Source organism: Pseudorasbora parva, chromosome 3, assembly GCF_024679245.1.
Source record: "Pseudorasbora parva isolate DD20220531a chromosome 3, ASM2467924v1, whole genome shotgun sequence".
NCBI lineage: Eukaryota > Metazoa > Chordata > Actinopteri > Cypriniformes > Gobionidae > Pseudorasbora > Pseudorasbora parva.
Genome location: NC_090174.1, coordinates 37,329,430 through 37,399,158, shown reverse-complemented (window position 1 = coordinate 37,399,158; position 69,729 = coordinate 37,329,430). Strand labels below are relative to the sequence as shown.

General features: G+C 38.8%; 6 protein-coding genes across 7 annotated transcripts; 1 reads left to right on the top strand and 5 right to left on the bottom strand.

The window, feature by feature from the left end:
* Positions 1-731: 731 nt before the first annotated feature.
* LOC137071047 (myosin heavy chain, fast skeletal muscle-like) lies at positions 732-10,592 on the bottom strand. The gene is made up of 39 exons (XM_067438707.1): positions 10,371-10,592; positions 10,137-10,280; positions 9,899-10,055; positions 9,772-9,799; positions 9,552-9,666; positions 9,305-9,397; positions 9,118-9,181; positions 8,926-9,024; positions 8,740-8,843; positions 8,519-8,657; positions 8,255-8,373; positions 8,022-8,171; positions 7,754-7,924; positions 7,358-7,658; positions 7,177-7,247; positions 6,951-7,038; positions 6,723-6,840; positions 6,505-6,628; positions 6,266-6,402; positions 5,814-6,069; positions 5,481-5,723; positions 5,208-5,384; positions 4,855-5,000; positions 4,680-4,770; positions 4,205-4,594; positions 3,990-4,116; positions 3,781-3,899; positions 3,501-3,697; positions 3,234-3,417; positions 2,955-3,120; positions 2,720-2,844; positions 2,306-2,614; positions 1,982-2,185; positions 1,755-1,880; positions 1,500-1,670; positions 1,250-1,354; positions 1,076-1,171; positions 867-998; positions 732-767 (listed from the first exon to the last, which is right to left on the bottom strand). The coding sequence occupies exons 1-39, from the start codon at positions 10,575-10,577 to the stop codon at positions 747-749; spliced, it is 5,814 nt and encodes a 1,937-aa protein (XP_067294808.1). The 5' UTR covers positions 10,578-10,592; the 3' UTR covers positions 732-746.
* Positions 10,593-21,442: 10,850 nt separating this feature from the next.
* On the bottom strand, positions 21,443-31,526 carry LOC137071045 (myosin heavy chain, fast skeletal muscle-like). Its single transcript, XM_067438705.1, has 39 exons — positions 31,305-31,526; positions 31,066-31,209; positions 30,828-30,984; positions 30,701-30,728; positions 30,482-30,596; positions 30,237-30,329; positions 30,025-30,088; positions 29,833-29,931; positions 29,646-29,749; positions 29,425-29,563; positions 29,160-29,278; positions 28,912-29,061; positions 28,649-28,819; positions 28,253-28,553; positions 28,063-28,133; positions 27,837-27,924; positions 27,608-27,725; positions 27,409-27,532; positions 27,170-27,306; positions 26,689-26,944; positions 26,356-26,598; positions 26,072-26,248; positions 25,809-25,954; positions 25,635-25,725; positions 25,144-25,533; positions 24,933-25,059; positions 24,481-24,599; positions 24,205-24,401; positions 23,938-24,121; positions 23,659-23,824; positions 23,439-23,563; positions 23,025-23,333; positions 22,701-22,904; positions 22,490-22,615; positions 22,235-22,405; positions 21,965-22,069; positions 21,791-21,886; positions 21,582-21,713; positions 21,443-21,494 (listed from the first exon to the last, which is right to left on the bottom strand). Exons 1-39 carry the CDS (start codon positions 31,509-31,511, stop codon positions 21,474-21,476), a joined length of 5,814 nt encoding a protein of 1,937 aa, XP_067294806.1. The 5' UTR covers positions 31,512-31,526; the 3' UTR covers positions 21,443-21,473.
* A 1,589-nt stretch (positions 31,527-33,115) lies between these two features.
* Positions 33,116-36,851, bottom strand: hspb15 (heat shock protein, alpha-crystallin-related, b15). The gene is made up of 3 exons (XM_067438706.1): positions 36,228-36,851; positions 36,021-36,084; positions 33,116-35,772 (listed from the first exon to the last, which is right to left on the bottom strand). Exons 1-3 carry the CDS (start codon positions 36,592-36,594, stop codon positions 35,616-35,618), a joined length of 588 nt encoding a protein of 195 aa, XP_067294807.1. The 5' UTR covers positions 36,595-36,851; the 3' UTR covers positions 33,116-35,615.
* Positions 36,852-37,178: 327 nt separating this feature from the next.
* On the bottom strand, positions 37,179-47,083 carry dab2 (DAB adaptor protein 2). 2 transcript variants are annotated; one of them, XM_067438703.1, is made up of 15 exons: positions 46,883-47,083; positions 43,831-44,109; positions 43,504-43,643; positions 42,655-42,753; positions 42,413-42,544; positions 42,059-42,142; positions 41,674-41,700; positions 41,542-41,592; positions 41,345-41,407; positions 40,247-40,888; positions 39,295-39,421; positions 38,296-38,934; positions 37,990-38,201; positions 37,751-37,843; positions 37,179-37,619 (listed from the first exon to the last, which is right to left on the bottom strand). In XM_067438703.1, exons 2-14 carry the CDS (start codon positions 43,961-43,963, stop codon positions 37,769-37,771), a joined length of 2,424 nt encoding a protein of 807 aa, XP_067294804.1. In that variant the 5' UTR covers positions 43,964-44,109; positions 46,883-47,083; the 3' UTR covers positions 37,179-37,619; positions 37,751-37,768. The 2 variants fall into 2 exon arrangements, with proteins under 2 accessions (XP_067294804.1, XP_067294805.1); XM_067438704.1 differs by lacking the exon at positions 40,247-40,888 and having other exon boundaries at positions 46,883-47,082.
* A 6,145-nt stretch (positions 47,084-53,228) lies between these two features.
* Positions 53,229-59,401, top strand: c9 (complement component 9). Its single transcript, XM_067438701.1, has 11 exons — positions 53,229-53,371; positions 53,539-53,647; positions 53,754-53,904; positions 54,006-54,156; positions 56,725-56,863; positions 57,049-57,492; positions 57,746-57,986; positions 58,231-58,362; positions 58,602-58,777; positions 58,864-59,095; positions 59,188-59,401. The coding sequence occupies exons 1-11, from the start codon at positions 53,298-53,300 to the stop codon at positions 59,337-59,339; spliced, it is 2,001 nt and encodes a 666-aa protein (XP_067294802.1). The 5' UTR covers positions 53,229-53,297; the 3' UTR covers positions 59,340-59,401.
* A 3,939-nt stretch (positions 59,402-63,340) lies between these two features.
* gas1b (growth arrest-specific 1b) lies at positions 63,341-65,385 on the bottom strand. The gene has a single exon (XM_067440151.1). The coding sequence runs from the start codon at positions 64,899-64,901 to the stop codon at positions 64,092-64,094; it is 810 nt and encodes a 269-aa protein (XP_067296252.1). The 5' UTR covers positions 64,902-65,385; the 3' UTR covers positions 63,341-64,091.
* Between the last annotated feature and the right edge of the window lie 4,344 nt (positions 65,386-69,729).

Sequence of the window (69,729 nt, the reverse complement as noted above, 5' to 3'; positions counted from 1 at the left end):
ATCAATGTGGGCCAACATTACTAAAGAATGCTTTCAGCACCTTATTGAATCAATGCCATGTAGAATTAAGGCAGTTCTGAAGGTGAAAGGGGGTCAAGCACTGTACTAGTATGGTGTTCCTAATAATCCTTTAGGTGAGTATATATATATATACACACACTGTACTGTACAAAGCTTAAGCAAACTTAACCAAATGGACTGTCTAGTTTTAATTATATTTTACCTATATATATATATATATATATATATATATATATATATATATATATATATATATATATATATATATATATATATATATATATATATATATATGTTTTAATATACGTATAGTTTTTATTTTAGCTCATTAATCTCTAATTTCCATGTTCTAGTGCCTCTGAAATCTGTATAGCAGACTGATATGGTAAAATTCCCAATAATAAGTTCAGGAGAATTCTGTTCAAAATAGATACCAAATTTGAGCTACAAGTTGAAGTTTTGTTTTTGATAAAAAGTTTGACAAGTGTTCAATGTTAATGTAGCTAGAAAGAAAAATATAAAGCACAAATTAAGTTCATAAACTATTTGTTAAGCCACTTACATATCTATCAAGTGTTATAAACTATTCATAAAGCATATTTTGGTAACAGCACAACATAAACAATAGTGAGTTAGTGAAAAAATGACCACAAAGGACAGCTGCTGAGTTTCAAGGTTTATTAATTTCACAGTTTCTGAGATTTGTACATGGTATTCTAGGTTTTTCATTCAGCTGCCTCTTTGCCCTTTAAAAAAGAGAATAAGCAAATACATGATTAGAATAAAAGAGAATACATGATAAACATGTTAAGTTTGAAAAAACATACATCAAAAAAATTAACTACCTTTCCAGCATCACGGCTCTTGGCTCTGAGCTTGTTGACCTGAGACTCAGCAATGTCAGCACGCTCCTCAGCCTCTTCAAACTCATGCTGCACCTTCCTCAACTTGGACAGGTGAGTGTTGGCTTGTTCCTCCTGCAAAGTTACATACAATTATATCAGGAACTTAATATGTTCACAAGCTGTTTATAGTTCTTATATTAGGTACTTACAGATTCTTCAGCCTGTCTCTTGTAAGCCTTGACCTTCAGCTGAAGCTTGTCAACCAGATCCTGCAGTCTGTTGAGGTTCTTCTTATCCTCCTCAGTCTGCAGATAGTGAAAATTAATCAGACTAGAACATAATAAAATTAATATGACCTGAATTTTACTATACATTTTTTCTACCTGGTAGGTAAGTTCCTTGACTCTCCTCTCATATTTGCGGACACCTTTAACAGCATCAGCTCCACGTCTCTGCTCTGCTTCAACTTCAGCCTCAAGCTCACGGACCTATAGTTAGTGGGAGATATTATTTAAATATTTCAGTAAATAGGATTATGTTTAGACTATCCAAAACATACCAGAGTATTAAAGGATTACACTATTTTAACCTTTCAGAGCATAACTATTAACTTCAGAATAAAAGAAATCTCACCCTGGACTCCAGTTTCTGGAGCTGCTTCTTTCCTCCCTTCATGGCCAGATTCTCAGCCTCATCCAGACGGTGCTGAAGGTCCTTCACTGTGACCTCCAGATTCTTCTTCATCCTCTCAAGGTGAGCACTGGTGTCCTGCTCCTTCTTCAGCTCTTCTGCCATCATTGCAGCCTTTTGCAATAATACAGAAAGTCATTAGACAATGTTTAAGTACTTAAGCATCTTTTATAACATTTGCCAGCTACTGTTACTCACATCAGTGATGGCCTTCTTTGCTTTCTCCTCTGCATTTCTGGCTTCCTGTACAGTGTCATCAACTTCACTCTGGATTTGTACAAGGTCAGCCTCAAGCTTCTTCTTGGTGTTCAGGAGACTTGTGTTCTACAAAATGGAAAGCAACAGTTTGGACATTTTAAATGATGCTCACAATTTCCTTAATTTCATTGTAAAAAAAATAAATAAATAAATAAAAAAGACCTTACCTGAGAGTGCAGCAGCCCAACACGCTCACTGATATCCACCAGCTCTTGTTCAGCCACTTTGCGGCTTCTCTCTGTCTGCTCCAGAGCAGCTCTCAGCTCCTCAATCTCAGACTGCATCAGAGTGTTTCTACGCTCCACCATGGCCACCTGCTCCTTCATGTCTTCCTGTCCTCTCTGGGCATCATCAAGGTGCAGTTGGGCATCCTGAACATAACAATAGCTTTAGAAAAGGCTTTCAATCTGCTTTCTGATGACCTTAACCTAACAAAAGTTAGATTATACAAACATATGAATAGATCCCAAAGTCAAAGAGATGTTACATACCTTTAGTTGTCCCTGAACATTCCTGAGCTGTTTCTGGGCCTCAGCAGCCTGGCGATTGGCATGGCTCAGCTGAATCTCCATCTCATTAAGGTCTCCCTCCATCTTCTTCTTGATTCTCAGGGAATCATTCCTGCTCCTGACTTCAGAGTCCAGAGTGCCCTGCATTGATTCAATGACTCTCTGGCTGTTCCTCTTGATCTGCTCTATCTCCTCATCCTTCTCTGCAAGCTTCCTGTCAATCTCTCCTTTGACTTGGTTTAGCTCAAGCTGGACACGAAGAATCTTGGACTCCTCATGCTCCAACGTGCCCTATGAAATATTAAAAAAATAAATAAATATCAGAATGAAAGTATGCATTAACAACACATTATGATGGCTCTATCAAGAATTCCATATTGATCTCCAGATACTCACTTCAGCCTCCTCCAGGGCGGTCTGAATCTCTGACTTCTCAGTCTCCACTGCCTTCTTGGCCTTTTCCAGCTCATGGATGCTCTTACCAGTCTCACCTAACTGCTCTGTCAGATCTGAAATCTCCTCTGTAGTAAGAAAAAAATGTTATCTGTAAACATTATCATGTTTGCTTTTTAATTCTCATTTGGAATTAAAACACTGAAGTCTTTTTTTAATTTAACAGTTTCATTCTTACGCTGCAGATTCTTGTTCTCTCTCTTGAGGGTCTCCAGCTGATCCAGACTCTCCTCATAGGAGTTCTTCATCTTGAACAGTTCAGTGCTGAGTGAACGAGCCTCTTTCTGGGCACCTTCCAGCTCTGCCTGACCTTCCTCATATTTCTGCTTCCATTCTGCCAAGACCTTTAGTAGAGATGTTTTAGGATCGGTTTGTTTATAGCATGTTTAACAAAGCCCATTCCAGCAATACTTTACAAAAGAAAATATCATATAATGACTCAAAACAATTTGTTTACCTTGTCAAAGTTCCTCTGCTTCTTGTCAAGGTTAGCAGCCAAGCCATTGGCTCTCTCCACATCAATCATGAGGTCCTCCACCTCACCCTGGAGTCTCTGTTTGGTCTTCTCCAGAGATGCACATTTGGAGTTCACTGCCTCAATTTGTTCCTCTGCCTCTTGCAGACGCTGAGCCAGCTTCTTCCTGTAAAGTAATACACATTATTTTGAATTCTAATCTATAAAACAGCTGTGACAATTAGGACTATTATACACTAATATACATACTTAGACTCTTCAAGCTCCTCAGTGCGCTGGATGGCATCAGTTTCATATTTGGTTCTCCACTGAGCAACCTCACTGTTGGCCTTTGACATTCCCCGCTGCAGCTCAGCCTTTGCCTCCTGCTCTTCCTCAAACTGCTCACGGAGCAGGTCACAGTCATGACGGGCTGATTGCACAGCATGGGCCAGTGCGTTCTTAGCCTAGGGGACAAAGTAACATCATATTAGCTTGTCTCAACAGTAAAATAAGTGAAAATGTGTACGTATTGATTATGCTGTATTACCTTAACCTCCTCTTCAATATGCCTCTTAAGCTCCTCAATTTGCTGAGTGAAAGCTTGTTTGCCTCTGGTGAGCTGAGAAACCAGAGCCTCCTTCTCCTCCAGTTGACGGCCAAACTCACCTTTTGGGATTTACATTTACAAAAACATTTGTTAGTGGAGGAAATAAAACATATACTTATATTTTTTCGAGATATTGTACCACTTGTTACCATTTTCAGTTTGAAGTCTTGCTCTCTGAGCACTGAGGTCATTTATCTGGCGAAGGTTCTCGTCATTCTTGGACTTAATTTCACTAAGTTGGTCCTCAAGTGTGCGGCACATCTTCTCAAGATTAGCCTGTAAAAACATTTGATTAATTTTTTTAAGAATCTTAACCATTTGTTAGGTTTCCGTAATTTTTTTTTAGAATCAGTTCTAAAAAAACCTTTGCTTTGGCAACAGCCTCCATGTTACTGGAAAGATCATCAATCTCCATTTTGTATTCACTCTTCTCTTTCTCAAGCTTCTGCTTGACACGCTGCAGGTTGTCGATTTGCTCTCCCAGCTCAGCCACACTGTCTGCCTGCTTCTTGCGGAGGGCAGCAGCAGTAGCTTCATGCTGGAGGGTGGACTCTTCAAGATCACGACGCAGCTTCTGGAATTCAGCTTCTCTCTTCTTATTCATCTCGATCTGAGCAGCAGTGGCTCCTCCAGCCTCCTCAAGCCTCTCACTGATCTCCTCAAGTTCCCTGGAGAGATCAGCTCTTTGCTTCTCAACCTTGGCACGAGCAGCGCGCTCAGCCTCAATCTCTTCCTCCAGTTCTTCAATGCGAGCCTATTGAAGAAAGTAGTTAATACAATGATTAGTATTTGATCTGTGTTTGATCATAAGGATCATAGTGTTTGAAATCAGAAAATACCTGGAGCTCCTTAATCTTCTTCTGGAGTTGAGCACCCAGAGATTGTTCATCTTCTATTTTGCTGAGCAGCTGACTCGTTTCAAAGTCTTTTCTGTGTGTAAATGGGGAAAACCATGAATGGTATGAAATGAATGAAAAACATAATTTTTTATAAGAATTTGCAAAGAATTCTTACTTCTTCAGCTTCTCATCAGATTGCTGCTTGTCATTCTCCAGGTCCATGATGGACTCCTGGGCTAATTTTAGGTCTCCTTCAAGCTTTCTCTTGGCTCTCTCAAGATCCATGCGGAGCTTCTTCTCTTGTTCAAGGGAACCCTCAAGCTACAGGACAATGATATATATATACAATATGTTCTTTATTATAAATATAAATTTTATTTTCACAGTGATAAATAACATAAAAACAGTTAATTAACCATTTTATCTCTGCTCCCCACCCGTGGTTCCAATATTGCATCCTTCATAATTATTTGAAATATGCTGCAGAGCTGAAGTGGTTTTAATAACATGTTTACATAATCAACTCACATCATCAACTTGCTGCTCAAGTTTTGTCTTGGATTTGGTCAGGGTGTTGACTTTGTCCTCCTCGGCCTGAAGATCATCCAGTGTCTGCTGATGTGCCTCTTGGAGGGCTTTCTTCTCCTTTGTAAGCTTGGCAATGCTCTCATCCTGAGCTGCCATTTCCTCAGTCAAGTTCTTGACCTGTGGGATTTTTTTGGTTTCAAATAAGCTAATATTTTACAATTTATATTCTATATCAACATACAAGTCCAATCTTAAACCAACATAATCTCCAACCTTATTCTCAGTGGCATGTTTCTCCTTCTCCACTTTAGCCAAGGTGAGCTCCAGGTCATCAATGTCTTTCTTCAGCTCAGAGCACTCATCCTCCAGTTTCCTCTTCTTAGCTGTCAGTTCAGCATTGATTTCTTCCTCATCCTCCAGTCTCTCAGTTGTCTCTTTGAGTTTAGCTTCAAGCTGAATTTTGCTTTTGATCAGACCCTCACACCTCTCCTCTGCATCTGAGAGATTCTCAGATTCCTGTTAAACATAGGTTGCTATATCATTAGAAACAGCATTACACAGGCGAATGGAGGCTAAATTTAATTAATTCAGTTCAAGAATACTCACAGATGCTACTTGCAGCTGCAGATCATTTTTCTCTTGCAGCAGTGATACCATCTTCTCTTCAAGCTCCTTCTTTTTGGCTTCAGCCTTGGCAAGATCTTCCTTGCATTTTGTAAAGTCCTCTTTCATGGTTGCCAGCTCCTTCTCAGTCTCAGCACTCTTCAGCAGAGGCTTAATCTTGTAATAAACCTTCATCCATGGCCAGTGTTTGACATTCATGAATGAGCGGATGTTGTATTGGAGGGTGTAAATTGCATCCCTGAAGAAACAATTGGGATGATCAAATGCAGAATTTTTTTAAAAATATTTCCTTCACTTTATGGATCAAATATATTTGTATAAAATATTTTTAAATACCCTTAAAATATTTGTATTAATAACCCATAAACACTTAAAATTAATATGGCTTATGAATCATTGTATTATACTTTTTTTCCTTTCATGAAATTCCTTACCTCCTTGCCGTCATCTTCACGAACTCCCTCCTCATCAGGTAGCCACGGCACAAAGCCTGAGTCATTGTGACCAGAGTTGCAAGTTTCTCATCACGCATCTCCTCAAGAGTACCCAGAAGACCAGCTTTGAAGAACACCTGAATTTATATAAAACAGTAAATAAAAATATATGGGTTTATCTGTATAGGCTAAATGACCATGATCAGTGAATCTTGAAAGTTGTAAAGCTGAAAATTAACCTTTGTGTGTCCAAATCTGTACTCATCATGATTAACGTCGATGGATCCCAGGAGTTTCTCACTGGCCTTCTTGTTATCCATAAACTGTCCCTCTGGGATAACACCGGCATTCAACACCTTGTATCTATGTAAGATTGGAAGATTTATCAAAATGTTTCATATCTCCAAAATAAAGAGTGCCCTACAGTAAAATGGTGTTTTCATGTAGTCCCATTTACCTCTGCTTGAAGTCAGCATAGAGGATTCTGCTGGGGAAACCCTTTCTGCAGATTCTGATACCTTCAAGTACACCGTTACACCTCAGCTGGTGGATAACCAGGAAGTTCTCCATGAGACCTATAATGAACAGTTTATATCATGAGCTTGATAAATTAACATTATCATTATTATATACAAGAAATAATGTAATAATAATATGAATATCTGTGAGCTCTTTTTTACTTTACCTGGAGTCTTGGACTCATTGGGAATCAGGCAACGCACAAAGTGAGGATGAGTGCTCCTCAAGTTGGTCATGAGCTTGCCCAAGTTCTCCTGTTTAATCATGAAAAGAGTCAGCATTCAGTTGTTGATTTCTCTGATATAAACTCAAGCAAGGTGATGTACAGTCAATGCATCTTAAGTCCTTTTAATTGCATCATTATTCACATTTGGTCTCTAACAAAGACATACTCTGAACTGAGAAGACACAGTCTGCATGGAGCCACCCTTCTTCTTGCCTCCCTTCTTTCCGCCACCAGTCTCTATTCAGATAAAGAGACAAAAGAAAACATTTAAAGTAATAACAAGAGAACAGTGCAAAACTGATTCAAAGTTTGGTGATGTACATAATCATGTTCACACAGTTTATTACCCTCAACAACAGGTGGGTAGAGAGTAGCCAGCAGTTTAACAGAAGACTTCTGGTACAGCTGCAAAACAGACTCGTTCAGTGGATCCTTGTTCTTGTCCAACCAGCCAGTGATGTTGTAGTCCACGGTTCCAGCGTAGTGAACCAGGGAGAAGTGGGCTTCAGCCTTGCCTTTGGCAGGCTTTGGTTTCTCAAAAGCTTTGTTCTTGCCAAGATGCTGATCATACAGCTTGTTCTTGAAGGAAGTGTCTGTAGCTTTGGGGAACATGCACTCCTCTTCAAGGATGGAGAAGATACCCATGGGCTGTTTAGAAAAAATGTTGTTTAATTAGTAAAAATGTAAGATTTTGAGAATGGAACATAAATGGAAATTAATAAGTTCAAAAACGGGTAAAAAACCTTCTCAATGAGCTCAATGCAAGCAGCCAAGTCCATGCCGAAGTCAATGAACTCCCAAATAATGCCCTCCTTCTTGTACTCCTCTTGTTCCAGCACAAACATGGTGTGGTTGAAAAACTGTTGCAGTTTCTCATTGGTGAAGTTGATGCACAGCTGCTCCATGCTGTTGTACTAATGGGAAGAAGAAAAAAAAAACAGAAACATTTACTGACTGAATACTGAATATGATTCCATTTGACATAAAAAGAGATCAAAGAATTATTCTTACGTCAAAGATCTCAAAGCCAGCAATATCCAGCACACCAATGTAGAAATTTCTTTGTTGTTTTGTGTCCAACATCTGGTTGATACGAATGACCATCCACAAGAACATCCTCTCATAGATAGATTTTGCCAATGCACTAACAGAGTTATACACCTGTAGAATAGATTGGATATTATATTAAATACTTATACTTTTGTTGCTTTTGCATTAAGTCAGATTGAACAAATTCTACATACCTGTGGCACGGTCTGGCCTTTGGTCACAAACTCATTTCCGACCTTGACTCTGGGGTAGCACAAAGCCTTCAGCATATCAGCAGAGTTCAAACCCAGAAGGTAGGCAACTTTGTCAGCCTCTGCAATTAAAAAGTTACAAAATCCATTTATTTTCTTGCCTTGAAAACTAAAACCAATAAAACCATTTATTTGTAAAAATATAAATACATATTTCTTAATTCAAAGCTCTGAATGTTGACACACATTAGTACTGTTTAGTCTCACCCTCTGTGCCATCAGGCTCAGCCTGCTCCTCACGCTGCTTCTGCTTGAACTTCATGTTGCCATGATGAAGCACAGCTCCAGTGAACTTGTAGATGCCCATTTTCTCCTCATTACTAAAGCCCAGAATGTCAATAGCACTCTGAAAATTACAGAGAAGAATGAGCTCTAGGATCTGCCATATTTAAACAGAATATGCCACTATTCAAACAGCAATGACTCACATCAGTAGCATCCAGCTCCACTGTATCATCAATGCTGGCCACTGTGATCTGACCCTGACTGCACATGGGGAAGTCATAGGGGTTGGTGGTGATGAGTGTCATTTCTGTAAAATACACAGCATTTATGAAAGAGTATCTTACAATATTATCTGGAATTTAAACATGGAATGAAACATTTGTGCTTACCAATCAGCTCAGGCTTATGGTTGGTCATCATCTGGTAGAAGATGTGGTAGCCTCTCTCATCTGGAAGCTGGAATGACACTCTAGACTTCTCCAGCAGATCTGTTGAGAGAATGTACTTGAGTCACAATCATCTGAAGAGTGACAGACAAAGACAAATGTGCAGGATGGATCAATAAAATCATGTCCACCTACATGTCTCAATGTCAGCACTAGCCAGTTTTCCAGATGTACCGAAGTGAATTCTGATGAATTTACCCTGTTTAAAACAAAATAGTGTTATAAATAAATAATAATATTAAAAATCACTTTATAGAAATCTGTATAGAAAAAGCAAACAGAACTGACCAACTTTAACTGTAACTGAAAGTGGTGAACTTACAAAACGAGAGGAGTTGTCATTTCTCACAGTCTTGGCATTACCATAAGCCTCAAGCAGAGGGTTGGCAGCAATGATCTGGTCCTCAAGAGAGCCCTGTGTTGTTTGAATGGTTTTTATTTATTTTCTATTTCATGAATTAATTCTGTTTATAGACATTTCACAAATTCCCATATCATATAGTTTGTGAGGTGTATGTAAATCACAATCTTTCAAAATAATATACATGACATATTTATATATCTCATACCTGCATTTTGCCTGGAGTCTGGTCTTTCTTCTTCTCACCACCTGCCACTGCAATTGTGGCAAAGTACTGGATGACACGTTTGGTGTTCACAGTCTTTCCAGCACCAGATTCCCCACTGGTTTATGAGAGATTAGAAGACAGAAGATGATAAGACACGAGGAAGTTCCACAAGAGAAAAATATAAATGATCAAAATTTCTAGTTGAAGACTTGATACATACGTAATCAGGACAGACTGGTTCTCTCTGTCTGTTAATTCAAAGGTAATAATGTTTAAGCAATTGTTTTATAAAACTATAAATGTGAATTTCAACTTATACAATTCAAATCTCATAAATCAGATCTTACCACACAGCATGAATTGATAGGCGTTGTCAGAGACAGAGAAGATGTGGGGTGGGGCCTCCATACGCTTTTTGCCTCTGTAGGCAGACACAACTTCAGCATCATACACTGGGAGCCACTTGTAGGGGTTCACAGTTGCACAGAAGAGTCCAGAGTAGGTCTGAAATGAACAGAGGTGTCGTCAGATTGCAGCAGCACAAAATTAATTTAGATTAATTTTTTATGTTGTTTGAGAACTTACGTAGATCATCCATGCAGCATAACGCTCTTTGAGGTTATACAGCACAGAGGCTTCATTGAGATGGGTCATCATGGCCATGTCCTCAATCTTGTCAAACTTGGGAGGATTCATTGGGTGGACATCATCCTCCTTAGCAACTCTCTCCTATAAATATTATCCAGTCAATCTTAGTTTTATCAAGACGATGATTTATTTAGATTGAGCATCTAGTTTAAATTAAATGTGTAAATGTACCTCCTTAGTGTCAAGCAAAATAACCGTGACTTTGCCACCATCTTTGCTCTTGATCGTTCCCTTGAGGTACAACTCTTTCTCATCAGCCACATAGCAGGCAGTCTTGGCATCAAATGGTTTGCTCTGAGCCTCGATTCTCTCCTTCTCAGGCTTACGGAGGTAAATGGCAGCCTTGCCATAAATGGCCATCTCCGCGTCCGTACTCATGGTGGCGGCTTACTTCTGGAATTTAAAGATTGTCGCAACCATAGGTAAACTGTGTAAATTGACAGGCATTTGATCACTAATTGTCTACAGTAAGTAAAATCAAGGATCTTGCATGTCAAATCCAGCCCTGAAAGGCCACTGCCCTTCAGAGTTTTAATCAGTTAATCAAAGACATCTGAGCAAGCTAATCGAGGTATTCAGAGATACTGGAAAATTACAGGTAGATCTGATCACGGTTTGAACTAAACAGGGCAGATTTGAGGAACCCTCTAGTCAAACATGGATGTTAAATAAAATGTGTGTGTATTTCTACACAAGGCCAGAACACTAATACATTTTTCAGTATTAATTTTCCCATAAAATATATTAAGTTAACTTACCACACTGCCACAAGTTTGATGAATTTCTGAAACACTATAATACACACAGGAAGATATTATGCATTAAAAAAGGTTTTTTTTTTTTTAAATCTAAATTATAACAAATTAGCAATTTGTGTCTTTAAAAGTGCACAAACTTCTAAAATAGTTGATACAAGTTATCAAAAAGATGGCATCTTTTTTTCATGAATCTTCAAAAAGAAATTAAAGTTTTGTCTCACCACAAGCAAACTTGACTGGTCTTGTGAACGCAAAGGTCTCTGGTTCTATCCATGCTCTTTATACTGCACTTGCTTTGCAAGCAATGCAGAAGTTAAATGTGGCTAACACCAAATATGGCTAAAACCTTAGTCAGGAAATTGATCAGATGGACCATTTGGTGCTAACCATAGTTGAGAATAGAATAACTGGAAGTAAGTAACAATTTATGATATTGTTGAAAAGATGTCAGTAATTTGCTTAAATTGCTTTAATACAAAATTAATTAAATTAATTAAAATTCATCAAATTAAAGGGTTGAACAGATTTAAGATTAGTTTAACGTGATGTGAAACAGAGGCAACATTTGGAATCATTTGGAATTCCTCCTCATGTATCTCAATAAATTGTTGGGCAAGACCTGTCCACATAAGATAAGATTCCTTATAGTAAAAAAAAACAATAATTAACAAAAAATAATGTAAAATGCTAGTCATATAGACATATAGATTACTGCTAACCAACCTCAATGATTTCAGCTAATGGGTTATAGCAGGTAAGGGAATAAACTGATTTTTGTAATATTGGTAGTTTAACTAGTATTAACTATTAACAAATCAGTGTCTGGAATTATATATTTATCATATATTTTCTATTAACTTCTTATTCAGTTTCATGCTGTAATCTGAATAATTCAGCATTTACTTACATATATTTATTTTACTGCTTTCCTTGATGAGTTTGCATTCCATGGACAGGCATTCTCAAGTATCATATTTCTTACTGTGTCTTATAAAAAAGAAAGAAAAAAAGACATTTATGTAGGACTGCAATGTTAAAACTATGACTGTTCTTGGCTCCAGTACACTTGCATGACTTTCTTTTTGATGCTTTTGGTTTCAATTCAAACAAATAATTTACATATAACTTTATAAGACTGTCAGATAAGAAGGTCAAACAATTAAAAGAATGATGAAGTCTAATATGCACTTGTCCTGAGAGTGACAGATGTGTTTAATGCTTGCAAATCTCTTCGGATTTCAAAAATGTTTGGTAGTGACATTGCAGTGACAGTATTCTTTTCTCTTGGTCTTAACACTTTTTTGACCTTAGCTTTACTTATGGACAGGATGTACAGTGTGCTGCTAATTTAGGCCTGTTTGGCATTTGGATGCTGATTCGATCAACCAAAACATGATTGCATTTTTACAGTAACCCAGTTTTATTAAACTCAGTCTTCACGGCATATACCAAATGCTAATGCTGCATCAACAAATACGAGTACTGGATAGTGTTACAGGGCTGTACATAAACTTTTTTTTGCACATATTAAACATAATAATTACATAATATATTTTTCTTGTTTTCTGGGGCTCAGAAAGAAACACGTTTATTTTCTTACCCCATTGGCAGATCATTTTGCATTTTTTAACCAAAAACTCACTTCATTTTGAATTTATTTTCCAGAAAACAAGAAACATTTGTTTTACTTGTCTAGTAAATGCATCTTGATGTAGGAATTTTTATATTATTTAGACTGAAAACGAGACAAAAATAGGCTGCTAAATAAGAAAAGCCTTTTTGCAGTGTAGTCAATGTCAAAGTGTCTACAGTCCTTGCTATTTGAAGAATCCAAACACATGTCTATATCTGTCCTTAACAGAACTGAACTGTTGGTCAGCCTATATTTGTTTCACATTGATATTGTCCAGTTTGTCCTGACACACAGCAATACTGTTAAGTCTTACATTGTTATTCTATAACCTACCATGTGTTCAGTCTACTGCTGCATTGCAAGCAATTTTTTGAGGCCACAATTTCTACATTTCTAGCGCAAAAGGTACTTCCCAGTGCATAAGGCAAGCTGTTATACCTTTTATTTTACGTTATTCATATATGGAAACTCTTTTGGTATTTATTCTTGCACTCAGTGAACTGAAAACTAGCCAACGCTAGAAAAGCAGCTGATAATTCATAATATTTCCAGATAAATAGGCTTACATTAGAACAATAGTTATTTTAATAAAATATTTAGTTTTTTAATGAGTTTAATACCCCGCGGCATCTTTAACGGGGGCTGCCATATAGCCTATGTAAGGGCGTGTAATAGCATCAATCTAGCCTAGAGCACGCACGGGTTGAAAGGGGGTTGAATGCCGTTCCAGTGCACTTTTACGAGTAGGTTGGAAAAACACGGGGCACGGGTTACTGAGCGCGGCATAAGAACACTAAAGTTCTTTCAGACTCAGCTAAGGTTTCACTTTAACAGGGTGTTTTCGTGTTTTACCCTACCATTACTCAAAGCTTTCTGCATTTTCAAAAAACATCGCTTAGTGTGATTTACAGCTGCTTTTCTTATGGGGACAAAGTCCCGTAAAGGATTCGGATGGCATCTCTCTCTCTCTCTCTCTCTCTCTCTCTCTCTCTCTCTCTCTCTCTCTCTCTCTCTCTCTCTCTCTCTCTCTCTCTCTCTCTCTCTCACACACACACACACACACACACACACAATAGTGAAAAAATACACAATACTGTCCCTGAATCAATATAGCCCCTTTCACACTGCGATTCAGGCAAATACATGGATAATGTGACCCGGCATTTGTTCCCAGGCCACGATGTGATGTGATTACCACATCTGTTTCGAGCAGCTTTGTTTGCTTTGCTGCTAAACGGCTTCTCGCAAGATAGAAAGAAAAGCCAATCGGGTTAGCAATGTGGGTTTAGGAGGCGGGACTAGACCTATTAACCGTTTGTGTACCAGGGATTGTTCGTTTTCCACAGAATAACGCTCGCTTTTTAATTTGAGATTTTTAAATATTTCATCAAGATGTTTCCTGGGTTAAATAAAATAATACATCAAAACCACAAGATGCAACTGACAACATGGTTATTTTTATCGCAAATATTGCTAGGACAATCATGCAGTGTCACGGGATTGCCTACTAAATGCCATGCCCCTGAAAGGGATACTTCACCGCTTTTTCATATTAAACTGTTATTTCATTAACTAAGACGAGTTGACACATCCCCCTCTCGTCTCAGTGCGTGCACTTAATCGCTCTGACGCGCGGTGACATTCTGATAGCATTTAGCTTAGCCCACCAAGCCCACTCACTATGGTACCAAACAGAGATCAAGTTAGAAGCGACCAAACACCTCCACATTTTCCCTATTTAAATACAGTTACACAAATAGTTGAACGATCAAGTATGGTGACACAAAATAAAACGTGCCGCTTTTCTAAGCAGAATAGCACTTCTGAGAGTACTTTGATTTGGCGCAGTAAAAAGTCCTGGCTGAAAAATCCATCCTCCCTCACATATCTCCCCCTCTCTCTCTCATGTCTGTCAATAGGGGGGAGGGGGAGATGTGAGAGAGGATTTTTCAACCGGGACTTTTGACTGCGCCGAGTCGAAGTACTCAGAAGTGCTATTCCGCCATACATTATAGTTCTCCTTTTTAATCAGCTTAGAAAAGCGCCACATTTTATTTTGTCACCATACTTGATCGTTCAACTAGTCATGCAACTGTATACACGCCATTGCACAGAATCGTCAACCATAGGGTCGTCAACAAAGCAGTCAGCGGCAAACAATCTGACGTCAAACACAGCGGATAACGGCGCACACTCTGACGTCGCAAGACAAAAACGCCGGTTTTAATGTCCACACGACAACGCTGCAACCGGCGTTTCTGAAAATCCTCACCCTGGCAAGGGTTTTCAAAAATGTTCAGTTTCAGTGACCTGATACTGCGTTTCCATGTGGACGAACGGCTGAACCGTGTAAAAAAAGTCACTGTTATAAAAATACCCGTGTTCATGTGGACAAGGCCTAAGAGACCACTGCAAAATTATAATTTCCCTTTTGAGAGGTCTCTCGTATTGCGTATGGGAAAAGCTCCTTTTCTTGAGAATATGAAGCAAAAACTTTATTCAATAAAGTTTCTATTTAAAACGCAGTGCAGCTGCACAGCAGATGCGACAGAGTGAGCTACGCACTGATTGGCTGTGCTGCGGCAACTGCAGGAAACTATGGCGAGGCGGCTGAGAGAGCGAGCCAATAAGGGTCACTGAAAAAGCGAGCCAGAAGAGATCGCCTGAATTATCATATTGAGGCTATAGGAGATTTGCTGATCTTCGGAATTTTGAAGCCACCATCGAAACGCATTCAGCGGAACTTCTCTGCAGCCCAAGGCCAGCGCCGTGGACAGAGGGCGCCGGAGCAATCTCGCGTGCACATGCCGGTCATCTTCCCACGTTTCTTGCCATCACCTGTCCTGTCTACTAACGCTTCCTCTCACTCCCATCGCGCTTACGTCATAGCACGCACTCTCTGTCTGGAGCATAACGGTCTCGTAAAATGGCGGCCAAGCCCTGTGCCTTTTTCCCTTTCTGTCACTTCTCCCAGTCCCCTCTTCAGGCGGCTGGAGAGGTTTAACATTGCAGAAACGAGCCTGTTATGAAGCATGCACACGCCTGCATACAAAACACAGTATTATTAATAATAAACAATTATGAGTGTTTTCCTCTGTTATGACTGTAGGCAGTGTGTCCACTGCACAGTGTGCACCCCTGCATTTTAGCACTGGTAATTCAGTGCCTCAAAATCACTCATGACCCGTGGCCGGATTACTACCATGGACTTCTTTACATTCTCCCTGTTCCCTTGGTTCAGGCGGCTGGGGATAAACATTGCAGTCAACTAGCCTGTTGTCAAACACACTTATCTGTACACCAACGCTGTTTTACAACAACCCTGCACATAAGCCGCCTAGAGGGGCGTGCCCACTACAAAGTGTTCGATCGGGCCCCTATTACAAGCGGCCCGTGTCTAAGCTGAGGTCGTGGAGGCCAGTATATGGCCTCCATCAGTATATCATAATGGCCATCACCTGTATTGGCCACCAAGAGGCCATCACCAGTATATCATAATGGATGTTGAACATAGTAATTGGGTTAGCCCCACTTTACTCGCTCACCGCGCACTCTAAATGTAAGCTCGCGCCCACTACACAGTGTGCGCCACTACACCTTATTCACAATAACAATAACAAAGGAGCTTTTCTAAGGTGCCCACTTTACAGTCTGCACCCAAGCATTTTTCACATGGCACACCCATGCCACGAGTGAGAGATGTACACCCACTGCACAGTGCATGCCGCCAAACATAAACAGAAGGTGGTCAGGTTCCGCTTTGGCTGGATCCCCACCACTCTTGGTCTGCAATCAGGTGACCGATGACTTTGTTTCCGCAGCCAACGAGCAGTTGTCAAATGTGCTCGCCTGCACACAAACACTGTTTTCATGACAACCCAAATAAATCTTTAAATCCTTTCTCTGTAGGCACAGTGCCCACCCCACAGTATGCACGCCTACACTCAAATACTTCCCACACAGCACAATAGCTGTCCCGTGCCACAAATGTAATGCGCGCTCCCACTACACAGTGCACGCTGCCAAACAAACACTAACCCCACAGTGTTACAAGCACAATCAACCAAACTACTGGGTCCCAACTACTAAGCGACCTGCCCCCGATTCTAATTCAACCACTGGTTTCACAAGCCCAGGCCTGGCAGGCCATTCCCAAAATATCAAATTGGATGTTGAACATTATAAAACGAGGTTACTCGCTACATCTCCGCGCTTTTGTGCCATGGTCGAGACCTTAGTGAGAAGCAGCATAAGTCACGTGTTTCACTCAGACCCATCCTGAATCTTAGACATCTGAACAAAACGTTTATGATGCGCTCGTTCAAGATGCTGACAGTGAAACAAAACCACGTGCAAATTCGCCTGGCAGATTGGTTTCTCACAGTCAATCTGAAGGATGCCTACTTTCACATTCAGATAGACCCCCCATTACAGACCATTCTTGAGATTCGCCTTTAAGGGTCAGGCTTATCAGTACACAGTCCTGCCATTCAGGTTATCCCTGGCACCTTGCACTTTTACGAAGTGCATGGACGCAGCTCTAGCCACGCTAAGGCTAAGAGGGATGCAAAATACCTCAACGACTGGCTTGTTTCAGCCCAGTCAGAGAACCCACAGATAAGCCAAGAGCTCAATGTCTCCCACCTAGAGTATCTCTTTCCTAGGGACAGTCATAGACTCAATTCACATGAGTACGCGGCTTATGTCACAGCACGCCCTCTCTGTTCAGAGCATGGCGAAGTCATTCAAACCTGGTGCTTGCATTCCTCTCAAATGTTTTCAGAGGATGCTAGGTCTTATGGCCTCAGCATCGGCATTACTCAAACTGGGTCTATTGCACATGTGCCCCTTTCAACGCTGGCTGAACTCCTGCATTCCAGCTCATGCATGGCGATCAGGCCACTTTCGCATCAAAGTGAAATTCGGAGCACCTTCGGGAAAGCGAAAGTAGATATTTTCGCCTCAGAAGGCAACGCTCACTGCCCAATATTTTTCTCCACACACAGGGATGCGCTGGCCCATCCCTGGCCCAGACACCCGCTGTATGCTTTTCCTCCTATCGTGATGTTGCCACAGGCCACCAGAAAGATCAAGAAAACCAAATCCACAGTGCTATTAATAGCAGCGAAGTGGAAAAACAGAATATGGTTCTCTGAGCTGACTCAGATGTTAGACTCAGCCCCATGGTCAATTCTGCTGAGGAGAGATCTCCTCACACAGACAAAAGGGAAAATCTGGTATCCCTGCCCCATTCTATGGGCCCTTCATGTATGGCCCATCAACGGATACCTGTGAATCTCTCTGAGAGAGTTTTTGAATACTATTTCTGAAGCTAGAGCTCCGGCAACCAGGCGGCTCTATGCGCTTAAGTGGTCGGCGTTCGTTAACTGGTGCATAGCACGAAACCTCAATCCACACTCGATCGCCTTCCTTCAAGAGCTAATGGACACAGGTCGTTCCCCCTCCCCGCTCAAGGTGTATGTTGCCGCAATAGCAGCACATCACGCAAAGGACTCAGGACAATCACTGGGGAAAATAAAGCTTATAGTACGCTTTCTTAAAGGGGCCAGGAGACTGAACCCTCCTCGCCCCTCCCTCAGTTCCTATATGGGACCTTTCCACAGTATTAGAAGCTATGAAGGGCTCCCCCTTCGAACCGCTTCAGTCTGTGAGCATAAAGCACCCCTCACTTAAAACCGCTTTCCTGCTGGCTATGGCCTCAGTCAAGGTAGTGGGTGATTTACATGCACTCTCCGCTAGTGCGTCTTGTCTCGAGTTTGCACCTAACGACTCCAGGGTCATCCTCAAACCAAGACATGGTCATTTTCCTAAAGTGCTTTCCACTCTAGAGGCATGGCCTCGTCATGGGCATGGTCATGTGGCATACCTTTGGAAGATATCTGTGCTGTGGCAGGCTGGGACTCTCCGTCCACATTTATCAGGTTTTATAACTTGGAAGTCCCCGCTTTAACATCCTGTCCATTTAATGGGTATTGTCATTCTTTCTCAGGCCTGATTTACTTCCGGCCTTATCCCACTTGACACTTACAAACCTATGTTCACAAGCATGTGTTTTTATACTGCATATTATAAAGCCCGACTATGTCTGGTCATAGTTTTATAATTCATATGGCCAGATTCCTCCGGCCTAAATGTAGTATGCCCTCATACAAGGCCCAATATCGTTGGCCTCCTTGGGGCTCACTGTTACCCATCCTATGTGCCTCAGGTTTTTTCCTCAGACCACAGTTTGGGGCAGGTAAGCACGCACAGTGGTTTGAAAGGGGTTCCCATTGGCAATATGAGAGACCTCTCGAAAGGAAATGTACTCGGTTACTCACGTAACCTCGGTTACCTGAGAGAGGGAACGAGTATTGCATAACGTGCCGTGCTTCTCAGGATATCGCTTCAGTCGATATTAATTATTAATTTTTAACCTGAAATCCTATGACTGAACACAGTCTTTTATAGCCTCATATGCTTATTCAGGCGACCTCTTCTGGTGGGCTTTTTCAGCAACCCTTATTGGCTTACTCTCTCAGCTGCCTTGCCATAGTTTCCTGCAGTTGCCGCAGCACAGCTAATCAGTGCGTAGCTCGCTCAGTCGCATCTGCTATGCAGCCACGTTGCGTTTTAAATAGATACTTTATAGAATAAAGTTTTTGCTTCATATTCTCGAGAAAAGGAGCTTTTCCCATAAGCAATACTCGTTCCCTCTCTCAGGGAACTGAGGTTACATGAGTTACAGAGTACGCTTCTCTGGGTTTAACCCTGATTTTGAATCACAGCTTTCATGCTTCTTGGCATGCTCTCCACCAATCTTTCACATTGATGTTGGGTGACTTTATGCCACTCCTGGTGCAAAAATTCACGCAGCTCGGATTTGTTTAATGGCTTGTGACCATCCATCTTCCTCTTGATCACATTCCTTAGGTTTTCAATGGGGTTCAGGTCTGGAGATTGGGCTGGCCATTACAGGGTCTTGATCTGGTGGTCCTCCATCCACACCTTGATTGACCTGGCTGTGTGGCATGAAGCATTGTCCTGCTGGATAAAACCAGTCCTCAGAGTTAAGGAACATTGTCAGAGCAGAAAGAAGCAAGTTTTCTTCCAGGGCAACCTTGTACGTAGTTTGATTCTTGCGTCCTTCACAAAGACAAATCTGACAGATTCCAGCCTTGCTGAAGCACCCCCAGATCATCACCGATCCTCCACCAAATTTCACAGCAGGTGCGAGAAACTGTGGCTTGTAGGCCTCCCCAGGCCTCCGTCTAACCATTAGACAAAGCTGATAAGCCTAACCCTTACTCCAGACCTCTACAATCCAATCCTTATGGTCTCTTGCAAACCTCAGCCTGGCTCTTCTTTGCTTCTCATTGATGAAGGGCTTTTTTCTAGCTTTGCACGACTTCAGCCCTTCCCCTAGGAGCCTGTTTCAAACCGTCCTCGCCGTGCACTTTACCCCAGCTGGCTTTTGCCATTCTTTTTGTAGGTCACTTGACGTCATTCTGCGGTTGTTGAGTGACATTCGACACTGAGTTGGCGGTCATTCTGGTCAGTGGAGAGTAGTTTTTGCCCTCTGCCGGACTATAGCTTTGTTGTCTCCAATACTGCTGCTTGATCTTGTTCTTATGAACCACTGTGTTTTAAATTTTAAGGATGGAAGCAACACAACGCTCACTGTATCCCTCTACCAGTAAAGCCAGAATTGAAGCCATCTTTTCCTCACTCAAAACTTTCATTTTCAACTTTTTTGGCATGGTCAACAGTTATTAACAATTACTTTTGAGGTACTACTAGCACTGTTTTTGCCATCCAGCTGGTCCTACTGCATGAGGATAGTGATGACCACAAAAGTGTTTTCTTTATTAAATAAGATTTGGTTCAGGTGATCACCTAATCAGCACCTCATTCAGTAGAACGAGGTGTGCCTGTGTTGGAATTCAACAGACATTGGAATGGAATGGCTTCCATACTTGTAGAGATGCTGATTTAAGAACAATTTGCAGTGGTCTCTTAATTTTTTCCAGAGCTGTATATTTATTGAAAATTGAAGCTTTTGCAATTTCATAAATTCACTAAACCAAATTGTGATGTTGATTTTATTTCAGTCATTCGTGCAGCCCTAGATAACCTCACACAAGCTCTGTCTCGCAAACTGTATCGCACGCATGTAGGTGCTACTGTGTAGCCCTATTAATCGCACTGACCGAATTTTTGAAGCACGTGCGATATGTCATAGCCTACAGCCCTATTTGCTTATATGTATTTCATGACTAGGCATAGTTTGTTGAATCCTTGTGACCAACAAGTAACATATTTCTGCAGAGTTTGAAAAAATGAAACAAAAATATATAACACTGTACTGTACACTGTAACACTGAACTTAACCAAGTGAATTGTCTAAATTAGTTTAGTTTTTATATAAATAATATGATATATAGCTTTTAAAATATAGTTTTTATGTTAGATTTCTAATCTCTAGTTAACATATTCCAGTGCCTCTGGAATCAGTATAGAAAGCAGACTTATATGGTGAAATTCACAATAATAAGTTCAGGAGAATTCTGTTCAAAATAGTACCAAATTTGAGCTACAAGTTGAAGTTTTGGTTTTTACTTAAATAGGCTGACAAGTGTTCAATGTTAATGTAGCTAGAAATAAAAATATGAAGCACAAATTAAGTTCATTAAGTTCATAAACGATTTGTTAAGCCACATACATATCTATCAAGTGTTATAAATTATCATGAAGCATACTTCGGTAACAGCACAACATAAACAATAGTGAGTGAGTGAAAAATGACCACAAAAGAAAGCTGCTGAGTTTCAAGGTTTATTAATTTCACAGCTTTGGCGATGTGTACATGGTATTCTAAGTTTTTCACTCAGCTGCCTCTTTGCCCTTTAAAAAAAGAGAGTGAGCAAATACATGATTAGAATAAAAGAGAATACATGTTAAGTTTGAACATGCATCAGAAAAATAAATTACCTTTCCAGCATCACGGCTCTTGGCTCTAAGCTTGTTGACCTGAGACTCAGCAATGTCAGCACGCTCCTCAGCCTCTTCAAACTCATGCTGCACCTTCCTCAACTTGGACAGGTGAGTGTTGGCTTGTTCCTCCTGCAAAGTTACATACAATTATATCAGGAACTTAATATGTTCACAAGGTGTTTATAGTTCTTTTATTTGGTACTTACAGATTCTTCAGCCTGTCTCTTGTAAGCCTTGACCTTCAGCTGAAGCTTGTCAACCAGATCCTGCAGTCTGTTGAGGTTCTTCTTATCCTCCTCAGTCTGCAGATAGTGAACATGGATCAGACTAGAACATAATCAAATTAAAATGATCTGAATTTTACTATAATTGTTCTCTACCTGGTAGGTGAGCTCCTTGACTCTCCTCTCATATTTGCGGACACCTTTAACAGCATCAGCTCCACGTCTCTGCTCTGCTTCAACTTCAGCCTCAAGCTCACGGACCTATAGTTGGAGGGAGATATTATTTATTTTTTTCAGTCAATGGAAATATGTTTAGACTATCCCCCTCCTCCCGCCCCCCTCCCCCAACAGAGTAAACAGAATGTTTAAGCATTACACAGACCTTTCAGATTATAACTACTAACTTCAGAATAAAGGTAATCTTACTCTGGACTCCAGTTTCTGGAGCTGTTTCTTTCCTCCCTTCATGGCCAGATTCTCAGCCTCATCCAGACGGTGCTGAAGGTCCTTCACTGTGACCTCCAGATTCTTCTTCATCCTCTCAAGATGAGCACTGGTGTCCTGCTCCTTCTTCAGCTCTTCTGCCATCATTGCAGCCTTTTGCAATAATAAAGAATGTCATTGGACATTTTTTAAGTATGTAATCATCTTTTGTAACATTTGGCAGCTACTGTTACTCACATCAGTGATGGCCTTCTTTGCTTTCTCCTCTGCATTTCTGGCTTCCTGTACAGTGTCATCAACTTCACTCTGGATTTGAACAAGGTCAGCCTCAAGCTTCTTCTTGGTGTTCAGGAGACTTGTGTTCTACAAAATGGAAAGAAAACAATTGGACATTTCAAATAATGCTCTCAATTTCCTTAATTTCATTGTAAAAATATAATGCCGTTACCTGAGAGTGCAGCAGCCCAACACGCTCACTGGCGTCCACCAGCTCTTGTTCAGCCACTTTGCGGCCTCTCTCTGTCTGCTCCAGAGCAGCTCTCAGCTCCTCAATCTCAGACTGCATCAGAGTATTTCTGCGCTCCACCATGGCCACCTGCTCCTTCATGTCTTCCTGTCCTCTCTGGGCATCATCAAGGTGCAGTTGGGCATCCTGAACAAAACAATAGCTTTAGAAAAGGCTTTCAATCGGCTTTCTGATGACCTTAACCTATGAAAAGTTAGATTGTACTTACATATGAATACATCCCAAAGTCAAACAGAATTCATATACCTTGAGTTGTCCCTGAACATTCCTGAGTTGTTTCTGGGCCTCAGCAGCCTGGCGATTGGCATGGCTCAGCTGAATCTCCATCTCATTAAGGTCTCCCTCCATCTTCTTCTTGATTCTCAGGGCATCATTCCTGCTCCTGACTTCAGAGTCCAGAGTGCCCTGCATGGATTCAATGACTCTCTGGCTGTTCCTCTTGATCTGCTCCATCTCCTCATCCTTCTCTGCAAGCTTCCTGTCAATTTCTCCTTTGACTTGGTTTAGCTCAAGCTGGACACGAAGAATCTTGGACTCCTCATGCTCCAGGGTGCCCTATGAAAAATAAAAACTGTATTTAAATATCAGAATAAAAGTATGCATTAACAACCCATTGTGATGGTTCTATCATGAATTCCATATAAATCTCCAGATACTGACTTCAGCCTCCTCCAGGGCGGTCTGAATCTCTGCCTTCTCAGTCTCCACTGTCTTCTTGGCCTTTTCCAGCTCATGGATGCTCTTACCAGTCTCACCTAACTGCTCTGTCAGATCTGAAATCTCCTCTGTAGTAAGAAAAAAATATTATCTGTAATCATAATCATGTTTGCTTTTTAATTCTCATTTAGAATTAAAACACTGAAGTCTTTTCCATTCTTACGCTGCAGATTCTTGTTCTCTCTCTTGAGGGTCTCCAGCTGATCCAGACTCTCCTCATAGGAGTTCTTCATCTTGAACAGTTCAGTGCTGAGTGAACGGGCCTCTTTCTGGGCACCTTCCAGCTCTGCCTGACCTTCCTCATATTTCTGCTTCCATTCTGCCAAGACCTTTAGTAGAGATGTTTTAGGATCGGTTTGTTTATAGCATGTTTAACAAAGCCCATTCCAGCAATACTTTACAAAAGAAAATATCTTATATTAACTCAAAACAATTTGTTTACCTTGTCAAAGTTCCTCTGCTTCTTGTCAAGGTTAGCAGCCAAGCCATTGGCTCTCTCCACATCAATCATGAGGTCCTCCACCTCACCCTGGAGTCTCTGTTTGGTCTTCTCCAGAGATGCACATTTGGAGTTCACTGCCTCAATTTGTTCCTCTGCCTCTTGCAGACGCTGAGCCAGCTTCTTCCTGTAAAGTAATACACATTATTTTGAATTCTAATCTATAAAACAGCTGTGACAATTAGGACTATTATACACTAATATACATACTTGGACTCTTCAAGCTCCTCGGTGCGCTGGATGGCATCTGTTTCATATTTGGTTCTCCACTGAGCAACCTCACTGTTGGCCTTTGACATTCCCCGCTGCAGCTCAGCCTTTGCCTCCTGCTCTTCCTCAAACTGCTCACGGAGCAGGTCACAGTCATGACGGGCTGATTGCACAGCATGAGCCAGTGCGTTCTTAGCCTAGGAGACAAAGTCACATCAAATTAGTCTCAACAGTAAAATAATTGCCAATGTGCTTGTATTGATTATGCTGTATTACCTTAACCTCCTCTTCAATCTGCCTCTTCAGCTCCTCAATTTGCTGAGTGAAAGCTTGTTTGCCTCTGGTGAGTTGAGAAACCAGAGCCTCCTTCTCCTCCAGCTGACGCCCAAACTCACCTTTTGAGATTTACATTTACAAAAACATTTATAAGGCACAGTGATGGTGAGGGAAATGGTTTATATTAATATTAATTGAGAGGGAAGAAATATTGTTTTTTATGATAGTAGTAGCAATTATTTATTGTTGATAAACTACTTGGAGAGGGTTTTAGTGCTCTGCTTTCAGTCTAGTTTCCACAACATGCTTAAAATCCTGCCAGAAAGCTGGCATATCCAACATTATCTCTTCAATGTGTGCACCTGCAAGTGTTTAAACAATTTTGCCACTATATGTTTGTGATCATGTGAGTCATTTTATAGTGGAGGAAATAAAACATATATATTTATTACCATTTTCAGTTTGAAGTCTTGCTCTTTGAGCACCAATGTCATTTATCTGGCGAAGGTTCTCGTCATTCTTGGACTTAATTTCACTAAGTTGGTCCTCAAGTGTGCGGCACATCTTTTCAAGATTAGCCTGTAAACACCAATATCATTGGATGTTTAAGAATCTTAACCACGTGTTATATTTGCTTGAGTTTTTTATAAACCATTCTCCAACCTTTGCTTTGGCAACAGCTTCCATGTTGCTGGAAAGATCATCAATCTCCATTTTGAATTCGCTCTTCTCTTTCTCAAGCTTCTGCTTGACACGCTGCAGGTTGTCAATTTGCTCTCCCAGCTCAGCCACACTGTCTGCCTGCTTCTTGCGGAGGGCAGCAGCAGTAGCTTCATGCTGGAGGGTGGACTCTTCAAGATCACGACGCAGCTTCTGGAATTCAGCTTCTCTCTTCTTATTCATCTCGATCTGAGCAGCAGTGGCTCCTCCAGCCTCCTCAAGCCTCTCACTGATCTCCTCAAGTTCCCTGGAGAGATCAGCTCTTTGCTTCTCAACCTTGGCACGAGCAGCGCGCTCAGCCTCAATCTCTTCCTCCAGTTCCTCAATGCGAGCCTATGGTGAAAAGTAATTAATTTGATTATATGTATTTGATCTGTATTTGATCATATTGATTGTAATATTTGAAAAAATCTGAAGCTGAAATCTGAAAATACCTGAAGCTCCTTGATCTTCTTTTGGAGTTGAGCACCCAGAGATTGTTCATCTTCTATCTTGCTGAGCAGCTGACTCGTTTCAAAGTCTTTTCTGTGTGCAAATAGGGAAAACCATGAATGGTATGAAATAAACGAAAACTATTATTTTTATAAGAATTTGCAAAGAATTTGTACTTCTTCAGCTTCTCATCAGATTGCTGCTTGTCATTCTCCAGGTCCATGATGGACTCTTGGGCTAATTTCAGGTCTCCTTCAAGCTTTCTCTTGGCTCTCTCAAGATCCATGCGGAGCTTCTTCTCTTGTTCAAGAGAACCCTCAAGCTACAGGACAATGATATATAAAATATGTTAATTTTTATAAATATAAAAGTTATGTTCTCAGTGATAAATAACATATACACACAGTTAATTAATAACATGTTTACACAATCAACTCACATCATCAACTTGCTGCTCAAGCTTTGTCTTGGATTTGGTCAGGGTGTTGACTTTGTCCTCCTCGGCCTGAAGATCATCCAATGTCTGCTGATGTGCCTCTTGGAGGGCTTTCTTCTCCTTCGTAAGCTTAGCAATGCTCTCATCCTGAGCTGCCATTTCCTCAGTCAAGTTCTTGACCTGTGGGATTTGTTTGTTTTATTTCAAATAAGCTCATATTTTACTATTTATATTATATGTCTGCATATGAGACAGAAATTATGTCCAATCTTAAACCAATCTCCAACCTTATTCTCAGTGGCATGTTTCTCCTTCTCCACTTTAGCCAAGGTGAGCTCCAGGTCATCAATGTCTTTCTTCAGCTCAGAGCACTCATCCTCCAGTTTCCTCTTCTTAGCTGTCAGTTCAGCATTGATTTCTTCCTCATCCTCCAGTCTCTCAGTTGTCTCTTTGAGTTTAGCTTCAAGCTGAATTTTGCTTTTGATCAGACCCTCACACCTCTCCTCTGCATCTGAGAGATTCTCAGATTCCTGTTAAACATAGGTTGCTATATCATTAGAAACAGCATTACACAGGCGAATGGAGGCTAAATTTAATTAATTAAATTCAAGAAAACTCACAGATGCTACTTGCAGCTGCAGATCATTTTTCTCTTGCAGCAGTGCTACCATCTTCTCTTCAAGCTCCTTCTTTTTGGCTTCAGCCTTGGCAAGATCTTCTTTGCATTTTACAAAGTCCTCTTTCATAGTTGCCAGCTCCTTCTCAGTCTCGGCACTCTTCAGCAGAGGCTTAATCTTGTAGTAAACCTTCATCCATGGCCAGTGTTTGACATTCATGAATGAGCGGATGTTGTATTGGAGGGTGTAAATTGCATCCCTGAAGAAACAATTGAGATGATCAAATGCAGAATTATTGGTAAATTTTATATTTTTTAGCTAGTCAACAAAATAGTTTCTTCACTTTATGGGTCAAACATATTTGGATATAGTATTTTTAAATATCTTTAAAAATATTTGTATTGATAACTCATAAACACTGTAAATTACTGTGGGTTATGAATTATTGTTGTAAAATTCCCCACTGAATAAGCTTTATACTCACCTCCTTTCAGTCATCTTCACAAACTCCCTCCTCATCAGGTAGCCACGGCACAGAGCCTGAGTCATTGTGACCAGAGTTGCCAGTTTCTCATCACGCATCTCCTCAAGAGTACCCAGAAGACCAGCTTTGAAGAACACCTGAATTTATGTAAAACAGTAAATAAAAATATATTGGTTTATCTGTATAGGCTAAATGACCATGATCAGTGAATCTTGAAAGTTGTAAAGCTGAAAATTAACCTTTGTGTGTCCAAATCTGTACTCATCATGATTAACATCAATGGATCCCAGGAGTTTCTCACTGGCCTTCTTGTTATCCATAAACTGTCCGTCTGGGATAACACCGGCATTCAGCACCTTGTATCTGTGGAGGATTGATCAAAATGTTTCATATCTCCCAATACTACCGGAAATAGTATTTTCATGTGGTCCCATTTACCTCTGCTTGAAGTCAGCATAGAGGATTCTGCTGGGGAAACCCTTTCTGCAGATTCTGATACCTTCAAGTACACCGTTACACCTCAGCTGGTGGATAACAAGGAAGTTCTCCATGAGACCTATAATGAACAGGTTACATCATGAGCTTGGTAAATTAACATTATCATTATTATATATACAATAAATATTGTATTAATATGAGAATATTTGTGAGCTCTTTTTTACTTTACCTGGAGTCTTGGACTCATTGGGAATCAGGCAACGCACAAAGTGAGGGTGAGTGCTCCTCAAGTTGGTCATGAGCTTGCCCAAGTTCTCCTGTTTAATCATGAAAAGAGTCAGCATTCAGTTGTTGATTTCTCTGATATAAACTCAAGCAAGGTGATGTACAGTCAATGCATCTTAAGTCCTTTCAAATGCATCATTATTCACATTTGGTCTCTAACAAAGACATACTCTGAACTGAGAAGACACAGTCTGCATGGAGCCACCCTTCTTCTTGCCTCCCTTCTTTCCACCACCAGTCTCTATTCAGATAAAGAGACAAAAGAAAACATTTAAAGTAATAACAAGAAAACAGTGCAAAACTGATTCAAAGTTTGGTTAAAATGATGTACATAATCATGTTAACACTTCAGTTTATTACCCTCAACAACAGGTGGGTAGAGAGTAGCCAGCAGTTTGACAGAAGACTTCTGGTACAGCTGCAAAACAGACTCGTTCAGTGGATCCTTGTTCTTGTCCAACCAGCCAGAAATGTTGTAGTCCACCGTTCCAGCGTAGTGAACCAGGGAGAAGTGGGCTTCAGCCTTGCCTTTGGCAGGCTTTGGTTTCTCAAAAGCTTTGTTCTTGCCAAGATGTTGATCATACAGCTTGTTCTTGAAGGAAGTGTCTGTAGCTTTGGGGAACATGCACTCCTCTTCAAGGATGGAGAAGATACCCATGGGCTGTTTAGAAAAAATGTTGTTTAATGAATAAAAATGCATGCTTTTGAGAATAGACCATTAATGGTAATTAATAAGTTCAAAAACGGGTAAAAAACCTTCTCAATGAGCTCAATGCAAGCAGCCAAGTCCATGCCGAAGTCAATAAACTCCCAAACAATGCCCTCCTTCTTGTACTCCTCTTGTTCCAGCACAAACATAGTGTGGTTGAAAAACTGTTGCAGTTTCTCATTGGTGAAGTTGATGCACAGCTGCTCCATGCTGTTGAACTAGAGGAAAAAATAACAACAAAAAAAACATTTATTGACTAAATACTGAAAATGATTCAATTTGACATAAAAGATCAAAGATTCATTCTTACGTCAAAGATCTCAAAGCCAGCAATATCCAGCACACCAATGTAGAAATTTCTTTGTTGTTTTGTGTCCAACATCTGATTGATACGAATGACCATCCACAAGAACATCCTCTCATAGATAGATTTGGCCAATGCACTAACAGAGTTATACACCTGTAGAATAGATTGGATATTATATTAAATACTTATGCTTTTTTTTTTTTTTTTTTTTTTGCTTTTGCAATAAGTCAGATTGAACAAATACTACATACCTGTGGCACGGTCTGGCCTTTGGTCACAAACTCATTTCCGACCTTGACTCTGGGGTAGCACAAAGCCTTCAGCATATCAGCAGAGTTCAAACCCAGAAGGTAGGCAACTTTGTCAGCCTCTGCAATAACATTTTTGTTTAAATCCAGCCCTTTTCTTAGCTTGAAAACTAAAACCACTAAAACCTTTTCTTTGTGAAAATAGAAATACAGATTTCTCAATTCAAAGCACTGAATGCTGACGCACATTAGTACTGTTTAGTCTCACCCTCTGTGCCATCAGGCTCAGCCTGCTCCTCACGCTGCTTCTGCTTGAACTTCATGTTGCCATGATGAAGCACAGCTCCAGTGAACTTGTAGATGCTCATTTTCTCCTCATTACTAAAGCCCAGAATGTCAATAGCACTCTGAAAATTACAGAGAAGAATGAGCTCTAGGATCTGCCATATTTAAACAGAATATGCCACTATTCAAACAGCAATGACTCACATCAGTAGCATCCAGCTCCACTGTATCATCAATGCTGGCCACTGTGATCTGACCCTGACTGCACATGGGGAAGTCATAGGGGTTGGTGGTGATGAGTGTCATTTCTGTGAAAATGCAAAGCATTTAAGAAAGAGTATCTTACAATATTATCTGGAATTTAAACAAGGAATGAAAATGTTGAGCCTACCAATCAGCTCAGGCTTATGGTTGGTCATCATCTGGTAGAAGATGTGGTAGCCTCTCTCATCTGGAAGCTGGAATGACACTCTAGACTTCTCCAGCAGATCTGTTGAGAGAATGTACTTGAGTCACAATCATCTGAAGAGTGACAGACAAAGACAAATGTGCAGGATGGATCAATAAAATCATGTCCACCTACATGTCTCAATGTCAGCACTAGCCAGTTTTCCAGATGTACCGAAGTGAATTCTGATGAATTTACCCTGTTTAAAACAAAATTACAAATTATTATATTTTTTATAATAATTTTTAATATTAATAATGATGACTATAATAATAATAATAATAAAATATTTTATAGAAAAATCCAACACAACTGACTAACTGAACTGGATGTAAATAAAAACTTACGAAACGAGAGGAGTTGTCATTTCTCACAGTCTTGGCATTACCATAAGCCTCGAGCAGAGGGTTGGCAGCAATGATCTGGTCCTCAAGAGAGCCCTGTGTTGTTTGAATGGTTTTTATTTATTTTCTATTTCATGAATTAACACTGTTTATAGGCATTTGACAAATTCACATATCATATAGTTTGTGAGATGAGTGTAAATCACAATCTTTCAAAATAAAATGTATGAGAGTTGTATATCTCATACCTGCATTTTGCCTGGAGTCTGCTCTTTCTTCTTCTCACCACCTGCCACTGCAATTGTGGCAAAGTACTGGATGACACGTTTGGTGTTCACAGTCTTTCCAGCACCAGATTCTCCACTGGTTTATGAGAGATTAGAAGACAGAAGATGATAAGACACGAGGAAGTTCCACAAGAGAAAAATATAAATGATCAACATTATAGTTGAAGACTTGATACATACGTAATCAGGACAGACTGGTTCTCTCTGTCTGTTAATTCAAAGGTAATAATGTTTAAGCAATTGTTTTATAAAACTATAAATGTGAATTTCAACTTATATAATTCAGATCTCATAAATCAGATCTTACCACACAGCATGAACTGATAGGCGTTGTCAGAGACAGAGAAGATGTGGGGTGGGGCCTCCATACGCTTTTTGCCTCTGTAGGCAGACACAACTTCAGCATCATACACTGGGAGCCACTTGTAGGGGTTCACAGTTGCACAGAAGAGTCCAGAGTAGGTCTGAAATGAGCAGAGGAGTCGTCAGATTGCAAAAGCACAAAATTAATTTAGATTAATTTTTTATGTTGTTTGAGAACTTACGTAGATCATCCATGCAGCATAACGCTCTTTGAGGTTATACAGCACAGAGGCTTCATTGAGATGGGTCATCATGGCCATGTCCTCAATCTTGTCAAACTTGGGAGGATTCATTGGGTGGACATCATCCTCCTTAGCAACTCTTTCCTATAATTATTATCCAGTCAATTTTAGATTTATCAGTACCATGTAATGATTAATTTAGTTTGAGCATCCAATTTTAATGAAATGTGTAAATGTACCTCCTTAGTGTCAAGCAAAATAACAGTGACTTTGCCACCCTCTTTGCTCTTGATCGTTCCCTTGAGATACAACTCTTTGTCATCAGCCACATAGCAGGCAGTCTTGGCATCAAATGGTTTGCTCTGAGCCTCGATTCTCTCCTTCTCAGGCTTACGAAGGTAAATGGCAGCTTTGCCATAAATGGCCATCTCCGCGTCCGTACTCATGTTGGCGGCTTACTGGAGTGAACAGAGGGTAATTTATAATCTCACTATACACCATTAATTGTTTTAAGTTTTAATGACACTTGTCATCATCCATATATCTATATCCAGTGTCATGGTAATATTAAAAAAAGATGTTTATGACATTTCAATTGTAAAATTGTAATACTATAACATGACATAAATAAATAAATCAACTGTCCATGAATTACAAACAAGAAATTTAATTATTACCAAAATAAATAAGAATGAACTTTACCTTTTTTTCCTTCTTCCCACTAGTGATGTTTTTCCAGCAGCCCTAATAGATGTAAAAGTCACGTGACCTTTCTGTTCTACATTTTTCTCTTAATTTATTTATCAAAATATTCCCATACATTTTATTTAATTGGTAATACTTTACAATAAGGTTTCATTTGTTAACATTAGTTAATGTATTTGCACATAAGCAAGATATTTGTTACTGTATTTGTTCATCTTTGTTGATGTTAGTTAAAACTCCAGCTGCATTAACTAATGCTATCAAATAAAAATGTTGATTTTAATAATGCATTAGTAAATTTAGAAATTAAAATTGAACAAAGATTGATAAATGCTGTAGAAGGGGTTCGTCATTAGTTCATGTTAGCTAATGTAGTTAACAACTGTTAACTATTAAAACCTTATTATAAATAAAAGTGCCATACATTAATGTGATCTTTCTTTTCACATCTCACATTTAGTAATACTGAAAAAACTTGAATGCAAACATCCATAATATTCAATAGTCAATCTTTCCTCTATTTTGTCTAATCATCATCTATTGTAAGTGTTTTTGTAACAACTAATTTCAAACAATAATATTTTTTAAATAATTAGAGTTCTCACCACAATCACGAACTCTTCTGTCTCCTCGACAGTCTTCGGGGCTTGTCCGTACCGGCTTATATTGGATTTGTTCTGCTAGCCAAGCAGAAGTTAAATATGGCTAACAAATGTCTAATATGACAGAAATCGGAGTCAAGGAATTAATCAGGTGAAACACTTGGCTCTGACAATCATTCTGAACATGGGAATAACTGTACTGCTTATTTTTTCCAGAACAAAATACTAAATGGTCTCAGTGTTTTCTTTATTTTTTCTTAGAAAAAGTGAAGTTTATATATGATTTTTTTGTTTGATACAAAAATTGCATTAATATAATTAAATACTTAAAGATGACATTCAACACTACATTGAAGATAAATGTAATGTCAACAGATTTATGATACATCAGTGACTCTGGAACCAAGACTGGATTAGTCACACATAGATTAGTTCTTATTTAATGTACTTTTTAATGACTGTGCTATGGCATTTGGAAGTCTCAAATGTAGGTTTGTTGTTTTTGCTACTTGGAGAAAACGTTGGAAAATGTTTCACGTTCAAACAACAGAAGCCTCGGTCAAACTGGAAGCATGTTATAATCATCAATGTAACAATTCAAACTGCTTTGCATTCAACATACAGTGGCCACACACAAAAAAATAATAATTAGGGGACTTGTAAGTCACACTTGTATATACATTTTAATGCATTAGAAACAATTTAAAACCCAGGGGCATTTGCAAACAAATGATGCTAGAACATTTCTCAAAACGCTTTTTTTATTATTATTTACATTTACATAATTCTTATTATTTATTTATTTTTTGCAGTGACTTAAAACCAAATGGTCTTGATCGGATAAAGTTCACACAGGTGTCTTTTACACACAAGTTCATCACATTACCTATTCCACTAGCATTTGAAAACCATACTGTACAAATACCTAACTTTGAACAGCATATTGTTTAATCAAAAATCAAGTTTGTCTAAAGTGTCCACAATAATATTAGACATTAACAATACTGCAATATCACCTTATACATTAACCTGAAGCATAGTTTTGACTTTTTATTGCCTCATTCAATCAAAAAAAAGACATCAACACTAGCATAACATTTGCTTGATTTTATAGCAGGGCAATGAGTGTAGCACTGAGCCTGCACATTCTTAGCAATGCATGGCTTTTAGCAGGTTAGGGTGGTAGCATGCGAGTAAGAAAGATACAAGGCAAGTGAGACGATCAAATTTAAAGGCAACCAAAATGAAAGGTTTACAGCATTAAATTGCTTATGCTGTAAAGAAACCCTGTATTAATTACGTCCCATGGTGATCATGAAAAAGGTCTCCTCATACTTTAATGTTGTGATTTAAGATGTATACTAGCTTCTTCAATACATCAGAAAACGCTAAACGTGAATAACAGATGTATTCCTGAACAAAACTGTTCCTTTGTTCCTTGTTATGCTCACACATTTATGCTGTGCGTGTAACACTGAAATGTTAAGATGTTGACAAATGAAACATTTATTGAGCCATAAATCATCATTTGCTCATTACATTGGAGAGTTGCCGCTGTGGAGCTCGGTGACATTCTCACCATTTCAACGCCTTCCTTCCTCCTGAATAGCTTAAGGCTTGTAATGTAATTGGATATTCCCTGTGCTGTATTTTTGGCATGTCCACCATGTGTGCACTCACTAAGTTAAATGATGGTGCCAAGTGGCAGCGCTACATACTGCGGTGTTATATGGTGTATATTTACAGGCTTAGTTCCAGCCCTCAATTTAATCCGGCATGTATAACAGCAGTTATCATAAACATTTTAATCAGCTCAAGCTGTTTAATGCAACTGGTGATGCATTCATTGGTTTTAATTGACTCACTTAATTGATACAAGAAATAAATAAATATTGTCACATTTTTTATAGCTGTTTACATATATAATTGATTGTAACATATATTGATTGTGCTAAAATCTCTATGCGCACGTATTGAGTCCTAGACAACTTGTAGGTCAATTTGTAAGTTGTTTGTGCCCCAAGCAGCTAATTAAATTCTGCCAGATATGGTCAATCTATGCACACATGTACACTCTATCTAGGTCAGAGTCTAATACGAGCTAATGAAGATTGAAATCTTTATCTCCTTGGATTCATTTCAGAAATCTGAAAAGGCAGGAAAACGTATGAAACATGCTAGATGACTAACTCATGTTAAAGATATATTTGAATCATATAAAAGATAATGGAACAAAATACTGACCATTTGGGAACATGTTGCTGTTTTTACCATGCATTGTAACTGAGACATGTAATTTGATAACTGCCCTTGACCAATGTGATGAAAGCTGTGGAACACATCCAAAAATAGTCAAGGTACAACTGTTGAAGTAAGGAGAAACTTGCCTTCGTACTTCTGATCACCTCCAAGAAGGAAACCAAAGAAGGAAGGCTTTGGGTTTCATAACGGTCATGAAGTTCAGTTCACAGAATCTGGTGTGTGCTGTATGACTTTAAATACCAGCACCATCTATAGGATGTGACATGAAGCTTTACTCGGCTACATAATGCTGAGATTAATTATTTGTTTACCTAATTATTGATTAGGGATCACAATTTCAGAGTCCTCATGTTAAATATATGTATGTATGTGATTGTATTGTATTATTGTTACACATACAGTCTTTCAAGATCAAACAGATTGTCCTGGCATTATACGACACCAACCCTAAGGGGAAAACCCTTTCAAAACATTTTTATTCTAGCCTGAAAAAAAGTGAACTGATCTGAACTTTCTTTAGTCTGTCAGTACTATCTGCACTGTAAAAAATAGTATAAAATAGTAAAAAAGTTATGACAACATATGTTTTTACATTGTTTTAACTCATTAAAATTGTTAGATTATAGGTTTTACAAGATGTAACTCGTTTTTTAAAGTCAGTTTAAAATAATCTAAGTTGAAAGTACTTAAACATCCAAGTCGATTGTACTTAAAAAGTTCATGCTGACTTTTTTCTATAGTGTGGTTACATAGAATGTATAAAATTAGAAGAATTATTATACATATAAAGCACAAATAATACATTGTATAATGCTCTAAGAATTTAAAGTAACTGCAGAGCTTATCGATTTAGCATATTTAATGTGTCTGCACAATGTTTATAATTTGGTAATGGTTGCAACACTAGCATTTACAAGGTTAGCCATCAAAAACAAAAAAAGGTTAGGAAATTACATTCATTACTTTTAACATATTAGGTAATTAGTTTGCAGGCAATGGTTTGTCCACCGTGTGAATAGGGATGACAATCTCTCCAGGAAGACATTTATTAGAGCCGGGTAATGGGACCTCAACTGAGAGAATACCATCTGGAGACAACATGGAGCTGATCAGTTTTAGGTCTACATCTGCTGGAAGCCTAAGGAATTACACAAGAAAAATTAAACCAGCCATGAGTAATGATGGAGTAACACCTTACTGTATGTACAGCTGTAACAGTTATTATAAAAAAATAATAAAAAAAAATTAAAAAAAAGCATAATTTACGTTTAGGTTCAGTTTGGAGAAATGGCTTTTGTTCTTGTGTTAATTATTGTCATTTTAAAAAAGAGTAAGAGTTCATCAGATAACACCAGTTAACAACAAAATAAATAAGAGTTCCCTTACTTGTATTTTCTTGTAAAGCTTCTTGAGATCAATCTGTGATTATCCTGCCTTTCCTCATGATTACCTACGAATAAAAACAGATGCCATTGCCATCTAAACGAAATTTGATTTGGAATCTGTGATGTCATTGTAAATGCAGTATTTATTAACATAAGTATGCAAAGCATTATAAATAGAACAAAGCCAGACATATCAAGGTCATCATACCGGTGATCTCCAAATATCCCTCCTTGGTTTTGATGCTGATCTCCTCTGAAGAAAATGGACTGACATCTAAACAGACTTTCCAGTTTTGCTGTCCTTTCATTTGTTCACAAACCGATTCAGAATCCCGTTCTTCGGGTCCAGTGCTTGATTTAGGAGGAATCTCCATGCACAAAGAGCTGAAGAGAGGTAAACGCATAGATCCTGGCCAGGTTGATGTCCCTAATCTTTTCCTGGCTGAATCTATCCAGCTAACCTCATCAGGCTCAAGGAAACAGGGGAGGTCAGAGTTTTGGTTGAAAAGGTTTTTTTGTGTTCTCTCCTGAAGAGGGTCCCAGCAGCCATGTCGGTGAAACAAAGGACGAGGCATCTTTAACGTTAATTTAAAAACACTTTGTTTTGGAGTTTCGAATATCTGATTCTGGTATAGCAACAGTGAATCTGTTTTGCAGACTTGCGAAAAAAGCTACAGAAAGTTTCCACGCACTTCTTTTATACTGTTCTTGTCTATTAAACCTTCATCCCTAATTATCCAGTCCCAAAAATACAAAAAACAAAGAGGCTTGGCAAATTTTTACCCCGATGTTACAATCTGACATACACAGAATGATGCCATCCTGTCTGTATTAATAGAACTGAAGGGATAATGGCAAATTCTTGGCGCATGACAATGGGCACACTGGCAATGGTGTCGTTTCATTAATGGCCTCTGTAGTCTGGTCACATCTTGGTGCTCTTTCTTTTACCATGGTAACAAACTTTGTTGTACAACAGTATGTACATTATCAAAGCTCTAAAGAATTTCTCAGTCAATCCTGTAAACAACATTTAAAGTCAGATATACGAAGATACATTAACACTAATTGCTCAGATTGCATACCTGAGGCCAAATTAAGCAAGATTACTTATGTTTTAACACATAGGGAAAACAAAAAAAAAACACAAAGCCAGATATTCATTTACTTACTTTCTTTAATGATAAATCATTAGGATTAAGCATATTTACTTCATCATAAATGCTCAGGGTAATTGCATAGAGGGGAAAAAAATCATTTACACAAACATGATCATTATCTTTTATTTTCTCTTCTTTTCTATTATGCTCTACAGAAGAACCCCCAACTTCCCCCAACTAGTTCACTGTGCATCTTATTTCATGAGTGACTTGGGATTGAAATGGATTGATCTGAATGGACTGGAAGAGAAAGGCTGATCTGTGATCAGTTAGAAAGGCACAGAAAGGGAGGATACAACAGCTATACAGTGGGAATGTGAAGAGAATACAAGAAAAAGGTTTAGGAGCACATTGTTCTTCATTGTAGCAGAATGCTGATGGCATCTCTAGAGTGCTTGTGTGGTTTTCTGGCTCAGCAGCACTGGATCAGTGGGAGTGTACTGAAATAAATATATGAACAGGTAATTATTCATATTAAGATTTCAGTTTATTCATGTTCATAAAACCAAGCCTCTGCATAACATAGATGGCATATATGAGGTAATATTGAAATATGTATAGGGTTCTGTACCAGCAGTGCTCAAGTTTCTCAGGCAAAAGGATTTCCCCCAAACGGGTCTCCAAACGCATCTGCGAGGGCAGCAGTCTGAGTGGCTGGAGTGCTCTGTAATAAATGTAAATAATAAAAAAAACGTAACTTAACCTCCAATTCAAAATATCACCAAATTTGCAATCCCAAAAACAGAGCGTTTTCTCAACACTTAACTTTTAGAATTATAGAAGTAAAGTAAAGGGTACATTTTCACATACTGTATTCATAGGTGGTGCCCCAAAAGGGCTAGTTCCAAAAGTGTCATCAAAAAGGTTCGAGTTTGCTGCAGGACTCTGGTTTAAGGGTGCAGGGACTAGATTAGGAGTGAAGGCAGCATCCAAAAGCCCTGGGGTTGGGGCCGGGATCAGACCTGCTCCCTGAGGTACTGCAACTGTCGCAAGGGACTGCTGAGGAGCAAGTTTAGAAGTCCCTGGACACAAGATGGGGAACTGTAATGAGCAATCAAAATCGCTATGCTGCATGTCTTAAATCATAAGTTACGGGTGATAAAAATAAATGTCTACCATTTGAGCTAACTGAGATTTGGTTTATGTCAAAGTCATCGTGATCTGCAACATCCTGAGCCAGGCCAACCTTACTGGAAAAGTACTGGTCAAATGAGCCATTGGTGTTTAGACCAGGTTCTTGTTCTCCTTTCTGAGGCTTAATCATCTGGAAATTTTTGAACATGTCTTTTCCGGTCTTCTTCTCCTTCTCCCCAAGGGGGTCCAAAGCTGTAAAGGCACTTCTGGCCACTGGGGGTTCTTCTTTCACCGGAGGACGGGGTGGAGGCCGAGGAGGAACTAATGCACTCTGCTGCATACCCATCATAGCATTAGGAGGCATTATGGGAGCAAAATGGTTTGGTTGGTAAGGACTGGCTACAGGACCAGCTGTAGGCGGCCAGGCCCCAACAGGTGCTGTAGTTCCCGGTTGACCCCAAGCTTGGGTGGCAGCTGGTGAACCAAAAGGCAAAGCTCCTTGCGGCCCCCATGCAGGCGCAGGCAGGCCCCCAAATGCAGATGGTTGAGGGAAAGGTTTTGGTTGGCCTGGAACAGTTGCTTGAGGAACACCACCCTGAGGAGGAAACATTGGTGGTGTTTGACCCCATGGAGCTGTCCCAGGAGTTTGAGTGACAGAAGTAGGGCCCAGAGACAATGAACCTACAGAACAACAAAAACAAAAAATTAAGCACGAACACAAAAATAAATCGGGATCATGCTAAAAACAGCATTAAAAAAAAAAACAAATTCCAATGAAATTGGGTTTACAAATAAAAGTCAGCAGATCCCAGAAGGTGCTAGAAGCTAAAATAAAAAGATCTTACAATACATGTAATGTATATTAATTCACACTGTAAAATGCAGATTGTTTTTTACACTGTCTTCATAATATGAAACTTAGTAATTTTTCCTTCACAAAGAATACATACGCATTAATACAGGACCAAGTTAAAAATAAAAAAAGGATTTATCAGATCAGTCAATTCAGTTCAACAAATGAACCAAAAGCAAGCATTATACCAAGAGCATTGATAGTGGAGGAAGGCGTAGGGTTGAATAGGTCCGCTGGAATGGAGTTCTGATTTGAAGGCTGAGACTGGGTCGGTGGAGCAAAGAGATCAGCTCCAAACATGTCATTTCCAGGTGACTGTAGAGGCACAATGTTGTTTAAAAACATTTTTAGTACTCTGCACTCTAGCAAACTTACAGTGCCAAAAGACGTGTGTGTGTGTGTGTGTGTGTGTGTGAGCGCGTGCGTGTGCGTGTGCGTGTGCGTGAGACTGAGTGAGAGAAAGAAGAAAGAGAGAAAGAAATCTAGGCTCTAACTTAACTGCCTATATATATATAAAAACAAAACAAAAAGGCAGTTAAGTTATAGCTACAGTATATTTGTACAGAGCATGCAGTCATAGTAGTGCTTTCAGGGATTGTCATGACTTTGTTGTATACATCCACAATTAAATTATTTATTTTTATTTATTTTTTATCTGTGAAATGAACCATTTTGTATGGGTTCATCCAGCTTCTACAGTTGAGTAGAGAAAATGGACCATGCGGTCTGTTAACATAAAACTTATGCTTAGTAGCTTGGTATCAGCAAATAGTATATCAAAATCAATTTAAGACACACAGTACATAGACAACAATGCCATGTCCCTCAAAACAAATGAATGATGTGACAGTTCCCATTAAACTTTCCAACGTGGCAAATTACCCTTTAAAATTAAATAAACTCCCCAAAAATAAATCCAACTATCGTGAGACAGCTCTAGGAGACAGATTACAAGGACTTTCTTTAATCATCCATTCTTTCTCAAGCCTCAAGGTATTTGGACAATGTAAACATCTGGATAGTTTAAATAATTAAATATTTATCCAATTGTGTTTATGCCTAACAGCACTGTCCTTATAGTCTCTCTCATGCATTGTAAGTGAAGTAATACAGACAGAGTTGCTTTAGCCACATGTTCACCTTCCCTCTCCTCTGCATGTATCCAGACTTTGAACTTTGGGGTGGGGGGGGGAGGACTGTCAGGCCTCCATTTTGAACAGAAGATGGCGGAATGGTTTGAAACAATGCCATGGATTTGCTTGATCCATTGCACAAGAGAGGAGTTTGGAAGACAGGAGGACATGCTTTGGCTAACCCGTTTAAGATGGTTGGGTTGTTGTTCATTGAGGTACACAAAAAAGGATTCTGGCTATAGAGGGAATTGCTGTCACCATTTACGGTGCTAAAGGAAAGCTGCTTTACTTGTGCATTTGGACTTTCATGAGACAGCTGGGTACTGGACAGTCCATTAAACTGCTCACTGTTTGGAGAGGAGTCTTTATTCAGGCTTTGCTGCAAGTCTGGCTCATTCAAGAGGAAACTAGAAAGATCGGACTTGTTATTGGAAGATAACATGGAATCGGATTGGTCATTTAAGGGAGAAAAGGGATCATCACTGAAGGGATTGGGACTAGGAGTTGGGAAAAGATCTGATGTGAATGAAACTGGTTTGTCATCTGATTTATGGGAGAGAGGAGATTGGTAGCAAATGAAAGGATTTTCTTGATTTACTTGAATGCCATCAATCACAACAGCAAAGTCAAGCAGCAGAACACTGTCAGGCTGGTTTTAGAAGAAAAGGGGGGGGAAAAAGGATTAGGCAAGATAGATTCTCGGAAACATACTGAAAGAAAACAGCAAGGAGCATCATAACATCAGTAAGTGTGACTGCTCTTTTCCCATTTTTGGGGTTTGGGTGCCATCTACTGGCCAGTGAGATTTTACCAAAAGCATTTAGCGAAAGAGTATTTGGTTTGGTCATGAAAACAGCCAATGTAAATGCTCGAGACACTTAAATGAGAAATTGTGAGGGATGATGGGTGACTTTGGTAGATTTTAACAGAAGATACTGGCAAAGCATTTAGTACATTAAGAACTCAAAGCATGGTAAAAAGAGCAATTATGTCTAGTGAAGAAATATAAGACAATAAATCTAGCCACATGTATCAAGGCAAACTCTTTGCTCATTCTAAAGTCTGGGTATATTTCTAAAATAAATGTATACTGTAGGATCATTACCGTAGGCGAGTGAATATCAGGTGGAGTGGACATATTGCCAAACAGGTCCATCTGCTCTACAGTCTGAGAATAACACACAAAACATGGCATCTCAAAAAAGTTATTTGATCTGAAAATCTAAGGATTCCAAGGTCCATTTGGAGTAGATCATTTAAATTTATGATATTGCCATTTTGTACAAAGTTGCAAGCACTCACTTTCACAGAATTTTCTTGGCCATCCAGGGTGAGTAAAGCATCACCACCATTCTGATGACCGAAACAAGACAGATGAAAGATTACATTCAAAGAAAACATTTGAAATATTAGCCAAAAATTGTTTATACCCACCTCAATCACAGTGCCATTTCCTTCACCCTGCAAAGTAGTAAAGTTTTAGTAAATAAAATGAAAATATAATAGGAAAAAGGGCTCAAAACATTTATGAAAACCTGAAAATTAAAACCACAGTTTATGAAAATGTGCATATTCAATTCAAAAAGCTGTCAACTATTGACATCTGTTATTATGTTTGGAAAAAACATCTTGATTACTACAAAATAGCTTAGCTTACTAACAGACAAATATCTAGAGAAGCCTACATTCAATACAGCATGAAATATGTAGTACCAAATATATCTCTCAATCTTAGACAATAGTAATTTAAGAGACACTTAATTGAAGAGAGAAAATAATTGTAAATGCTTTTGGTTTAAAGGTTTACAATTATATATACCGTCTGTGCAGCCTCCTGTTCTTTCTTCTTCATATTGAAAATTAGTTGAAACAGATCCTTCAAATCAATGACCAGAGGCTCAGCCTGTAAGAGAGGAAGTAACAGCAAGAGTAGATGAGGGCTCTTACTTTGGATTGCGTATTCAATCCACATTTCAAATGATCATCATTTTTATTTGTTATTGTGTAATTTCTGTTAATGGCTTCACATAGAATATATACATATATAAAAAATATAATTTATACACACTATAATATATTATTAAATATATTATAATCAATTATATTATATAGTGGCAAGATTTGATATACATCACAAGATTTAATATTTTGTGTTTGATGAAAAAACTCTGACCTGCTGAGCTGTTTTAACAGCAAAAAACTGATGCTGCCCCTCTGCTCCACAAACATATCCAAAGGCCCGGTTATCAGTGACATCCCGAGCAATGAAAGAAATCTTATTCACCACATGTTCATGTTCAATCACCTGAGTGAGAGATTGGAATCATGATATGACAGAGCATGCTCTCAGTCCAGAATTGTATGACATGCAGGCCAATAAACAATTCCACAAAGTGTATCCAAAAAACTACTCACCCCAGTTTTTTCATCAACAATTTTGATTCCTGTTAGAGAGATGTTAACCCATATTCTTTGCTTGTGCTTGCCTTGAGAACGAGCAGCTATTGCCATGCCCTGTACACAAGCAAAAGTGGAGAACAGCTCCTTCCAAAAACTGTGCCACATATTATAATGTAGGATTGAGCAAATATGGGTAGAACTTTTAACTGCCCTAGTACTTCGGAAATCCCCCTATATATGCGGATAAAAACGTGGCACAATGGCCTTCATCACAGTATGCTAATGCCAGTCTAGTGCAAGGGATTTGTCAATATGCTGATAGAGGACTGTTGGGACACTCCATGCAAAGGATGGTTCTGTCAGGGGAGACAGCACGTCAATGACACATCTCTGTACCATTTGCATCATGGGACACAGGCTTTTCTCTACTAGTGTGTTCTAACATGTAACCACATGTGTTTGGGCTCATCTGACAGCTTAAACTGAACCGTGGTGAACTCAGAGAAATTAAAGTATCCTAATATGCAATATGATTATTATAGGTCCTACAGCTTAAACACGCATTGAGGAGAATATGTAAATGTACTTGTCCCCCTCTTAATCACCACCCATTTGCCATAAGTGTTGGTATTCCACTCATGTTTAACAATGCTTTGCTCAGGCTATAAGAAGGAAAGTTAACGGTTGATCTTGGAGAAAGGCTTTAACCCTGCCACACACTGGTGCGTAACCACATAATACAAGAATGGCTTTTATGGCCTCCTCTCCACGGTAGTGCATTATATTGTTACAGGTAAGTATTTAGAACCATTAAAAATATACCATAAAAACCAAAACAGAAAGAAAGCCATCTTGAATATGCACCTTTAGTTTCATCATGGAATCCTGACACATTTTATCCCCTCTTGCTTCTGGGACATCATCCACACCAATAAGCTTGGCTTTATATCTCACTCCATCACCCTGAAACCTGGCCAGCAGGAACTCATCTGTCTTCTCTGGGACTGTGGAGGAACGGGACGAGCTCATTATTTAAATTAAAGAAAAAAAAGAAAAGAAAAAAGAAAGGAGTGAGTGAGTGAGTGAGTGAGTGAGTGAGTGAGTGAGTGAGTGAGTGAGTGAGTGAGTGAGTGAGTAATGATGGTTTGCTGTAGGCAACATAAGAGGCCAAAAGAGGCAGCCAGACTGTACTTTTTCTCTTTTCCCTCCAAAATGAAGTTCTGGTCACGGGTGCAGTGGGTGTTGTGGCAGATGTTGGCTCAGTGGTTGATGCTGGCTCTGCTGGTACCACAGCAACGGGCTCTGCATCAAGTGGTTGTGACATGATGGGTGCTCGTTACAGGAGAATGAAAGCACAAACAAAACAAAAAAAATGGGACAAAACCCAGCCAAGAGGCAAAAAAAAAAAAAAAAAACAAGGGGAAAGATGCAGGTGGGATATTCAGCAAACACACATTCTCAGCACTGCGCCTGGACAGAGAGAGGAAAAGAAAAAAATAGATAAACAAACAATTATTAGTTGAGAACTTTAAAATGTGCCCAGCATCTCTTTTATTCATGACGCATTAAGATGCTTGCATACATAACCAGGTTAATACCTAAGAAGCTACTCAAAAAGGCATCATAAACATATTTACAAAAAATTATAAAAATTAAACTCTGCCAACCATTTTAACTTGAGCCATAGATTCTGTTAGTGACAACGGCAGAGGAAGGAGAGGAAACAGCATAAGCAAAAAAAAAAAAACACTTCCTGCTTAGTAGGCAGGAAAAAGTGCAAAATAAGTTTTCCATCCCTGAAATACAGGATTTATAGGAAAATGCCATCAAGGGGAAAAAATATCTTCAAAAATATTCCCTAATTTAATTTATATGCCTAATCTCCACATTTGAAATCAAATTCCCCCATGAACATTATGACCAATAAAAGTACTTTCAAAACCAAAATGTGTAACCTTTAGAAACAAAATGCAAATGGTTAAGTATAAAGTAACAATCATGAACTAATTTCAGACACTAATGGAAAGGCTGTTCATCTCAACCAGAAGATCCATTCACAACACTCATACAAGACAGAAAAAGATCTTCATAGATATCCATCAGTTCAACTGAAACGGTCTCATTCAACTAAGAAAAGATAAAATAATTTCAAATGGTCTGAAAGACATACCTTATGAGCAGCAAATACCGTTTAGCTGTGTATTTCTCAGCAGAAAGAGGAAAAAGTGCAAGAGCAAAGGTGGGCAGATCAAAGGTTGAGCAATTAAAACCTGTTAATCCTTTTCCAGCAGCTCATCAGCCCTAAAAACACATCTCCAATCCCATGATTCTCAAGATTACCCAAATGTTCTCGCCACAGAACATTAGGTCAGAATTACTTTTCTGGGTTTACACTGCAGAAGAACGTCTGTCTGATATACTCAGGATTATCTGTTCCTTATCTTACATGAATTTTTCGTGACCAATATTTAGACGCAAGATTATGAGTTTTCATAATCATAATGCAGAAGGAGCCTAAAGCTGTGACAAGATGACAAAATGGAGCTGAACATATTTCAGCAATGGCCACACAGAGATGAAAGAAAACTGCCATAATGAAAGCATTAAAGTTTTATAATTAACCCAGAGTTCTATTAGGTCATATGACTGAGCAGCATGAGCATTATATTTTAAACTTTCAAAACAACAACAAAAACTATGACAATAGCATTCCTTAGGCTTGAACCACACACACAATAAATGAGAACGCAGAAAAATCTAATTGGCAAATCAAGTTAATTTCAAGAGTAATAAGAAAACTCAAAGTAATGCTTTATGACAGTCTGCAGCTGACAGAGGCAGAGATGAGCGGTTTAATCAGCTGAGTTGATTATCAAGAGCGGAAAACAGTAGCAGGATAGCTGTAAGATAATGGACATTACTGCCTAGTATCCAGGGTCATAGTGTAAAATAGCCTGTAACACAGCAACCATAAAACAAGTGTGATAAGCAAAATGAAGATTCTTGTGCAACATACAATAATGAGCGTTTTCTGCTTTACAAGCACCCAAGAAGGTAATCTGCATGCCGTTTCACACAAAGCACATAATAAAATGGTGATAAAAAGTTCACACTTTGTTTTTCGTTTTGGGATGGAAGTTAGTTTTAAACATGGGTTATGAAGTGCAATAGATCTCTGCCCCGTCATATTCATACCAATCAAAATACACATTACAGGACAAGCAACAATCAATTCAACAGTCTAATATCTGACATCTATTACAGCCGCTAGAAAAGGAAACTGGGCCTAGATAAAAGCATATTACGAACAATATTAAACAGAACTTTCTTCTGCATGCCAATTCATAGATTTTGCCTAATTGCTTAATTAAATATTATAGAAATCAAAAGAATTTGGATGCATTTTCCCCATATTCTTCTAGAACATAACCTGAATGACTGAGAATATTTACAGACACAATCTTATGACCATCTACACATTAACCCAGATGAGTCAGGTAAGACAAGATGGAGGACCACACAAGTTCAGAAGATGAGGTCTCTGTATTATTATTTTTCCCGGTTCCTTTTTTTGTTTTGTTTTTTACAATATTCCACCTTAATGGTTTGAGAACTCCTGAGGTCTATATGTTTGATCTTCTGTTCTAAAACTAAACACCTTTCAGTGAAATGCCTAATATAATTTCTTGTTTATACTCAGAGGAGTACTGGTCTCATGGCCCTGGCTGTTCAGTAACTTAAATGAACCCAAAAGTTACAACAGTTCAGTTTCATTAAAACAGAGGATTCAGCAACAATTGAGGGTGTTCATAAACAGGCACAATTCCACCTCAGCAGTATTACAAGCATGCAAGTTACACATTAGCCTTGCAAACAGGTCCAATACATTAATAACATAAAACGGCATAAGCAAAGGACACCTATGAACTTGGAAGGCAATTTATACTTTGATTATAATCCTCTGGTGCTGGTCCTTAGCAGATCATTTCGTTAGTTTTTTATTATATTTATTATTATTATTTAAGTTTAGATAAAAGTAAAAATCTGAAGCTAACTTAAATGGCAAGTGGTGAAATTCAAAACCACCTTTTAATTCTGTAACCATGTTTAAATGAAATTCAAGTTCATTGAAACGTTTATTTTGTAACTGCCACCCCATCAAGTCCATATCGGTCAACTATCAAAACGCCACAGGTAGGCTAGTAACACTAGAGGATGTCGCGCCAGAGCCTCCGTAACTTACCGCAATTATGCATTCTTGAACTCCACACCTGAAAAACTGATAACAAACTCAAAATAGTGTTGAGGAGCGCCGTGGACAGTTTGAATGAGTGTGAAACGCAAACCACTCTTGCTCCAGACAGGCGGTCCTCCTCCTCAAACTGCTTTCTCGCTACCGAGTGCCAAACTGACGGACACTTGAGCGCCTCCCACAGGTACCGCGCACCTTATCTCGGCCTTTATAACCAATACACTGATTGATTAACCTTGAATTGAACACAAATACTTTTAGCAAAAAGCATCACTTGATGATTATATTACATACATAATGGACACTTTTTTTTCAAATTAATAAGAGATTGTCTCTTTTTTTAAATAAAAAAAATATATATTAAAACTGCAGTTTTCATAAGCTTACATTTACATAGAAATTGTGCAATGTGCCATGCAATCCTTTTCATTAAACCATGAAACATTCTTAAAAGCCTGTAAAGAAATTCAGTTCTCTGTTCATCCTTCCTGCCTATCCCCCTGCTGACACTGCTGACATATGAGAGGGTACCGGGTAAAACAAAATGCTTGCCAAACTAAAGATGGAGAAGGGTTTAAATGTGAATGTGAAAACTAATAAAGGTCGGTTAATTTATTTATTGAAATAAAACTACACAAAAATTAAATGGCTATCATTTATCTCATTGTGATGGACAACGGATGGACTTTTATTTTTCAGTTTTTAATACTGTAATGTGAATAATTGAAAGGCATGTTTGATTTGTCATCTGTTTTAAAACTTATTTGGCGGGCAATTGTAAGAGTTACTATTTGTAAATGGTATGCGTCAAAGATTTCGCTTACTGCCTGCATGGGAGAACAGAGGGATGCTTTTTGAGGTTTTGCTTTGTCTATGGATAAGAACTGAGAAATTACCAAAATCAATTCACTTCATTCTGTCAGCTATCTGAATGTAAAATTTGCCTCAGAAATGAATTAAGTAGGCCTACCATGCTTTCATCTAAAATGATGAGTCTTAATTTAAAATGATCATTCGGATCATTTTTAAATAATAATAATAATAATAATAATAATAATAATAATAATAATAATAATAATAATAATAATGTATTTATTTGCACCACAGTAAAACATTATTTAAAAAAATAAGTTACCTGGTTGCCTTAAAATTTTGAGTTCATTGAAATTAAAAATTTGAGGGAATACAATTAACATTTTTGAGAATCAACAACCTTTATTTAAATTTTATTAAAAGATTTTGAAAGCATATTGGGTAATTGTGTGTTATTTGTGAAGATGTGGTGAAACAAGCCAAATTGTGCTATTTTCATGATTTATCACATTTTGTATATGGTTCAGGTACAATAATATTTTGAGTTTCTATTTATAAAACCCAATTCCTCTATTGTATGAACTCTTGTTTTTTAAATTTTTAATTTCAATAAACTCAACATTTTAAGACAACCAGGTTACTAACTTTTTTTAATTAACCAACAATATTTTTTACAGTGTTGTAATTAATAATAATAGGATTTTGAAAAAAAAAAAAAGAATATCCTAATTTACGATTATCTGACTAAGTATAGTCTCTATTGATCTAGATGATTTAGTATAGTTTTTAAGGTTGCAAACACAGCCCTTCACCAATCATCTCCCAGATGTGCAGAAGAACTGAGTGAAGTTTTTTATTTTTATTTTTTTGATGGATCTCCCAGTAATAGTGCCCCAAAAAAACAGGAAAAGAGGAAAGGAGTGCAGTTCATGTCCCCTCCACCTTCCTGAGTGAGCCGAGGGGAAGTGTCTGAAAAATTAAAAAGTGGTGTTCTCAGCACATAGCTGTTGTACAGGACAGGATCTATGTTCACTTTGACTGGCCAACGTTCCTCTTTGACCCTGCACAAAGACACCATCAGAGCTGCATTGTTTTGTGACATGGTTGAATTTGATGAGTGGAGAAGGCAGCTGACTTGGCACAGATGTAGAGCAGGTTTCTGATAGATCACTTTGAACATGGGAATGTACTATATAAATAAACTGAGTATATTACACACTGTGCACCAGCAAATCATTTGTATGAAATAATTCAAATAGAAGTAATAATTCATCACACACAGAGATGCTTATGTATGATTTTGCATTAAGATTAACATTCATAAACATCTACCAAACAAATACAGTCCCTGACAAAAGTCTTGTCACTTATCTATTTTGTAGCAATACCTGATATTAACCTGACTTTTAATTAATCAATTGGTGTTAGAAATAGCTCATATGAAAAGCTAAAACCCTCCCAAATGATGTTTAATGCACTGAAATAAATAATTTTCACAGAAGAAATATTTATCATTTAATCAAGACAGAAAGGTCAAATTTTGGCAAGACAAAAGTTTTGTCGCCTATACAGAAATTGAACAAATTTACTGCAAGTACAAAAATATGTCAGCAAATTAAGTTGTGGCGCTGTGAGATCCAAATTTAATATCTTGTATGACTTCCATGAGCTTGAAGGACTACATCCATGCGGTTTGGCAAGGATGCATACAATTTATTGATGAAGTCATCAGGAATAGCTAAGAAAGCAGTCTTGCATGCCTCCCAGAGTTCATCAACATTCTTTGGTTTCGTCTTCCATGCGTCTTCTTTCATCCTACCCCACATATGCTCAATGATGTTCATGTCTGGTGACTGGGCTGGCCAATCCTGGAGCATCTTGATCTTCTTCGCCTTGAGGAACTTTGATGTGGAGATGGAAGTATGCGATGGAGCACCGTCCTGCTGCAGAATTTGGCCTCTTTTATGGTTGGGAATATAAGAGGTAGCTAAGATTTCTTGGTATTTTAGACTATTGATGTTCCCTTCCATCCTGCAGATCTCGCACACCCCCATACTGGATGTAACCCCAGACCATGATTTTTCTGCCACCAAACTTCACTGTTTTCTGGGTGAATCTCGGATCCATTCGGGCACCAGTAGGTCTCCTGCAATATTTGCGGCGACTGTGGTGTAATTCAACTGAAGATTCATCTGAAAATCCACCTTCTGCCACTTTTGCAGCGTCCATCCTTTTAGCAGGCTGTGGGCCTTGGCAAATGCCACACGGTTTTTCAATTGTATTTTGTTTAGTGCTGGCTTCTGGGCACTGATTCGACCATGGAGGCCATTTTGAGGCAGAATCCTACAAACTGTTCTGGTTGACACAGGGACTTCAGGTGACCAGGTCTCGTGGAGCTCTGCTGCAGTGGAAAATGGGCTGGCCTTGGATTTTTGAGCCAACAAACGGTCCTCTCGAGCAGTTGTCTTGCGGGGTCTGCCTGACCTGGGCTTGTCAAAAACGTCTCCAGTCTCTTCAAATCTTTTTTTTATCCTCTGTACTTGACGCTGAGACACATTGAAGGTGTCTGCCACATCAGCAGTGGATCTGGTCTTCAGCCTCTTGATAATCAAAACTTTAGTCTCAGGGTAAATCTTAGGCATGTTTGCAGAGGTCTAGTTGCAGTTGATGTGAAGGTCTAGCGTACTGGGGTTCTTTTTATACACACTTGAGACCTAATTGATCCAATATTAGTCACAGGGGAAGCTCATATGACAAGGTGACAACACTTATGTCTTTGCAAAAATTGACTCAATGGGCTTTACCAAGCTGTGAATATTAGAATACTTTTGAAAGTTTAGTTTTTCACTGAAACATTATCACAAAAGCTGGTGGGATTAAAATGAGCCATTTCTTGTAAAAATATCTTGATTAGAAATATATTTCAGCGGCACTTTAGGTCAATTTGTACACAAGCGACAAGACTTTTGTCAGGGACTGTAGATACATTCTCAAAACCCTGTAATCAGTTACAACATTTGGACTTCTGATAAGTCAATAGTATTTGTTTGAGATTTCAACATGTTTGTGAAATCAAGGCTCTTGCGGGTTTTTTTTTTTGCAAGGACTAAGTAAGAAAACATATAGGGATCACTTATTTATGTGTTTTATGTTTTAAAGAATTTGTTGGGTTTTCTAAAAATGAATACAATATAAAATATATCAAATAAATCAGTTAAATAGAATGTAAGGACTGGGTAAGATTATATTTGTAAATTTATTTGCAAATTCCTCATCTGTAGAAAAATATATAAAAATACTTTTAATGTTGTCTAACACTAGGGGATTAACAATATGTCATAATACATCACAATACAAAACTACAGCAATATGTATCATAGACAGTGACAATCTGTATTAGGTATAGTTCACTCAAAATGAAAATTACTGTGTGAGAAAGAACAAGTTTAGAGTTGTGATGTCAGAACTACACTCACCTAAAGGATTATTAGGAACACCTGTTCAATTTCTAATTAATGCAATTATCTAATCAACCAATCACATGGCAGTTGCTTCAATGCATTTAGGGGTGTGGTCCTGGTCAAGACAATTTCCTGAACTCCAAACTGAATGTCAGAAATGTTTGAGCGTGGCATGGTTGTTGGTGCCAGACGGGCCAGTCTGAGCATTTCACAATTTGCTCAGTTACTGGGATTTTCATGCATAACCATTTCTAAGGTTTTCAAAGACTGGTGTGAAAAGGGAAAAACATCCAGTATGCGGCAGTCCTGTGGGCGAAAATGCCTTGTTGATGCTAGAGGTCAGAGGAGAATGAGCCGACTGATTCAAGCTGATAGAAGAGCAACTTTGACTGAAATAGCCACTCGTTACAACCGAGGTATACAGCAAAGCATTTGTGAAGCCACAACATGCACAACCTTGAGGCAGATGGGCTACAACAGCAGAAGACCCCACCGGATACCACTCATCTCCACTACAAATAGGAAAAAGAGGCTACAATTTGCACAAGCTCACCAAAATTGGACAGTTGAAGACTGGAAAAATGTTGCCTGGTCTGATGAGTCTCGATTTCTGTTGAGACATTCAGATGGTAGAGTCAGAATTTGGTGTAAACAAAATGAGAACATGGATCCATCATGCCTGGTTACCACTGTGCAGGCTGGTGGTGGTGGTGTAATGGTGTGGGGAATGTTTTCTTGGCACACTTTAGGCCCCTTTGTGCCAATTGGGCATTGTTTAAATGCCACGGCCTACCTGACATTGTTTCTGACGATGTCCATCCCTTTATGACCACCATGTACCCATCCTCTGATGGCTACTTCCAGCAGGATAATGCACCATGTCACAAAGCTCAAATCATTTCAAATTGGGTTTTTGAACATGAAAATGAGTTCACTGTACTAAAATGGCCCCCCTAGTCACCAGATCTCAACCCAATAGAACATTTTTGGGATGTGGTGGAATGGGAGCTTCGTGCCCTGTATGTGCATCCCACAAATCTCCATCAACTGCAAGATGCTATCCTATCAATATGGGCCAACATTTCTAAAGAATGCTTTCAGCACCTTGTTGAATCAATGCCACGTAGAATTAAGGCAGTTCTGAAGGTGAAAGGGGGTCAAACTCAATATTAGTATGGTGTTCCTAATAATCCTTTAGGTGAGTGTACATTAAATGTAATGTGAATAAGTAACCTACAATAATGCAATGGAGGAATCCTGATAATGCCAAACTTTACCAGTAGCCTAAATTATTTTAGTTCCAAGTCAGTGACAGTGCAAGCATATTCAGCTAAAATAATTCTGTATTTTCAGCTTCCAATTTCTATTCTGGTGTCACCATTGTCCTGTGCATTGGGTTATCAGCAGCAAGTCCAAGCTTATTCATTTCCACCCCAAAGTAATATCAAATTTAGCATTTTAATCAACACTTCCTTTCTTATTAACCCTTTTGTTAACCCATATGTCTTGGATTATCAATAATATTGTCAGGTCTGGTTTTGGCAGAGGTGAAACTAAATATTAGTGCAGCAGTCTTTATTGATGATAAAAATCAAACAGAAATGCTCAGGTTTCTCAGAAATACCAAAAACAAGCAGCTCAGGGACGGCCTGCTTGGCTCCCTGTCTGGGAGAGTGGGCAGTTCTGGGACTGGTAAGCCGCCTCTCAGCCTCCCCCTCCTCCCCTCAGACAACCCTCAGAAACCAAATGAACAAACAAACTCAAAGAAAGCAAAAATCGTATTGTGAGTTAAGTATTGTGATGTGTATCGAATCCTGACATGAGAGTATTGTTACATCCTAATTGTCTAATATTACAGAGACTGCTAAAAGCATTTAAAAAATATTCTATAAGAAAATATTTATTAAAAGCAGGCAAAACAGCTTGATTTATGTTCAAATAACGTTGGATATTAACTTAACATTAGACAGTTACGGTAAATGCTGTGGCGTCACATCATTTAAGATATCTGGGAAAGCACAGTAATACAAACATTTCCAAAAGCTTGATGTTAATTATTAACATTGAATCAATGCTTAAATACAAGTGTAAACATTTCTACACACATTCAACTGACTGTTCGAAGCTTCACCATGAAGGCTTTAGCTGCTTTATGTGTAACAATATGCCTTTTTTATCAGGCTAATGGAAAGAGCATAACAGACATGTAAGTATGCACAATTTCAGAAAAAATAGAGTGTATGCTACACTGTTAGATGTGTAAAAATTACCTTTCTGTTTATTTTTTAGTGTTAAACCAAAGTTATGCGCTAAGATGGAGTTGGGATAGTAAGTTATTATTATAAAGCTGATCATTATTTGTCTTTTTCAAAGGCGAGGGTCCAGGCGGGAGGTGAGGGAAATTAATGATCCTGCATCAATCGACTGCAAAATGAGTGCCTGGTCCCAGTGGACATCCTGTGACCCGTGCACTAATACCACGGTACTGGAACTCATCTGTTTAATGCTGCTCAAATTGTCATCTGAAATCATTCTGATTTAATATTCTGAAGAAATGTGTAGCATTCACCTGTGCTTGTGTAACACAGTATCGCTCTAGGGGCATTGAGGTCTTTGGGCAGTTTAAAGGTTCTAGGTGCACACGCCCAATTGGAGAGAAGAGACGCTGTGAACCTACTACCAAATGCCAGATGGACCCTCCACCAGTCTGTAAAAGCTCTCAATGGCAGTGTGCATCAGGTCAGTATAATTTGTCTGTCCAAAGTTGGCCGGTAGGTGTTTAGTTGTAGGGTGAATTTGCAAAGCAGTATTCAGCATTACATGTATTACTCTACCCTCAGGAATATGTATAAACAAAAATCTAAAGTGTAATGGAGATAATGACTGTGGAGAGACAGATACGTCTGATGAAGACGAGTGTCCCGACATCAGGCCACCTTGCGGCAAGACAGCTGTATTTGAGTCTGACCTAGCCATCCAAGCTGGATACGGGTAAGAGCCTTTTCTAACTTAATAATGTTGTATATTAATAATGTATACATCCATTCAAAAGTCTTTTTTTAAAGAAATGAATACTTATATTTAGCAAGAATGCATTCAATTTATCAAAAGTGAATGTTAAGACATTTAGAATGTTACAGAAGATTTCTACTTCCAATCAATGTTTTTTTTAAGTGTCCTAAAATTAAATATATATATATATATATATATATATATATATATATATATATATATATATATATATATATATATATATATATATATATAATACAAAATGTTTTTTCGATTCAAAATGATTCTAATATGCTGATGCACCAAATCAGCATATTAGAATGATTTCTGATGGATCATGTGCAACTGAAATTTGCAGTCTGCTTAAAGGGGTCATGAACTGATAAATACATTTTTTGTAGAGCATTTGGCATATAAGAGGTACTTCATACTATAAAAATATCCTGTAAGTTTCAGAACTGAAACATCCCTTTTAGTCCGACTCATTGTGGAATGTGCCATATCGTAATAGATTGGTGAAAATCCGCCTTTGCAAAAGAAAATCAATGCCTACTTCATCATTTCCACTTTGTCCCTGCCCACTGGTCTGTTAGTGAGATGATGAGGAGAGAAGAGCAATACAGGATCACTAGTCTAAAAATAACATTACCTACAAACGCTATGTGTTTATTGTGCTCTCTCAGTTGAGCATTATTTATTGTATTCGGTACGTCACACTGGATTCTTTTGGTAAATCAGTCACAATATCGGCGCTGGCTTTAAAAAAACAAAAAAAACTGACTTTTACGATATGGACACAACAGTAATGCCACAACATGTAAGTAACCGTGTTCATTCTGATGCCTGATCTGTAACAGGTGATTTCTGATTGATAATGATCCATGTATAATCAGATGTCTTTCAGTAAATACAACCGGTGACTAAACGGTCAACTTCACATTGTTTCTGTTAGTAGGATGAAAATAATCTGTCATTTAAACTGTGATTTTATTAGAAAGCGATCAAAGAACTCTCCCTTTACAAGCAAGTTTATCAGTTACTGAGTTCTGAGTTACTGAATTTGATAAGTTAACCTTAAAGGTGCACTATGTAGTATTTTTGCAGTAAAATATCCAAAAAACACTAGGCCGGTGTTATATATTTTGTTCAGTTGAGTACCTACAATATCCCAGATGTTTCCAACTATTTGTAAATTGTGAGAAAATTGCTATTTTAACTAAGGACAGGGACGTTTCAGCATTGCGTTTGAGGGAGTCACCTGTCAATTGCGTCATATCTGCGCTACCCTCGGTTTTGGCCTTTATTTGGCAGGAATGCTTTACTCTTAGCAGTGTGAACAAGTGAACACACAGAGTAACGTCATAACATCATTTTAAACACACTTAAATGTATCTAATATGATAAACAGAGCTGCATTACCTCAAAATCATAACCGGAAGAGCGGATCAGTGCAGGCGCCCGGCGACTGTGTCCCGTCCCGTCATAATAATAGTCCCGGTATTCGCGAGGCGGGTATTTGTTTAACAATCGCTCCAGCAGCTGTGCTCAGCTCCACAACACTCGGTCCTGCTCTGCTTTACACTACAGCAACGTTAATAACCGCATGCATGAACGTGATTTCTGCCTGAGTCCTATTTTCCACCGGCTGTGACGTGAAGACCACATCTCCCAAGATGCTGCGCTCACACTTTGCGTCATCAAACTACGCATTTGTTTTGAATAAACGCCCTCCAGTGGACGGAAAGTTGCATAGTGCACCTTTAAGAGCAGTAATAGTAAAAACTTGCCAAACACTTTGGGCGAGTTCTACGTGCAATACTTAGCTATTTCATACGCAAAGATGTTAGCAATCACAGGATGGATTTTTGCATTGCAGTTTCACAGCAGATTCGCCCCTTTAAACAGTGTTCAAATCAGAGGGCTAAAACCAGTATAGGATATGCCTTTTATTTTTTATATAAAATCATACTAACATTTTAGGTGCACCCCAGGAAACATTATAAAACAATGCAGCTCACCTCTTTGAAATTTAGCTTTATAATCACAGGAATATGTACATGTATGTATATCTAAATGAAATCTCATAATTTTGACATGGCGTAAATGCACATTTATGCATGTCTATTTATGCTACAGCAGCATATCTTACATGCTCACAGCCGCGTGCCTGTGTATCTATTAGATACTTGTTCTGCAACAGCAGCGTAGCAGTATGATTTCAATTTCATAAAAATAAAAATAAAATTAGATAGGATACAATTATTTTAAATGGTAATAATATTTTATAATATTAATATTTCTACTCTATTTTTAAATAATAAAAAGAGACCAACCGCAAACTTTTGAGCAGTAGTTTATGTAAATAACATTACTAAGATTAAAATATGCTGTTAAAGTAAACTGCTATTTCATGTTTTAGAGTTTTGCTTTAACTAATGTCAAGCCTGTCATTTTTGTAGGCAATTATTTAAATCTAATTAAAGTAATAATTTTTTATACACTTTGGCATATACATATTCTAAATATGTTTAATTATACTCTCAACAGAATAAATATTCTGGGATCTGGACCTCGAATGAATCCCTTTAATAACAGATTATATAACGGCCAATGTAACCGGATCAGAAATCCAAATACATTGGAATATAACAGGCTACCCTGGAACGTTGGAGTTCTAAGCTATGAGGTAGGTCACTCAGCTTACTGTATGCATAATGTCAACTGTAGTTTTACAAAAGTTTTGAGTATTTATTGAGAGCAAAACTGAAAGAAACAAACTGTAAATCTCCTAAAAATGGCTGTAAGACAAACAGACAAGTAAAAGTTTAAAAACACTATTTTTAGTCTTTACCCACGTCTTTTCATCTTCAGACAAAGGTGGAAGAGAGCAGCTCCAAAGAGATGTATGAGGACATTCACTCTATAATAAAAGAGATAACTACAGAATCCTCCAACTCTTTTGAAGTGGGCTTAAGCTTCAAGTTTACACCTACTGAGCCCTCCGGTTCTGAAGCAGGCAGTAATGGTAAGGGTGGAAATGATGCCAGCGCCGGTGAGGGTGGAGATGTTGCCGGTCCTGCTGAGGGTGGAGATGTTGCCGGTCCTGCTGAGGGTGGAGATGTTTCCGGCCTTGGTGAGGGGGGTGAAGCTGCTGGTCCCAGTGAGAATGGAGAAGCTGAAGGTCCTGATGATGGCATGCCTGATGGGAGCCAAAATCCTGCTGCTGGCAAAGATTTGAGTATATCCGGAGGAATTGATACAAAGACAGAAAGAACAAATATCATCAAACAGCTGTTAGAAATCACAGAGACCAAGGTGAGTGAGATTAAGGTTTATTGGTTTCATGAGCAATTATGTTTAACCTGTTTGCACTTTATTAAAATGCAGGCTCATAAACCACAGTGTTCATGGAGAACAGGTTGAAATTCAAAACTGAACAAAGACACAAAAGTATACACAATAAATACATTGTTTGTTTATGTAGGGTATGAAAATAAATAATAAAGACTACCTTTTCAAATCTGCAACACCTGTGTTGCTTCTACTACTAGCACGTGTTCTCTTTCAGAGAAAGACCTTCATGAGAGTGAAAGGCAGAGTGGAGCTGGCCACCTACAGGATGAGACAGCGAGGGCTGGAGGTATCCTCAACATTCTTGGATGACGTGGATGCCCTGCCACTTGCATATGAGAAGGGGCAGTATTTTGCTTTCTTGGAGGAATACGGAACACACTTCACCAAGAATGGAAAGTCCGGTGGAGAATATGAACTTGTTTACATAATGAATGAGGACATCCGCAAACTAAAACGTGAGTTTAAAATCCCATTTCAAGTTTTTTGTAAGGCCTGGAGACCTTGGAGATCTCAATATGTTATTGCAATTCCAAAAAGATTTTCAAAAATACTGTAAATGGCATTTAAATAACACTCATTAATGTAAAGACTTAATGTAGGGTACTTTTTCAGACTGAAAGCCTCATTAAATGATTAAGACTACTTTACAGCCAGGCTGTAGAAAGACTACTTTGATGGTTCAACTTTATCTAACTACAGAGGTCACTGAATCCATGGTCAAGGACTGTTTCGAGCTTGGAATTCGAGCCAAATTCCAGGCTGGGGTTGTAGAAGGAGAAGGAAATGTTAAACCAGTAAACAAGTGCCATACTCTAACAGAAAAACCCACAGGTGTGTACATTTGTTTTAATAGTAAGAAATTAAAAGAATTTCACTCAGAAAAGAAGATATTTTGAAAAAGCTTTGTTTTTGTTCTTTTTTGTTCCCACAATAAAAGGCATGGGATACAGTGCTGTTTTGTGCAACAAAATATATTATTTTTGTGTTGCATGTAGGAAAGGACAATTTTATTATTTATTTATTTTTAATTTTTGGTTAAATTAATTTGCTTACAAATTGTTCACCGCCAGATGACAAGAACAATAAGGGGGTTATTGATAAGGTGCTGATCGCAGTGAGAGGGGGCAGTCCAGACACAGCAGTAGCCATGAAGTCTCAGCTCACTAAAGATGGCATTCTGGACTATAGTCAATATGTGGAATGGGCAAAGACCGTCACTGTTCTACCTGCTCTCATTCACAGTGACGTGAGACACTTCACCTTCACTTTACAGTGCGTGCATGACAACTAACTGCTGTAATGGAACACAAATTGTTTTCATTTTTCTGCCAGCCTGAACCCATCTACAATGCGATCCCTTTGGACTTTCCTGACGCTCAGCCGAGGCGTGACAATCTCAAAAGAGCCATCGATGACTATGTGGCCGAGTACAGCGTGTGTAAGTGCCAACCATGCCAGAACGGCGGCACTGTGATCCAGATAGACGGGCAGTGTAAATGCATGTGCTTACCAGGGACCGAAGGTGCCGCGTGTCAGAACGTTGACATGAAAATGGTGAAAGAAGGTGTGTGTTTCTGTGTACGACGGCCTGTAAAACTTAACCTTAATTAAGTTTGTTGCTTTGAGTTGAGTCTGTCTCTATTCACACATTTCTAGACAAGTCTTTTGAACAGCTGGGGAACTGGGCCTGTTGGTCTTCCTGGTCCCGCTGCTCCGGAGGGCGTCGCAAACGGACGCGCACCTGCAATACTCAAGGTGTGCCAAACGGAATCTGCAGAGGAGATACAGCCAGTGAAGACTACTGCTAATTAATCACATTCATATTAAAAATGCTGTAAACTAAATATGAAAATAAACAGGTTCAATTACATGTTTCAGATATTACTCTCATAAAGTTGTGTGGTATTCAATCACGCATTTTTGACAACACTGCCGGCTTGTGGTCAAAATATGCAGTACATGTCAAATAGTTTGCATTCCATGAATCATATATGTATCATACTGTCAAATTATTATACTACTGAAAGTAATTTAAAAAGGTAGTTCAGAAAATAGGCCTACCATTTAGATTGGGGTGGGGGTAGCTTTTCTTCCTCTCCCAAATATCTCACATAGCCTATACTATTTAGTAGATATGAGTGAAAACTAGGCTAAATAAAATCACTTTTATAATGCAAAACTGGTAGATATTATGCTATTATAAGTAATCAGTAAAGCCACATGATTTACTCACACAAGGAGGAATTTACCCAGAGGCATTTCTGTGAAAAGGATGTATGCACCCTTGATCACCTTGTTGGCATTGTGAATTGATTGTGACCAGCTAGGCATTAAATAGGCTAGGGGTTTGACTAGAATCCGCTTATACACATTGTTATGAATTAACACCCCCATTTTATATTATTTATTTATTTATTTTTGTGTGGGATTTGCCTACATTGTATTTTGGTCTAATACTCATGTCATCATCATCATTAACTAAAATAGATCAAAACATGTTTTAATTTGATTCTAGCCTACATATAATCAAACTAAAACCTTTTTTTAATCTATTTTTGTTTCTGATCCAATATGCTGACATAGAGAACTAGTGTTTTGGGCACCATAAAGAAGGAATAAATGTATGAGGAATAGATGTGACGTTGAGGTAGATGGCTCACTTTTCACTCATCTTGGGCCCCTAGAGGTCAGGTTAATAGAGTAGCCCTCTTAACACCCCATTGAGCCTCTGAGAAGCTCCTTTCAGCTTCAATACCCTTCAAGAGTCAACTTGTGGCACCAATGGCTTCGGACTGAGACACCATCTAAAACAACACTCCAAACCACGAACAAACAAAAAAAAAGTGCACACAGGGCAACTGGAAAGAAAAAAAGCAATTAGATCATCAAGATACATCATCAAAATGTTTCTTCAAAATATGGTAAATTGTTCAATAGTAAAAGTCCATGATTTTTTTTGTATTTTTTTTTTTGTATTCTAACATAAGTAATATCGAGCCATTGTTCTTAGAGAAAAGGAAAATATCTCCAAGCAGTGAGCTGAAAGGTGCACCTCCTTCTCCACCCCTAAAGCAAAAATGTAATGTCCCAGTGCAGTCCGATTCTGACTTCCCTGAGGTCATGGCATCCATTGAAGTTTCTAAGAGCCGTCACGCCACATTACCTTTCCCATCTGTCTCGGCAGCGTGAAAATTAAGTTATGCCCCATGTCAGCACAGTTTTGTTTCTCTTCTCTCACTCTTTTCACAGCTCTTCATTCCCTTGATGGACGAAAAAATGGACATAGAAGCGCAATCAAGTCATATGCACTCATGCAGTCCAGCTCACTATTTCAGACTAAAGTATATGCTGATGGTGTGGAGGGGTCCTATGTAGGGTCATTCAGAAAAGGTCCTTTACTGCTTGCCCTTCCCCCAAATTCCTTCTTTTAAGAACCCCTTAAAAACCAACCCCCTCTTCCCATCCACTGACAACTGAACCTTACCCCTCTCCCACGTTCCCTGCTCAAAATGTTTTTATGTATATGCCCCAGTCAACAGATAAAATGTGCTATGGGAAAAGTTTTCACGAAAAGAAACTGCTCCTTGTCTAATTTCTTACAAAAAACCATTATGCAGATTAACTGTTTTCAGTTGAAAGGAGGGTTGTGAATTTTTATTGCATGCTGAATCTTACATCAATGCAAACTCCAGCTATACACCATGCTGAGACAATATACTCAACAACTTTTAAGACTTTGGAAGAAATAGGTAATTTTGAATAGGTAAAGTTTTCTTTCACTTTTCTCACACTCAAATCAGTGGACATAACTGGATTAACCACAGTGTTGTCAGTTTTAAAGGGGCCTGTTCTCAAGAAAAACTGAATGTGACAGGTTCAACACAGCATGTCTGATCTGAGAAACGGCTCCCCTTTTACCAAGTGGGATAATAGTCAGCTCACCTCACCTTTCTGCTTCTGAGCAGGAAAGTTTAGTTAGACAGTATGCAATCTTTGGAAGAATTTCCAACATGTATCCTGCAGAAAAGAATGGCCAAATATCTGGTTAAAAAATATTTTAAAATATATATTTTTTAAAGAACAATGCTAAAAGGAAAAATTAAAAATCAAATGTTTAAATATGACAAAGATTTTAAGATAAACTAATATCTATTTATACTGTTTATTTATGCTAAATGTTTACTCAAAATTCCCCCAAAATATATATTTATAAAATATATTTACAGTTTTACTTTTTCTACAACAATGTATTGCAAACATTTATAAACACAAAAAAAGAGTAGAAAAATATTAAATAATATAAGGTGTGTTCCAAGTCATGTACTTGTGCACTACACTACTCTATTTTATAATAGTGAAAATTCCAAATTGAAAAAGTGTACTTTAAATACCCGTATGATGCACTCAATTAACCGAAAAAACAAGTGTAGAATGTTTGACACTTCATGTACTCAACTGTCGCAGCTTTAATTACATATAGCAGAGCGGGAGGGGCAATCAGACGCTATTTGATGACAGTCCAATATTCATACACTATAAGTCTGAGTACATGCATAGTAGTGTATAAGTGCATAGTGTATCATTTGAGACACAACTATATTTTTTAAAAAGTAACTGCCTCCATTTCTTAATTTGAACCAGATTAACATAACCTTACATTTTACTATCTCATCCTTCTGCTCTCTCAAGAATGTTCAATATGCTCTTTCTAGAGGTGTCGGCTAGAAGACAGAATGAAGTGCCTGGTCATTGTGTGCTGCCTCTATTGTATGTTTAGTATTAGCATGACAGAAGTGCCACTCGACTTCTCCTTCATTCATTAAGACTGGGGAGCCTTGTCCCGCATCTGCCTCGAAAAGAAGCGCCACAGCTACCATCTTGGATCTCTAGAAGTCTTGTAATATTAGCATAAAAATGCACTATTTTTCCAATGATTCGTTTCTGTGAGAGTCTGATATTTTTTTATGGTGTTGGGAGGAGGGGAAATTCTATTATGTTTTATGGGATAATGCCTTTCTTTTGTATTTGGAATGCTAACTCTATCAAGATGTGTTGTTATATCAAACTTCACAGAACAAAGTGGCATATGGAATCCAAGAGGAGATTTGTACTATAAGGGCCACTCACACTGAGAAGCAAACTCTTTTAAGCAATGACAAGCCCACTTAAACACACACACTCACACAGTAGCAGACTGAGTAGGTTTGTGATGGCTACTTGAGGCTTCATTCACGCGAATGCCGTTTTTTTCCCTCGTCAGCCTGAGTGAAGACTTTAAATAAACACTCAAGCTCTGAACAAATAAGCCAGTCAAGGCCTTACTTGGCTCATGATCAACTCTGATCCCGTTTTAAAGACAACCTCATTTGTTTCCTTAGATGTTGAGAGTCTCTGGGAACTTAGACTAACTCCCTCTGTAAACATTTATGTTTACAAGGTCAAGTGCAGGAACAGACAGAGCCAAAATGTTTGACCAGCAGATTACTTTGGTAACATTTATAAACTGCAGTGGGTGCCAGGTGGAAAATCAAGCTTGCTTGATGACAGCCCAAGAGCAAGTATATTAACACATGGTAAATGGTAAGCTAAAATTTCATCTGCTCTCAACTGCTCAGTAGAAAGTAAAAACATTCCTTACTTGACAATAGTTCTGCATGGTAGACATGCCCTGGAGTCAGTAGAGAGATTTTGCACAACTGATAAATAAAACAATCATTAAAATCTAGTTGTTATTCTAGTTAGTTTTTTGAGCTTAACAAATGTACACAAGTTGTTTTGGTTTGTATAGTGAAACAAAAACGGTCAAATGATTTTGTAATAATTTCGATCCGATTTTTATGAACATTATAAACAGTATTACATGGTATTATTTATCAACATTACTCACAAAATTGTATGATACAAAAACACATTTACAATAACCAAGTTGTTCACCTACAATTTACACTGACCATCTTTCATACAAAAATAAACGTCCAGGATTTACTTATTTTTTATCGCTTTGAAAAGAAGTTTCCACAATAGTTCATAATAACTTAATATATAGTGGAGCACATATTTCCATCATATTTTCTTGACATCAAAAACAACTTACTCATTTTCATGGTGTGCAAATTTTGGCAGATCAACTAGGTTTTGGAGCAACCTTTAACTATGGGATTCTGGTTTTCTTCCACCATTTTCTTAACCACTGGTCTGTTTAGCTTGTGTATGATAGCCTAAGAAAATGCACATATAGGGTCAAATACAATGTGTGAATGATAAGATCCATTTCATGGGTGCTACTTTTCTGTCAGTTTTAGATATGAGATTCATCCCATATGTAACACATATCTCGGTGCCACCTCAAAAAAAAAAAAAAAAAAAAAAAAAAAAGATAGACATTTTAAACAAAACATATTTCTGTGTGTCACCAACAATAAAGTGATAAGTAATTGGCTACTTGTTTCAATCGAGGGGAAGTGGTGGTACAAGTTGTAATTAGAGGGGGGTGGGGGTTAGAACTAGTCCCATTTCCACCAAGGCCAAATATGCAGCTAACTGAACTCTGTAAACATGACTTATCTTAATGTGACAAAAGAAAAGAAAAGTGTCAAAATGGTGGACACCACAATCGAACACGTTTGTGCTTTTAAATCCCAGGAATCACTCTCTTCATCCTCATAATCCGTCTCGTAGTCGTCCTCCAAATCGTCCTCTGTATCTGAAAAGCCACTGCCGCCATATCTGTCGCTAAAGCAGAAGTTTTTCATGCTGATTTTGACATACTCGCATATGGTCCTCTCTGTGCCGTCACACACGCAAGTGTCCAGAAGCTGGGCTTTGGGAATGGAGCGCATGTTCGTGATGACCCGCCGGCAGTCGTCCGAACAGCGCTCTCCTCCGAACAGTTTCCTGCAGTGATACAGATAGTCCCGCATGGCGGTGCTGCACTCGGGATCCTTCTCGCACTGCTGACGGGCTTCGGTGCAGCCCATGTGGCTGGTTCTGGGCATACAGGGCTCGATGGCTCGCTTGGTCATCTTGCATAAAGTGTCCGTGGAGCACTCACAGTCCTCCAGTGCCGGGCCGTTCGCAGTCAGGTTGAGCTGAATGATGGAAGAAATGCAGTGGCTAGGACATTTCTTCCTATTGCCGTTTATTACCGCACCGCACGCGTGAAGATACTGAGTATACGCGTAGTGGCACTCCGGTTCTCCTTGGCACTTCATGATGGCCTGCCAGCATATCAAACGCTGGCTGTGTGCCGGTGACGCGGTGGATAAACGACTAAAACATATCAACGCGCAGCCGACGGACAAAATCAATATCTGCAGCCGTGGAGTGACTGCAGGGTTGCCAGACAGTGCCATTCCTTGATGCGCCCACATGCAACAGCTTAAAAGTTAACTTATTGGGTCAAGGATTTCTATTTGTTTGTCCATAATCCATAATGTGTCTCTGTTCTTACCAGAGATCGAGACGAACAGCTCCCCTTGTTCCATGCCCGCCGTCGTCTCAGTGTTTTGTTTGACCACTTTAGTTAAGTGTGCTCATAGTTGTTCCTTCATTCTTCACAGAAACGTGCGTCGAAAGGCATCCACGGTCAAAACTCCAAATGTTTGCAATGAATCACATTTGCTCACTGCCGCGAGAGCAAACCGTGAAGCAACATCTTGATGCGCTTCGACTCTATTCTCGCTGCTTGGTTGCAGTAGGGCTAATCCCGCGATAAACCAACGCTTTTTAAACTGATTCGAAACGTCAAAAAACCGATCTCACGCTGCACCCTGTTCAAATAACTAATCTGGAAAAAGTTCAACTCACTCTGGCTCCTCTCTGAGACGCCTTGGTGGATCAGACCCCCGAAGTATGCATGCAGCACACTATTGGTCCGATCGGTTGTTGTGATTTCTGACGTCATTTGAGGGTGGAGGTCAGAACTCGATGAAGGTCGAGAATGTGGAGAGGATGCGGGCCGTGATTTGACTTGATAAAGCATCAGTCCCCCGTGCATTGCAAATCTCATCCGAATCAGCACCCAAACAGCACTACTCACATTCATTTCTAACCATGTAATTATTTCAACTTGTAGCTCGACAGACCTCTCTATCTCTTACAAAGTGTTTTATTGGCCTACGGATAAATAACATGAAGGATAAATGACATGAAGGAAAGGGACAACTTTTAGGAAAATATTTGAACAAGTTTGATACTGCAAAGCAGAATTCATCATTTAATAACATTCAATAAAATGTTTTTTTTTTTTTTTTTTTTTTTTTTTTTTTTTTTTTTTAATTGATTTACCAGACGAATGACCGTAAAATGCGTTGGATTCTCAGTAAAATATCTTGATCTATTGCTTCTATTCCTCACAAATGAGGAAATGTACATGTTTAACAGGTCAAGTTTGTTTTGAATACCCATTATTTAAGAAAACACGTAACTAATTCAGACAGGTTTTCATATTCTTATATTTTACATTGGTTTATGTCTCTCTAAGTCTTATGTTTACACACAACCCATAATAGATTTTACAGGCAGCATTTTGCAGATAGTTGTTTTTATTTTGCTAAAGGAAAATTACCATTACAACCAACTGTAGACAGTTCAAGGTGTTTTCTGAGATGACCTGCCCTGAACATTGCAATCCTGATTCTTTCTGGTCGGTTTGATTGCCCATGGAGCAAAATAGCAGCTGTTGCAACATTTTTTCTTCTGTTCTCACACCCAAACTTCACCATCCTCCACAGCATTTTACAAAAAGCCCTGGCTTGTTAAATGTCCAACATCTAGATAGTAGCAGTTAAATGAGATTAAAAATATATGTATTTGTATTTGATGTTATATGTGTATCTCTAAATCTAAATAGCATTGACTTACTAGCTCATCGTGTAAAAACCCTGTGCTTTCCATCTCTAAATGACTGATGTTTGTCACCTGGCCTAGATCTGCAGAAAGGGAAGGAGCAGCTTTTGGAGAACAGAGCAGGCTGTGTTATGCATGCTACACTGACCCTATCACACTGCTGCACTCAAACCACAAAGCTTGGGCAGCTGGCCAAAAATGCCCCCTATCCCTACCCCCACCTTTCAACATTTTCTCCTTTTCCCAATTAGAGAGATTAGATGGCCTACTTGGGAGTAAAGTAGCAAACAGTCTCATGCAAATTCTCTGACATTCCACGGTAAAACTGTAATACAGCACATCCATTTATCACAAGCACGTTTTTGATGAAGTGAAGAAATACATCTGAAATACGAAGTAAGACATAGCTAGTGAGATTCACAATGTTGTCTTGAACGGGTAAGAAAAGTGCTCTAGTTTATTTCAAATAATAGATCCATCACACTTTCTAAAATCACAAAACTATAACACAACAACAAGCAATGAAACTGCTTGCCCAGCACAGTGAGAAAACAGAATATGAGCCCTGCATTTTGGTTAACAGAGAGAACTCCAAGCAACTCCAGATTTGAAGTCTTCACTCCTCACAAAGGATGAAATTGTTCGATCTGGTGAGACTATTACTGCAAGATGTTGGCATTTCCTTTTCGTATAGAGAGAACTGCTGTGAAATGTATTCAGAATCTCTCTGAGGAGTCGGTTGTTCCCTCTTGCCAAGCTGTCAGACCTGTTTATCATTATTTGCTGTAAAGTAGCCCAGGCTTTGCGATCAAGGGGAAAACTAAAAAAAGAGCGTTCAGTGGAAAAACCTGGATCAGAGATTTGTCTAATTATTTGAATAATTTGAGTTCTAGAAAAGTTGTAGGTCTTTCCAAGCACGCGTGCTGCTGAAATCCAGCGTGAGTCATGTCAGTGCTGGACGCAGACCAGAAATGAAGCGAGCCAAATTTTCTCTCGCTCAGATGAAGCCTGAGGCATGAACGGACAGATCTGGCCTGCTTAACTTTAACCAGTCCATACTTAATATACTTTTACAAATATTTTACAGATATATTTACAAGAAAACTATTTTGTTTGTTCTACTTTTTCTACTAAAATGTCATGTTTAATTCAATGTGTTACCTGCAGTTTCTTTATAATTATTAACTGTGAAATCGCTGGCAATTTCTCAGAAAATATTGTTTATACCAACATTTTATCATATTATTTTGTATAGTCAAATGTATTCATTCATTCATTCATTCATTCATTCATTCATTCATTCATTCATTCATTCATTCATTCATTCATTCATTCCTGTATCTTATCTTTTTAAGCTTTAAGGGTTACTCTTTGCTTTCTTTCAATAATAAAAAAAAATGAATACAATTAAAAATAACACAGCATTTCCTTTTCCTGTTGAAACTGTTTGATCTGTTGCCCGCAGTGACAATAAGTCATAACAACTATAGAATAGGAATGCTGAGGTTTTTTCTTTTTTGGAAAGAAGATACATGGCTTTCTCAGCACTCCAGAAGTCCCAGTCTTCACGTCTCCACCACTGTCACAAATGATTACACAGACTCAAGCCTCATTGCCAAAAACATATTCATCAGCACCTCCCTCGTCAAGAAGCTCTCAAAGGCACAGTGACTGCACACTATGATATTAGTTTGTAGCCAAAACGGCCCGGCTCCAGTCAAGGCTTTCTTTCTGATTTAATGGAAACAGCTGTTTACTGTCTCTCTGTTACTTTCACTGGTCTATGTTTGTTTAACCGTCTGCAAATGTTTCTGAATGACCTGTTGCAGACATTTCATGGGTCTTTTTTATTGGGAAGACCCTCTCTAAAGTGTTTTATATAAATACCATCTGTTGAACTGAGCACATACTTTTATGTGGAATTTTGCTCTTTTAAAGTCGAGGATTGAAATGTATCGCGAATGTCTAGTATGTAACTCATCCATCTCGGCTATCATAATAAACTTAACTTATAAATAAACTAAGTGCGCGTGCAAAAACCTAAGCTAAAAGCATTAAATGGATGGTTGGCCCTTTACAGTCCTCACTTAGACAACCTGTAAAGTGCACTTGACCCTAAAGTAATGGTCTGGTAATATTTAAACAGCACGGTCATAGTTACAGAGCATCTGTGAAATGAATAGAACAGAAATGAGGGTTGTTGTCACAGTGGCAAATCTGATTTATTGAACAGAATGCGCAAAATGTTATGTCACATGGTTGTGTGCTGCCCTAATATAACTAAATAGAAGGCCTTAAACATGCTAAATATATTTTTTTACTCTTTTTTATTTTTATTAAAGAGGTCATGAATTGAGAAATCAACTTTCCCTTGAGCTTTTGATATATAAAAGGTCATGATAATATAAGAATATCCTCTAAGTTTCAGAGCTGAAAACTTCCTTGTTAGTCAAATAAAAGCTTTTATAGACACCAGGCCCAGCAAATGATCTTGTGCTTCATTCTTATGTCATAAAGCTATAAAAAAACACCTCTACAGCATGTATAATTCAGCAGCCCCGCCCACCGACTCATGGAGCTGATTGGCTTGGCCCAGAGCCCTTGATAGTAACGTGATTCATGTAGACCTCGAATAGTTCCAAGAAGTGCTTTGGCGGGCAATTCAAATTGTCAGTCACAGTGACACAACTGCGATATTTGGTAATTAAAGGGGGGGTGAAATGCTGTTTCATGCATACTGATCTTTTTACACTGTTAAAGACTTGGAATCCCATACTAAACATAGACAAAGTTTCAAAAGTTAAGGTGGACGTTTGATGGGAGTATTTCTTTGTCAAAAATACTACTTCCGGTTAGTCATAAGTTTCGGCAAGTTTTTTTAGATCATGCGTCCCCTTTGACGTTAATGGGGGCGGAATTTCCTTGTATGGGCCTTACGGACAATTCTACCGGAAGCGCGTGAGAGAGAGAGAGAGGGAGAGAGCGAAAGTAACAGGCTACGCCCATCAAAGCGCTGGCTTGTAGGATGCTGCACAGGTGATGTGCACATAACAATGTCACCAAAAAAGTGCGTTTTTGGTTGCCAGACCAAGACAGTCCTGCACAGATTCCCCAAAAACCCCGCGTTAAGGCAACAGTGGATGGAATTTGCTTTTCCAGATCAGCAACTGAGTTGCGCAAATGTTTATATCTGTTCGCTGCATTTCGGTGCCGACTGTTTCATAAACAAGGCCCAGCTCGACGCCGGATTTTCCGATCGCCTAATACTGAAGGATGGAGCAGTCCCAACGATAAAGGTCCCAACGTTAGTACCGCAGGCTGTGAGTAAGACTGCTTCAAATGTCTGTGTTT

What these genes read in the sequence shown, in the direction of transcription:
- LOC137071047 (XM_067438707.1), bottom strand. Translation starts at nt 10,577, where the DNA reads ATGAGTACGGACGCGGAGATGGCCATTTATGGCAAGGCTGCCATTTAC. An exon ending in ATGTTCAGGGACAACTAAAG is followed by an intron (nt 2,186 to 2,305) that starts GTATGTAACATC and finishes TGTTATGTTCAG; the next exon opens with GATGCCCAACTGCACCTTGA. An exon ending in TTGGGCTGCTGCACTCTCAG is followed by an intron (nt 1,881 to 1,981) that starts GTAAGGTCTTTT and finishes TCCATTTTGTAG; the next exon opens with AACACAAGTCTCCTGAACAC.
- LOC137071045 (XM_067438705.1), bottom strand. Translation starts at nt 31,511, where the DNA reads ATGAGTACGGACGCGGAGATGGCCATTTATGGCAAAGCTGCCATTTAC. An exon ending in GTGAAGATGACTGAAAGGAG is followed by an intron (nt 26,945 to 27,169) that starts GTGAGTATAAAG and finishes TTGTTTCTTCAG; the next exon opens with GGATGCAATTTACACCCTCC. An exon ending in GAGGAGCTTGAAGAGTCCAA is followed by an intron (nt 24,122 to 24,204) that starts GTATGTATATTA and finishes ATTACTTTACAG; the next exon opens with GAAGAAGCTGGCTCAGCGTC.
- hspb15 (XM_067438706.1), bottom strand. Translation starts at nt 36,594, where the DNA reads ATGCCTCGTCCTTTGTTTCACCGACATGGCTGCTGGGACCCTCTTCAG. An exon ending in GGGATATTTGGAGATCACCG is followed by an intron (nt 36,085 to 36,227) that starts GTATGATGACCT and finishes TTTTATTCGTAG; the next exon opens with GTAATCATGAGGAAAGGCAG. An exon ending in AGCTTTACAAGAAAATACAA is followed by an intron (nt 35,773 to 36,020) that starts GTAAGGGAACTC and finishes GTAATTCCTTAG; the next exon opens with GCTTCCAGCAGATGTAGACC.
- dab2 (XM_067438703.1), bottom strand. Translation starts at nt 43,963, where the DNA reads ATGTCACAACCACTTGATGCAGAGCCCGTTGCTGTGGTACCAGCAGAG. An exon ending in TTGTTGATGAAAAAACTGGG is followed by an intron (nt 42,545 to 42,654) that starts GTGAGTAGTTTT and finishes TCTCTCACTCAG; the next exon opens with GTGATTGAACATGAACATGT. An exon ending in CTGTTAAAACAGCTCAGCAG is followed by an intron (nt 42,143 to 42,412) that starts GTCAGAGTTTTT and finishes CCTCTCTTACAG; the next exon opens with GCTGAGCCTCTGGTCATTGA.
- c9 (XM_067438701.1), top strand. Translation starts at nt 53,298, where the DNA reads ATGAAGGCTTTAGCTGCTTTATGTGTAACAATATGCCTTTTTTATCAG. An exon ending in TCTAACAGAAAAACCCACAG is followed by an intron (nt 58,363 to 58,601) that starts GTGTGTACATTT and finishes GTTCACCGCCAG; the next exon opens with ATGACAAGAACAATAAGGGG. An exon ending in CATGAAAATGGTGAAAGAAG is followed by an intron (nt 59,096 to 59,187) that starts GTGTGTGTTTCT and finishes ACACATTTCTAG; the next exon opens with ACAAGTCTTTTGAACAGCTG.
- gas1b (XM_067440151.1), bottom strand. Translation starts at nt 64,901, where the DNA reads ATGTGGGCGCATCAAGGAATGGCACTGTCTGGCAACCCTGCAGTCACT.